The 69,827-nt window shown below is 49.8% G+C and overlaps 3 protein-coding genes and 2 pseudogenes across 3 annotated transcripts; 4 read left to right on the top strand and 1 right to left on the bottom strand.

Annotated features, from left to right (window-relative positions):
* Positions 1–9,099: 9,099 nt before the first annotated feature.
* Positions 9,100–18,878, bottom strand: CDCA8 (cell division cycle associated 8). The gene is made up of 11 exons (XM_061629260.1): positions 18,696–18,878; positions 17,599–17,708; positions 15,399–15,527; positions 14,848–14,888; positions 14,506–14,581; positions 14,152–14,291; positions 13,262–13,341; positions 12,518–12,607; positions 12,079–12,205; positions 10,648–10,734; positions 9,100–10,274 (listed from the first exon to the last, which is right to left on the bottom strand). The coding sequence occupies exons 2-11, from the start codon at positions 17,690–17,692 to the stop codon at positions 10,230–10,232; spliced, it is 909 nt and encodes a 302-aa protein (XP_061485244.1). The 5' UTR covers positions 17,693–17,708; positions 18,696–18,878; the 3' UTR covers positions 9,100–10,229.
* Positions 18,879–23,920: 5,042 nt separating this feature from the next.
* On the top strand, positions 23,921–30,365 carry LOC133386152 (olfactory receptor 52D1-like; annotated as a pseudogene).
* Positions 30,366–30,376: 11 nt separating this feature from the next.
* Positions 30,377–31,974, top strand: LOC133385699 (hemoglobin subunit beta-1-like). Its single transcript, XM_061629262.1, has 3 exons — positions 30,377–30,534; positions 30,634–30,856; positions 31,724–31,974. Exons 1-3 carry the CDS (start codon positions 30,443–30,445, stop codon positions 31,850–31,852), a joined length of 444 nt encoding a protein of 147 aa, XP_061485246.1. The 5' UTR covers positions 30,377–30,442; the 3' UTR covers positions 31,853–31,974.
* Positions 31,975–41,165: 9,191 nt separating this feature from the next.
* Positions 41,166–42,585, top strand: LOC133385698 (hemoglobin subunit beta-2). Its single transcript, XM_061629261.1, has 3 exons — positions 41,166–41,322; positions 41,417–41,639; positions 42,346–42,585. Exons 1-3 carry the CDS (start codon positions 41,231–41,233, stop codon positions 42,472–42,474), a joined length of 444 nt encoding a protein of 147 aa, XP_061485245.1. The 5' UTR covers positions 41,166–41,230; the 3' UTR covers positions 42,475–42,585.
* A 21,377-nt stretch (positions 42,586–63,962) lies between these two features.
* On the top strand, positions 63,963–64,903 carry LOC133385696 (olfactory receptor 51I2-like; annotated as a pseudogene).
* Positions 64,904–69,827: the final 4,924 nt, after the last annotated feature.

Genomic DNA, 69,827 nt, shown 5'->3' with positions numbered 1-69,827 from the left:
CTATCTATATACAATAACTATTGTAATAGTTCTTTGTCCCTACGTATTAGTCGCTGTTGTGTTCAGGTTGGGACTCAGGAACCTGACCAGTTGGTGAAAGCAAATCAGTTTTTATTAAAATAATATCCAGACAAAGTCTACGCCGTCTCATGAAGTTTCACTACAAAACATAACCTGCGACTAGGAAGAGAGTTGACAGAACAAGGAACCACTATTCCCCCTGTCCCTTAAGAAGGGGGCATCGAGCGCGAATTCTCTCACTCCACCTCAAAGTGCTTTCATCCACACCCCTCCTCTCCCCCTTCTTCTGCTGCCTCTTTTGCTGTCTCCTTGTACGTGGTGAAGGGGGTGCCACTGCCCCCTCCCCTTCTCAGGACTCTGATTCAGGTATGGGGGAAAGCGGGGGGGGGGCAAGGCCTAAACCATCTGGCTCCTTGCTTTTCCCTGGATCAGGAGGAGGTTGGATTCCCCCTTGCCCTCCCTCCTTCCTCAACTGCTCTAAATCCAGCTTGGACATCTGGCATTTCTCGCTTCATATATGGTAAAAACTTTTGTTGTTCTTGAGCATTACTTTACTTGCATTGGGTATTACAAAGTGACGATCCAGCAATACCATACCAACCACAACAAGATTCCTATGAGTAAGGCAGAAAACTAAGCATCTCACAACCAGTCAGGATTCCTAAACCCAAAAATATGAAAAATGAAGAAATATTTGTATAAGCATGACTACCAAATGTATTTATTATTTACACAACCTGTAAAGATATTTACAGTGCAATCCTACGTTTATTTATTCAGAAGCAAGTCCCAGTGTAGTCAGTGGGGCTTACTCAAACAAGGACAGAACTGCAACCTCAAGTGATAAGCAACTTCATTCACACAACCCAAAATTCAGAATCATGCCACTTTAAGCTGTTTTGCAACTGTTTATACTTGTTTTTATGGTTATAGGATTTTAAAGGGATTTATTTCTTATTGTGAGCTGCCTTGGTTTCCAGACTACAACCTTACCTCACAGCGTTGTTGGAAAGATTCCCATATATACACACACATTGGAGATGTAAAAATACATACACCCCATATAATAGTTTATTGTCAAAACCAGTTGATCATTGCAGAACATTAAAAAAATAAAATCTGTATTAGTTTCCAACATCATAAAAACAGTGATACCTAAGTAAGCGCTGCCTAATTGCTATAAAAATAGGATTGGAGGGGGAGAGAAAGATATACAACACAAACACAATTCTTTCCTATGTTCACTCAAAAGCCCCATCAATTTACGGCACAATCCTAACCATGTCTACTCAAAAGGAAGTCCTATTGAATTCAATGGGGTTTACTCTGGGTATGTTTACTCTGGAAAATCAAGTACTTGATTGATGATGATGATGATGATTGCATTTATATACTGCCCCATAGCCGAAGCTCTCTGGGGGGTTTACAACAATTAAAAACATTAAAAACAAGCATACAAATTTAAACCATTAAAACCCATAAAAACAGATAAGCAAGTTAAAAACACATGTTATTCAAATGCTGTTAAAATGCCTGGGAGAAGAGAAAAGAGGGTTAAAGCTTCAATTTGGGAAGTTTGCAAAACACTGCCCTCTTCAAAATTTAAACCTGTCTGACTCCTACACACAGGAGAGAAAAAGACTGAAAGCTTACTTATTCAATCTGTGAGATGTTCAGAAAAGCAGGAAAAAGGACGTTTCTGAGCCTTGGGCCAGTCACTGCCTCTCAGGCTCAGAAGGAGGCAATGGTAACACCCCCCCCAATACCTCTTACCATGAAAACCCTATTCATAGGGTAGCCATAAGTCGGAATCGACTTGAAGGCAGACAATTTAATTTGACTCTATCATTTTTGGCTCTATCATTCCTTGTCAATCACAACCCTGATTTCTTATTGGCTAAAACCCTGAAAGGGCAGGGATTAGAGCAGAACTTAGAGCAGTTGTGGGGGGGGCATCTGACATTTTGATGTATATCTCTGAAACAAGACCACCTAGAAACTTTTTTTTAATGAAAGCTGAAAGTCTGGAGATTAAGGTGAGTCAGCCAGAGACCCAGAGAGGACCCCCAAAAACCGGGGTCTCTGGGTGAAAAATGGAGGTCTGATAACCCTGCTCTAGGACGACTGAGAAGAGATCCCGTCCCTCCTCTATGTGACAACCTTTCATGTACTTGAAGAGTGCTATCAGATCTCCCCCCAGTCTTCTCTTCTCCAGGCTAAACATGCCCAGTTCTTCCAGTCTCTCCGCATAGGGCTTTGTTTATATGAGTTTTATGAGGGTTATATGAGTTCTAAAAGGAACCCCCACCAGTAATCTGGCTGCTGCATTTTGGACCAGTTGAAGCAGTCAAGTTGTTCAGGTTTTGGACTACAACTCCCATCAGCCCCAGAGAGCACAACTGCATAATGCTGGGGCTGATGGGAACTGTAGTCCAAAACTTTTGGTGGGCACCATGTTGGAGAAGGCTGAAGTGAGGAAAAGCTGAGCAACAGGTGACAGGAGCAGCTGTGAGAAATGGCAAGTCAAGAGCTCCCAGAAGTGTTCTGCTCTGACCTCCTTCCTTCCACAGCTGCAACACGAGGAGGCCATGCTCACCAGCCAAAAACTGGGCAGCCCCTCTGAATGGAAATGGGCCCCTCAGAGGGAGTAAGGGGCAGGCAGAGGCAGCACCAGGCAGCAGGGGGACGATGGAAGTGATCCGTGCATGATCTGGGCGGGGAGATACCCTGGCCGCCTCCTCCTCCTCCTGCTGCTGCTCAGGCAGAAGCCTTGCTAAGATGCTGGACTTCATAGCTTCCCCAATGCCTTTGGGGCCGCTTTGGCTTGGTCCAGCAGCCAGGTCCTTCTGATGCCCTTATGCTGTTTTTATTTTATTCATTTTTATTTATTATTTAATTTATATCCTGCCGTTCCTCCCAGCAGGAGCCAGGGCGGCAAACAAAAGCAGTAAAAACACTTTAAAACAGACCTTAAAATACCCACCTTGAGGCCACTTCCAGATAGGGGTTTCCTTCTGGATGACTTGGAGACTTTCCATGCCACAGCAGGGCCAGGGCCAGGTGGCAGCAGGGGCACGAAGACCCTCCATGCAATGGAGCCAGACCACATGTATAAAAGAGGCCAGCAAACAGCAGGACTCCTCAGCCAGGAGAGACATGACGGTGGGGGGAGAGGGCAGACAGAGAGGGGCAGGCAGGCACAAGGTGCATCGGGGCAAGCAGAGGCAGCTGCCGTTCTCTTCTTTTCCCGTGAGTAGCGACAAGCCAGGCCACCCCTGTGGGCCACCTTCAGCCCCCTGACATCGCTATATGACATTAGGGGACAACTTCAAAGGGGCTCATTGCAAGGCCTGCTTTGTCCAATTTCAAGCCCGGGTTGGATCCAAACTGTGTCTGCAAACTGAACTCCTTCGTACAGCCAATGCCAGTGGGACTTGCTGTCAGAGAGCCCTGCTTGCAGAAGAACCACCAGTAGTTCACTTTAAACCCGATTGTTCCTTTGGAGCCACGTCCTTAACTGCAGCACACCTGACATCAGGTACAGGGTGCATGGACATAGTCTGGAGAAAAACAGTCTTGTAGGCCAAACAAGAACCCATGCTGGGCCTAAGGCCCAGGCCAGAGGCTCCTGCCACGTGGGCCAGAGAATCAAATTATTATTATTATTATTGAAAATACTTATACCCCGCCCTTCTTCCCAGGAACTCAGGGTGGCTCACAATTAAAACAATAAACAATCAGAACAACCAATATACATGTTAAAAACAATTAAAAATAGATTAAATCAAAATAGATTAAAACTATAACATTTTCAGTTAAAAGCCCGCCTAAATAAAACAGTCTTCACCTGGGCGCGAAAGGATGACAGTGAGGAAGCCAACCGAACCTCGCTAGGGAGGGAATTCCACAATCTAGGGGCAGCCATCGAAAAGGCCCTATTCTGTGTCTCAGCAAGAAGAACTTGCGAGAAAGATGGAATAGTAAGGAGGGCCTCACTGGATGATCTTAAAATCCGGACAGGTTCATAGAGGGAGACACGGTCTAACAGATAGCCTGGACCTAAGCCGTATAAGGCTTTATAGGTCAAAACCAGCACTTTGAATTGTGCCCGGAAGATTGGCAGCCAGTGGAGCTGGTATAGCAAAGGAGTAGTATGTTCTTTGAACCCAGCTCCAGTTAACATTCTGGCTGCCGCTCTTTGTACCAATTTAAGTTTCCGAGCAGTCTTCAAGGGCAGCCCTACATAGAGCGCGTTACAGTAGTCTAATCGGGATGTAACTAAGGCATGTGTTACCGTAGTCAAGTCTGACAGGTCAAGGAACGGGCGCAGCTGGCGCACTAATCTTAATTGAACGAAGGCACTCCCGGCCACAGCAGAGACCTGCGCCTCCAAGCTCAAAGTCGAGTCCAGGAGTACTCCCAAGCTGCGAACTTGAGATTTCAGGGGGAGTGTAACCCCGTCCAGCACAAGTTGAATCCCTATTCCCTGATCCGCCCTCCGACTGAGAAGGAGCACCTCTGTCTTGTCAGGATTTAGTTTCAACTTGTTCGTCCCCATCCAGTCCATCACTGATACCAGGCAGCGGTTTAGGACCTGGACGACTTCCTTGGTTTCATTAGGTGGAAAGGAGGAATAGAGTTGGGTGTCATCCGCATATTGGTGACACCGAACCCCAAAACTCCGGATAACCTCTCCCAGCGGTTTCATGTAGATATTAAATAGTATGGGGGACAGGACTGAACCCTGGGGGACCCCATAGGTCAATGGCCAAGGGGTCGAGCAGGTATCCCCCATAACCACCTTCTGGGTTCGCCCCTCTAGGAAGGATCGGAGCCACCGTAGCACCATGCCTCCAAGTCCCATCCCAGCGAGGCGACCCAGGAGGATACCATGGTCGATGGTATCGAAAGCGGCTGAGAGGTCCAGTAGAACCAACAGGGACACACTCCCCCTGTCCAGTTCCCTGCGTAGGTCATCCACCAAGGCGACCAAAGCCGTCTCAGTCCCATAGCCGGGCCTGAAACCAGATTGAAATGGATCTAGATAATCCGTCTCATCCAAAAATCTCTGGAGCTGGGCGGTTACCACTCATTCTATTATCTTGCCCAAAAAAGGAATATTGGAGACTGGAGGATAGTTACCTAATAATGAGGGGTCAAGGGAGGATTTTTTCAGCAAAGGTCTTATTACAGCCTCCTTTAGACAGGGTGGTAATCTGCCCTGTTGTAGAGAGGCGTTGATCACTTCCTTGACCCACTCGACCAGTCCCTTTCTGGCATTTTTTATAAGCCAGGATGGGCAAGGATCTAACATACAGGTGGTAGGACGCGCCTCTTCAAGGATTTTGTCCACATCCTCGGGTTGAACAAGTTGAAAGGAATCCATTCTAATTATTATTTATTTATTTATTTATTTTATTACATTTTTAGACCGCCCTATAGCAAGAAGCTCCCAGGGCGGTGTACAGCATAATAAAACAGGTTAAAATACAAGTGGATGTAAATACAATACACAATAAAACATAATTAAAATTTTTCAATTTTAAATTCAAATTTTAATTTTTTTTTAATTTTTATTTTTTATACAAGTAGAGGCCGAAGTTACATCCACAGAGACTATATTAATTTTGGCGTCTAAGTCAGAGTGAATCTGAGCGACTTTATCTGCAAAATATCGAGCAAACTCGTGACAGCGGGCTGTTGTGTGGTCAGCATCATATTCATGTGGGTCAGAACTTAAAAGACTCTTGACCACTCGGAACAGTTCCGCAGGACGAGAGTTAGCAGATGCAATGGTGGCGGAGAAGAAAGATTTCTTCTGAGCCCGCATTGCTGCGGAATAGGTCTTTAAATAGCTTCTAGCCCGTTTTCGGTCAGATTCGCTCAGAGTTTTCCGCCAACGTCGCTCTAGTCTCCTTCTTTTGTGTTTCATCGCCATCAGCTCTCCAGTAAACCAAGGGGCAGATTTAGCTCCGATCCGCAGAAGGAGACGCTTAGGAGCGATTGTGTCTACCGCCCTGGTCATTTCCTCATTCCAGAGGTCGGCCAAGGCTTCGACAGAATCACCTGCCGAGGTGACAGGAAAGTCCCCAAGAGCCGTCAGGAAACCATCTGGATCCATCAGTCTCCTGGGGCGGACCATTTTAATCGGTCCCCCACCCCTGCAGAGGTTCTTAGTCGTAGTAAGTCTAAACCTGACCAGGTAGTGGTCTGTCCATGATAACGGAACTAATGAGAGTTCCTCCACCCCCAGATCACAAATATCCCGTCCAACACAGAAGACAAGGTCCAAGGTATGACCATGAGTGGGGCCTGATATTACTTGGGACAGACCCATGGTTGCCATGGAGGCCATGAAATCCTGAGCCACTCCAGAAAGGGCAACATCGGCATGGATATTGAAGTTGCCCAATACTACAAGCCTAGGGGACTCCAATACCAACTCCGAGATTATCCCAGTTAGCTCAGGAAGGGAGACAGTTGGGCAGCAGGGTGGGCGGTACACCAACAGAATCCCTATTGTGTCCCGGGCACCCAACTTCAAATAAACGCATTCGAATCCTGAGGACTGTGGGAGAGGATACCTGGCCAGGTGAATGGTATCTCGAAAGACCACTGCGACTCCGCCTCCCTGACCCCCGGGTCTAGCCTGCTGATATACAGAGAACCCAGGAGGACAGAGCTGGGAGAGATTAACCCCCCCCCAGCCTCATCCAACCAGGTCTCTGTAATACACGCCAGGTCAGCGTGTTCATCCAGAATCAATTCCTGGATGGCACTAGTTTTACCATTCACTGACCTGGCGTTTACAAGCAGCATTTTTAACCCGGGGGGATTGTCACCAAGGCTATCCAGGTTATCTGAATGGGAGGACAGCTTGAGGGTTACCAGTGTTCTGTTGGGTTCCCTCTTGGTTCGATTAAGTAGTTGTCTCCCTGGGCCCTGTCTCCCCCGACCCTTCAGAACATCGATGGCCGCCCCCTGGATCCCCTCCACTATTTCCTCATTCATCCCTATGGATGATCGTCCTCCATTGTACTCAGGGATTACTTTAAGTCAAGGTTTTGCCAGTTGTGTCATTGAGACAGATCGTGGAAATACTGAGTCCAGCAAAAAGGAGTTATTAAAAATCGAGAATTCATCCGGCAAAGATGCATTGTACTCTAGACTGGGGTCGGGACAACATATATTTGATGGATGCATCACTTCAGGTTCAGGACCCAATGGCCTCCTTCAGCTGTAATTTGCCACTTTGAGGAGGGCTGAAGGGGCCGGAGAGCTTGTAGCCTGGGTTTCTCCAGTGGAACAGACCTCATGTTACAAGTTTGGGAAAGAGCCTGAGGCTGGAGCAATTGCCAAAGTTGGCAGCCCTGAGCTCCCTGGGTGCAGCAGCATTCAGCTTCAGAGGGTGGATCCAGAAGTGCTATTGCAGCTGCCTCATCTTGTTCTCAGCAGACACACATCACCTCTGGCTTCCACCCCACCCATGGCCAGCTGTATCCTACCTCTGGCTCTTTGGAGAAGCAATGCAGGCTGTTAAGAATTGGAGACTCTCACTCATTTACAGAAGTGGTGAAAAAGTTAATTAACTGTGCTCAAATAGCTGGGGGGAGGTCTCACATGCATTTCCTTCTGCATTTGCTCCCCACTGAACCACACAAAAACATTGAACTCTGATTTTGCAGAGATAGTTTGTGCCATAGCTAGGAAATACCTGGCAGCCTACATTGCCGGAATCTCAACAACCTGCGGTTGCATTTTGTGGCTGCGTGAAGCAGCAGCGGGAGCTGAGCTGCCGTGCACAGCCTCTCCCAGCAGCTGCTGCCCTTCGGCTGCTTTGCAAGGCTGTTCTGGCTCTTGGCCTGGGAAGGACTTCTCTGACTGCCCGTTCTGGGCTGTGAGTGGACAATTAAAGCACACACTGAGGCAGGAGTGACACCAGAGCCACCTGAAAAAGAAACTTCCGCTTTGGAGGATTGAATGATATTCCCAACTTAATTCCTTACTCCCAATTTAAGGATGGAAGACGGAATATCGGTGGACAGCAAAAGAGGTTTAAAGATGTTCTTAAAGTGAATCTAAAAAAAGTAACATGAACATCGACAACTGGGAAGTCTTGGCCCGTGAACATCCCAAACGGAGGTCAGTTATTATCTTGGGATTGTTGTTGATCACAAGCTGAATGTGAGCCAACAGTGGGATGTGGCTGCAAAAAAGGCAAATTCTATTTTAGGCTGCATTACCTTCAAATCCCCCGTCATGAAGCTCACTTGGTGACCTTGGGCCAGTCACTGCCTCTCAGCCTCAGAGGGAGGCAATGGGAAACCCCCTCTGAATACCGCTTATCATGAAAACCCTATTCATAGGGTCGCCATAAGTTGGAATCAACCTGAAGGCAGTCAATTACCATTTTTCATGGACTTCAAAGAAGCACGAGTACAGGGTGAACAGGACAAACAAGCTAAGCGGAAGGCGCATCAAACAAATTCTCATCACATCTTCCGTCTGGAAACCTGTGTCCTCATTGTGGGAGGCTGCTTGGATCCAGAATTGGCCTCCACAGTCGCTTACAGACCCACTGTTAAAGACCTTATCTTGGAAGACAATCTTACTTGGCCATGAGTGATCGCCAGTGATAAGCTTGCACTACCGGGGAGGCTTGTTGTGTTCGGCCTCTCTATAAGAAGACTGTGAGCTGGTCCAGCCCTGGAGACCTTCTGTGCAGATCTCAGGGAGGCAGGACCAGAGTCTCCTCTCTGTCCTGTGCTTGATGCGGGTTCTGTGCTGTTTACAAATGCTTCTCTGCTGAACGGAGGCCTGGCTTCATGCTGTTCCCCAAGGACAGAAGTTAGGATGCCAAATGCTGCAGCTTTTCAGTACCTCTCCTAAAGGTGCCTCAGACTCATCAGTTTCATAGTGCTGGTTTTCCAGGAAGGCAGGATGCATTGCGCTCACACACACACACTCACGGTGCACTCAGAGCAAACAGTCAATGGTACTAGATGAGAGGCAGCCACAGAGTGATAAAGTGCCTACAGGATTTAGGGGGTGTGCTTCATAAAAAAAACACCCCAACAGTTTGAACAAAGCAGGAAAACTTTATTTAGCCCATAAGCATTAGACAGTTTTTAAACGACTGAAGCAGCTAAGAGCCAGTGAAAGTAAACATCTCAAAGTCAAAAAATTATATACATGAGAACAGAAACATTAAAAGGAGGGGGAGGGTCCAGAGGAAAGCTGGCAGGTCCCTCTAGAAACCAGAGGCTGGACACGAACAGGAAACACTGCAGACTGCACAAAGGGGCTCTCTTTCATGAGGAGAACAGAGCAAAACGGCACGCAGAGGGACAGGACAGCCAGAGCACCCCAGGAGCCAGTTTTATTATTTGGGGAAGCTTCTGTCCAGCAGGCTCCCTCCAGCCCCATCATGGAATGAGGGCGGCCTCTGCTGAGGAACTCTCCTGTGCCGAGTAAGAAAACAAACACTCCCCTCACCCCCACCAGATCTGGCAGTAGGCAGAAGCCTGTGGCAGTGCTAGCTCCTTAGACTCAGAGAAGCCCCGAGGAGCAGTGATCTGGGGACTTAAGAGGGACTTTGCCAGTCCGCCTCTGTTCCTCACCCCTATGGGAGAGAGAGGCAGGCAGCGTGTCCCCACCAGCCCCACGCACCACTCATCAGAGCGGCCAGTAGCTGGAAGGAGGAGGAAGACTCCGTTCCCTTCCTCTCCGCCATGAAAACCACACTCTGCCTATCCATCATCAAAACTCCCCTGCAAAAGACAAGGACTCCTCCCCCTCCCCTGCAGCAACTCAGGAAACCGCGATATATACATGCCTGGTAGAAACACACAAAGGCCGAGTGGGCCAGACTGAAAAGCGCTTTGCGTTCCCCCTTCGGAAAAGCTACATGTAAAGATAACTCTAGCTGCAGTTTGGGCTCCTGGAGGGTGACTTAGGCCGAGGTCAGCACGTCTCTTAGGCCCGCCTGAAGGTGCCTCTGGGCCAAAGGAGAGAGAGGTGGATATCCTAAAAATGGAGCAGCAGAGGCAACCCACAGCTGGCTTTAAGAACCTTTTTTAGAAAGCTGCAGGAGACCCAGGTTTCAATCTCTTTAGTTAAGTCCCTCAGCAAGACGTTCCAAGCCTGCCTCAGAGAGGAGTTGGAATTCAGATTTCAAGTGTTTCATGCTTTGCAGCTGCTCTCTGCGTTCACTTGTGGCTCCTCACGGTGTTACAGAGATGCACCAGCTGAGTCTAGGAGAGAGAGAGAGACGCAGACTCAGTGAAAAGTAGCAGAAACTCCTCCCTAGGAGGCTTGGAATGGATGCCAGGAAGCGTCCCCCAAAGCGAATGACGGCAGGCAGGCAGGGCTATGCAATGAGCCATCCTGGCACTGCTGGGGAAGAGGAGACGCCGACCTTCTGAGCAGACTCCTCCAAATGAGAAATGTTGGAAGGAAAGAGAAGCGCCTGACAGAGGCGGCGATTTCACACTCTTCTCTCACTAGAGAGGACTGAGAATTGGCATGCTACCCCCATTCCTCATGAGCGGACACAGCAGCAGCCTGGACAGGGTTTTGTGGCCGGAAGGAGCAAAGCAGCCCGTCCAGAAGCAGAGGGAGACTTACTGACAGTTTCTTCACCCTCCCAAGAGCCTCCGAATTCAAGCGCATCAGGTCCCTCTTGGAGAGCTCGCTGGCTCGGACCCGGATACACTGCGCAGGGGAGAGAAGGAGGTTACTCTGTGTGCAGCGTAGGAGAGGAAAAAGTCATTCGGGGCCCAAATAAGTTCTTCAGGGGAATGGTGGCAGAGAGCATCAAGGAAGCCACGGAGGTACCCCTGCCAGGAAGTGGCTTTAAGCAGGCTGCAAGCGCAGGCCTGTCCCCGCATTTTTTACAGCTTTGCAGGGATAGAAAGGGGGAGGGGGCAGATGTGAAATGGCACCTCAGGCCTGAAGGTACCCAGGTCCAACTGACGACTGGTCTTAAATATTTTTGTTAACAAACCGTCTAGCCCAGCCTTTCCCAACCAGTGTGCCTCCAGATGTTGTTGGACCACAGTTCCCATCTTTCCTGACCGTTGGCAATGCTGGCTGAGGCTGATGGGAGTTGTGGTCCAACATCTGGAGGCACACTGGTTGGGAAAGGCTGCTCTAACCATTGGCTCTCCAGTGACCCCTCTCCGACCAGAGGGTTACCCAAACCCTTCAGGGGAGGCGTCTCTCTGCGCTTCCCTACATGATTGGAATGGCGACTCCTATCCATACTTGCTTTCCCAAGTGGGGCTGCAAACCATATAAAACAAAGCCCCCGTTGCCAACAGCCTAAGGGGTAGAGATGTCCCCAAGTAAGGACACAGCAACATTTCAGAGGGACAGGAGCGGACCATAGGGAGCCATGATGAACGAAAACACAGTCTGAGGGTTTGCCTTTGCTTTCTGCTCAATTGACACCAAGTGAAATCCCTTCCACATCACTCCTCCCAACTGCACAGTGACTGGAAGGCAAGATGAGCCCCAGGGAAGCTATTCCTGGCTTGGAAGCTGAAGCCGTCAGTCACTAAACCACATCAACCTTCCCTTCAATGGAGCCAGTGACCTTGGGAGGTGGTGAGCTCTCCAACACTGGAGGCCTTCAAGAAGCAGCTGGACAGCCACCTGTCGGGGATGCTTTAAGTTGGATTCCTGCATTGAACAGGGGGTTGGACTAGATGGCCTTAGAGGCCCCTTCCAGCTCTATGATTCCCTCCCACTGCTCAATGCTTTCCTTGTATGGAAAACATGAGCAGAGTGGTGAGGGAAGGGGGGGAGAGAAGGGATGTAACATTTTAAAAAATGGACAGCCTGAGGCCTCCAGATCTCCAAGGCAGGCCCGAAGCTTTGGAGAAGCTTGGTCCACTCTGAGCGGGTTCTGGCAGGTCAGCTTCACTATTGTTTTGTCTATGTCTGTTGTCCTGGGCTCCTGGGAGGGTTATCTACACTCTCCTCAGCTGCCACTACTGGCTTCAGTCTTCACTAGGCTGGTGCCCCTCTGCTGTCGAGCCCAGATCTCTGCCGTACCTCCCCTTGGCTGAGCGGGAGTGTGAGGAAGATGTCACTGTTGTCTGCTAGAGGACTGCCGTTTGCAGAGATGCTGAAGACCTGCTCATGCGCTGCAGGCTGCCGCAGACCTGGAGTTTTGAAAATGCTGGGGAAAAGGTGCCCATAGGGCAAATGAAGAGGAGACCCAAATCCTCAAGCAATTGCCAAACACATTGCGTTACTCTAATCTTAGAAAAAGGGAAACCCCGAAGTAAAGCTGGCACTCCCGAGAGTGGCTGAGGAGTTTTGCCAACACACACCAGGCCTCCAAGAGAGGGCAGGAGGGCAATAATGGCGCCCTCGTCTGAAGCCGTGACTGCAGCAGCTCTCAGCTCCAAGAGCCAAGCAGGTGTGAGGGCCCCCCCATCCCCCAACGGAAACGCAAGACCCAGATGGGCAGGAAGAGGGTGTGGCTCACCTGGCATCAAACTTTGGTGTGGGTGCACCCGTTAGGGCTACACTGTGGGCTGCCTGGCTGATCGGCGTAACAAAGTTCATTTTGCTTGGCCTGTTCAGAAAAGCAAGTCAAGGGACTTCTCCACGGGCAGCAGCAAACGCATCAAGACCAGCGGTTTATTTATTATTTAATTTGTATCTTGCCCTCCCAGCAGGAGCCCAGGGCGGCAAACAAAAGCACTAAAAACACTTTCAAACATCATAAAAACAGACTTGAAAATACATTAAAACAAAACAACTTTAAAAACATTCTTTAAAAAAAAGGTTAAAAAACATTGTTTTTTAAAAAAGGTTTAAAAAAACATTAACAAGCAGTGATCAACTGGGTATGTAAGGGATAAGACAGTCTTTCAGGTATCCTGGTCCCAAGCTACATAGGGCTTTGTACACCAAAACCAGAACCTTGAACTTAGCCCGGTAGCTAATGGGCAGCCAGTGCAGTTCTTTCAGCAGCGGGGGCGACATGTTGGCGATACCATGCCCCAGTGAGCAGTCTCACCGCCACATTTGGCACCAGCTGCAGCTTCCCAACCAACCTCAAGGGCAGCCCCACATAGAGCGCATTACAGTAATCCAGCCTGCAGGTTACCAGTGTGTGGACAACAGTGGTCAGGCTATCCTGGTCCAGAAACAGCTGCAGCTGTGCTGAAACTGGGAAATAGCTCTTCCTGCCTCCCCCTCCGCTTGAAGCTCCCCTTCCTGTTACCTTTTACTGGAGCAAGGGTGCCTGGCCGAGGGAGGCCGGGACCTCTTTGACGCTGGGGGCTTCCGGGCTGATGTCTTTGCCTGGAAGGCAGAAAGCATACATTACTCAGCCCTCCTTGAGTTCTTTTCAAACTGGCAGCGCTATACCTGGGGATGAGGTGAGAGACCTGCAGCCCATCCCTTTCTGTGAAGGACTAGGTTCCAATGGCTGGAGGACCCCCATTGCCCGATGCAAATGGATACTGGACTGTACCCATCTCCAAGAGTAAAGCCAGCATTTGCGTGTGCCTACTGCTGCCTGCCCCCTGTAGCCTTTGCACACCTGCTGTTTTACAAGAACTGTACACAGAGTATTTTATTTTTTTATTCATTATTTCAATTTATATACCGCCCTTAGCAGAATAGCTCTCAGGGCGGTGAACAAACAAGATAAAATACAATATATCATAATAAAAATCATAAAAACATATACAAACAAACAACAAAAAACACTACAAAAACACAATACGACCAAAAATTAAAAATACGGATTAAAAGATTAAAATGGTTAAGAAAATTAAAATGCCTAGGAGCATAAAAAGGTATTTACCTGGCGCCCCCCAAGGGGGCAGAAAGTACCCCCAGATAATTGACACTCATTGTTGCCCTCCCTCCTGCCATAAGTGCAATGCAGAGGCTGCAACTGGTGCAGTTTGGCACATGCAGATCTTAAGCAAGCTAAGGCTCCAGGGCGCAGGAAGGTATTTATTTATTATTTGATTTATATCCTGTCCTTCCTCCCAGCAGGAGCCCAGGTATTGCAGCAATGCAAGGCCTACAGCCTGCAAGAAGTGGTGCTTTCCCTCTGCTGTCAAAGGAGCAGAAGAGGCGTCTCCAGCTAAGAGCTTTTACCTTCCCCAGTTTCTGACAAAGAGTCTCCGGTTCTGGCACTCCAGCAGCCTTGCCCTCCTGCCGGGACCTCTTGCCTGCAGGCAGGACAGATGAGCCCACCTCTTCATCTATGGTTTCAATGGCCTGTTTGACTTTGGCAGCTGGGAAGCATTCAAAACACAAACACAGAGGATGAACACCCCCCCCTTCACAAGGGCTTCGAAGAAAGAGAAAAGTCACTACCAGCCAGGTCAGGGTACATCTGTGGCCCTCCAAATCTCCTTGACACAAACTCCCAGTCCCAGGGCTGATGGGTGTTGGGAGTCCTACAGGGCCTGGAGGGTGGCAGCCCCCCCAAGAAGGCCTCTCACTGACCTTTCCTCGTGGTTTTGACAGGAGTCTGAATAGCTTCAGATGCTAGTTTGGTGATTTCCAGTATGTCTGAATCTGCCTGAAAAGCAAAAAGAATGCAATGCACGTGAGGGAAGGATGGGCAGCCTCATAGAATCATACAGTGGGAAGGGATCTGTAAGGCCATCAAGTCCAACCCCCTGCTGCTCAATGCAGGAATCCTGGGAAAGCAGTCAAGGAGGCAGAACTGCAGGTTCCCTCTGGAATCTGCCTCCTAAACTGAGAACAGGGCCCATAATCTCAAGGGGGCAGGCTGAGATGGGGTGGGTGGACGGGCAAATGGAGGGGTATAGAGGTGAGACCTACCGAGGCAACTTTCTGCAGGGCCTGCTCACTTCCTCCTGCAGCTAAAGAGATCAAGCGCCTTGATTAACACAGAAGCAAAACAAGGCAAGGCAGAGAGAAAAGCTGCCACTTCCTCCTCAGTGAGAGCAGAAAGAGCTGAGCAACCAACTGGCCAGAGAGAATTTCTTAGCACCCCAACAAATAAATCAGGACATGTTACTTTACAGGCAGCCAAAAAGGCTTGGAAGCTTCAGGTTCTCTTCCCTCCCCAAAGCTACATTCCATTTTGCTTTATTCTGGAGCACACCATGGAGCTGATCTGCCACAAGAGCTTACGGTAAGCATATTTGGAACCATCTTGACACCAAGCAGCTTAGAAAGATGCCACAAGCCCCAGAAATGCTACTAGGAACAGCCACAGCGGCCGCTTGAGTAGCAGTTTCAGCAGCCTATCAGCTGCATGCATTTAAAATCACTAGGAGAGTCTCTTAGCTTGGTGGCTCTGGGAGAGCCCTCTGCACTGCACCCAACTAGCTCTCGTGCCTCTGCTAGCAAGCATCACAGCAAAGTACCCAAATAGCTGAGCCAGTTCATCTCCCTCACAGCCATGGGAAGGCGGAAGATTTCCATGTCGTACAAGTTTTCGATTTCCTTCAGGAGGTTCTCACCGTCTACCCTTGCTTGGTCAATGCGTGTATTGACTAAAAAGGAAGCGTGAAGAGAAGAGTGTAAACAATGGGATCTGGGTTCCTGATTCGCAAAGCATGCTGTGTGAATGCTGGTGTTTCTCTCCTGGACTCCACACCCGAGAAGGCTCACAAGAGTCCTGGCCAGCGTCTCCTGACCCCCATAAGTGACACTCTGAAGTAAACTCAAGTCTGTTGTGAGCACCTCAGAACAAGAGCCAAATATGCCCCACTTTGCAGACTTAGATCCATTTATTTATACAGCATCTCCATAGCAAAGGACGTGCTTTGCATATGAAAGGCCCCCTATTCCATCCCCATATAGGGCTGGAGGGGGGGGGAACCTGCCCGAAACCCCCAGAGACCCACTGCTGGTCAGCAGACAGTGCTGAGGTAGATGTTGTTGAAGAGGGTGCTGCATTAAGAACATCAGAAGAGCCTGCTGGATCAGGCCAGTGGCCCATCTAGTCCAGCATCCTGTTCTCACAGTGGCCAACCAGGTGCCTGGGGGAAGCCCACAAGCAGGACCCGAGTGCAAGAACACTCTCCCCTCCTGAGGCTTCCGGCAACTGGTTTTCAGAAGCATGCTGCCTCTGACTAGGGTGGCACAGCACAGCCATCACGGCTAGTAGCCATTGATAGCCCTGTCCTCCATGAATTTGTCTAATCTTCTTTTAAAGCCGTCCAAGCTGGTGGCCATGACTGCATCTTGTGGGAGCAAATTCCATAGTTTAACTATGCGCTGAGTAAAGAAGTACTTCCTTTTGTTTGTCCTGAACCTTCCAACATTCAGCTTCTTTGAATGTCCACGAGTTCTAGTATTATGAGAGAGGGAGAAGAACTTTTCTCTATCCACTTTCTCAATGCCATGCATAATTTTATACACTTCTATCATGTCTCCTCTGACCCGCCTTTTCTCTAAACTAAAAAGCCCCAAATGCTGCAACCTTTCCTCGTAAGGGAGTCGCTCCATCCCCTTGATCATTCTGGTTGCCCTCTTCTGAACCTTTTCCAACTCTATAATATCCTTTTTGAGATGAGGCGACCAGAACTGTACATAGTATTCCAAATGCGGCCACACCATAGATTTATACAACGGCATTATGATATCGGCTGTTTTATTTTCAATACCTTTCCTAATTATTATTGTTATTGTTTAATTTTAAACTGAGGTGATTTATTAAGTGTATGTTTGAATTAAATAGTTTAATTCTATTTATTTTAGATTATTATATGTTCTTAATTATATGTATTTTTATCTGGAAGCTGCCTTGAGTTCCAGTTTGGAAAATAGGGCTGGGTAATAATAAATATAATAAATAAATAAATAAACGAGGCTCAAAACATTACACAGCAAGGCGAACACGCTCCCTGTGACTCAAATTCTTTAACCTTCACAGACTCTTCAGGCCTCAGCAATGCGAATTCCCAGGATGAGGAACCCATCCTGAACTGTCGGCCAGCAGAGAATGTACACGGCTATATATTGCCCGGATCAGAAGTCTTCTCGCAGGCCTAATCTGGTGCCTGGGCTTAAGAGGCTGTGGCAATCGAAGGTCCCTGCTCTGTTACTGCAGCCTGGACGTCTCCTCAGCCGCATTACCCAAATATATTTCACTCTCCTTTAAAGCAGCCCACCCACAGGGAAGGCTCCACCAAGATATAGGCAGACACACTCACCCCAAAGAGTTCATTGAAATGGAGACAGGCACAGCAGTATCTTGACGGGAGAATGGAAGGCCCGAGGAGGCCAAGTTAACCCAAAGCCTCAGTCAGCAAGCTGTCTTCCCACACCCAGTCGCACCTCTGCCACTGAGGAGGTGCAGAGGCCATCCTTGTCCCAACTCCAGATCAGGCTCCCTCTCCCTCAGCGGTTTCTGTGTTGTCCAAACAACTTCCCACACACCACCCGCCATCTGGCCACAAGATGCTCAACCAGTATGAGCTTCTGGTGGTCAGGCACCACACTTGGCGCTCAGGCTTACGCTCTACCTATCTCCGGGGTCCAACACAAACAGCCAGCCTCTTCCCAACAGCCCAGGGCCTCTTCCACGCTGCTCCTCTTGCAGCTGACAGAGCTTGTTACCTTCCCGGTCAAAATCCTTCAGGAACGCATCCACCTTTTTGCTTTTCACGGAATTCTTACTGGCGCCCCGTGTGGTTTTCTTCCTCGGAGCCATGGCAAGAAGCTGAGTCCTACAGAAAAGAAGGAGAGATCTGCACTCTGCTGGGTGGGCCAGAACCACAATCCCCAGAGCGAGGGGTGTGTGGATGCCTCGCCCATCGCCATGTGCCCCCCTGGCCTTGGGAAAGCTCCTCTGCTCGCCAGGAGGTGCCCACAGGCAGCAGGCCCGCTCCAGGGTGGGAAGGGGCCTCCTGCTCCCCCTTCCCCTGCAGCGAGTGGGAGGCGCAGAATCCGCTGTAGCCCCAGACAGGGCAATTGCCCGGCACCCCGGGGCAACTGGCTCTCTGCGAAAGAGGCCCTGGCCCCCTCCAGCCGGATGCCTGCCCAGGTAGGGCCCTGGACCAGGAGGGCGCTTGGCCCTCAGCAGTGTGGGGCGAGGGGCAACCAGTCCCCCCCTCCACCTGCCCCGGGGGTCTAAGTGCCCGAAGGAGAGAGAGACACTGCAGAGAAACAGCCCCACCCGAAGCAAAAGCCTTGGCAGGCTGCCTCTTAGGGAGATCCCGCCCCGCTCTCCAGCCGGGGCCCCTCCCGCACTTTTTTTGGAGGGGGGTCCTTGCCCTTGAAGGGCGAAGCAGAGCCAAGGAGGAGGAGGAGCTGGATCCGACCGAGGGGGCCCGTCTCCCCCGCACCCTCCGCCCCACCGGGGAAGCCCCCCCGCCCAGAGGCAGCTGCCCCCCCAAAGCAGCACCCCACCCCCACCGCATGGAAATAAGCGGCAGGTTGGCAAAGCCCAGCGCCGAAGCCAGAGGGAGAAGGGGCGGGGGCGGCGGCGGCGGCGGCGGCGGCAGCGGCGACTGCCTGCCTCCCTCCCTCCCTCCGTCCCTCCGTGGGGGGCCGGGAACCTCCACTCGGCCGCGAAGGGACGTTTCTGGCCGCCTCGACGCCCCCCCGGTGGGTGGGGGAGACAAAAAGGGGGGCCCTTTGGGGGGTGGGGGAGCCCCCTTCGAGACGCCCGCAAGGGAGGCAGGAGACGGGGGCGCCGCGGTGTCGGCCCTCACCTGCCCACCCGCCGCGGGCGACCCTCTGCCGCCGCTGTTGCCGTGTTCAAACTGGGGCGCCTCGGAGCGGCCGCCAATCAGCGTCGCGCGCGGCCCGCCCCGCCAATGGGCGAGCGAGGAAGGGAGGAGCGGAAGCTCGGGAGCGGTCCAGCGGCTCCACTTCCGGCAGGGAGACTACATCTCCCGGCATGCCCCGTGGAGGGAAGGAGCTCGGCTAGAACGGGCCGCGAGGGAGGTGCGGCTGCGAGGGCGCGCCAGGCGCCCCCCCTTGGCCTGAATCCGCCATTCCGTCCGGCGAAGGCGGCGGCGGAGAGAGGGAGGAGGACCAACGAGTGGCGGGGAGGGTAGAGCGGCGCCTCCCGGCGGCCCTCGCTGCCTCCTGCGGGGCGAGATCAGCGGCTGAGGCGGTGGCGCGAGGGGAGTCCCGCCGCTCGTGCCGGCCCTGGAGCTGCCAGCGCTCCGCCCGCGAGTCCCAGGGCGGACGGGAGAGGGAGGAGAAATCCGCCCTCTTCACGCCATGCGTAGCTTCCTAATTTGCGATTTATAATTTTATAAATTTCTGTCATGTCGCCTTTAACTCGCCTTTCCTCTATACTAAAAAGCCCCAAATGCTGCAGCCTTTCCTTATAGGAGAGTCGCTCCATCCCCTTGATCATTTTGGTTGCCTTTTTCTGAACAATTTCCAGCTCTACAATATGCTTTTTGAGGTGAGGCAGCCAGAACTGCACACAGGCTTCCAAATGTGGCCGCACCATAGATTTATACAATGGCATGATGACATCGGCAGTTTTATTTTTAATATCTCTGCTAATGATCCCTTGCTTGGAGTTTGCCTTTTTCACAGCTGTCGCCCGCAGGGTTTTTCCCCCAAAGTCAAGCAAAGTGATCTCTGTAGGACGGGGTGGAGAATCTCCCAGCTCTCCCCATTTGGCTTGCAAGACCGTTTTAGCCAAGCCACACCCACCTGCCCTGCACCTGACAGCTGATAGGGCACATCAGGTGTGGGGCTGGGAAAAAGTGGGGCTTGGATGAAAGGGGCTTTGCAGGCACCGTCTGCCCATCAACCGCCGAGGTCCCCCTGCAAAGGCCTTTGCACAGAGCTTCCCAAGGGCTGACTATCAGCTCTTTGGTGGCACTTGGGATATGAAGTTCTTCTTACGGACCTCTTTGTGTAAGGGGTGGAGCATCTCTAGGGTGCCTCCAGAGAGTTGTCAGAGGCCTTTGCGAGAGATCTGACGGAAATCAGCCGGCAGGAACCGGCAGGCAGGCAGGTGATAAAAGCAGCCCATCTCTTTCTCTGCAAGCATTTCAGCCTCCAAGCTCAAGTCCAGGCTCTGTTGGGACACTCTCCCTCTCTCCCTCCCTCCCTATTTATTTACTCGGGTTTATTAAAATATTTGTATGCCACTTTCACCAAAAAAGGTTCAAAGGGGTTTGTAACAAGAACTTGATTCCTTATCCAGAATATTGCTTACATGCCCATAATGGCTAGCAGCCACTGGTAGCCTCATCCTCCACGTGGCCATCACAACATCTGATGGGATTGAATGCCATAGTTTGATTATGTGCTGCTGTGGTTGTTGTTGTTGTTGTGTGCCTTCAAGTAGATTTTGACTTTTGAATCAGCGACCTCCAGTAGCATCTGTTATAAACCACCCTGTTCAGATCTTGTAAGTTCAGGTCTGTGGCTTCCTTGATGGAATCGGTCCGTCTCTTGATGTGCTCCTGTGTAGGGATGGTCAGAACTGTACATTTTGGCTTCTTCTCCCAGTTTCTTATTTTTCCAATCTCAATGCCGCTGTCGGCATTGTCTGGAACCTTAGGGTGGTAAATGCGTGTCTAAAGTTCGTTGGCATAGGATAGGATACGTAACTAGCCCTCTGATGATCCGACTTAATTGCTCCATACCACCTTGAAAATTTGGAATTATTAATGGCCAGACGATCAATCCAGAAGCAGTGTTGAAAAATTGCATCTTTCAACTTAACTCGGTTCGAAATGAGTAAATTCAGGGTTGTTATGTGGTACAAGTGATATAGGCTTGCTATTCTGGAGCACCAAAAACTATCATTTAATGCCTGGTCATAGCAGATTTTTGAGAGTTTGGTAGAAGCGTTTTTTAAAGATTCCCAGAAATTGAACAGGGTATAATGAGCATGGGCTCTAATTTGGGGGAGGCCAAGTTCTGCTCGGAGTAATGCAGCCGGCGTGCCTGGGGGGAGATGGAGGAGTTTTTTAAAAAAACTAGTTTGAATTCAAACTAGTTTGAATTGTCCCATCCCCAAACAGGTGCACCGTATATAATCTGGGGAAGAACTTTGTTTGTATAAATTTTTAGGGCTGGGAGGACTAAATTGCCTCTTACTGTTCTATGGAAGCTCAAGATAGCCCTGCAGGATCTTAAAGCTGGTGTTTTAGTATTGTTTATATGTTTTTTCCAGGAAAGATTATCCTGGAAAAAAATACCCAAGTACTTAAAATCATGACATTGCTCAATTGGGTGGCCATTCATAGTCCACGAAAAATTTCTATGCCTTTTACCAAAACCCATAACTTTGGTTTTGGAATAATTGATCCGGAGGTTTTCTATTGCACAACAAGCGCTGCATTTCCTAAGCAATCTCCTTAGGCCAACACGCGTAATGGACAACAGGATCATGTCGTCAGCATATAAGAGAATCGACACTTTCCTGTTTCCAAGGGTGGGAGGAAAGAAATCAGGGCCGGCCAATTCAGAGGTTATTTCGTTAAGGTAGAAATTAAATAGAGAAGGGGCCAAGAGGCAACCCTGTTTAACTCCCTTGTTAGTAGCAATGGCGTCTGTAAGGGTGCCAGAAAGGCCCACCCTAACTCTAGCACTGTTGTCAGTGTATAATTCTCTGATGAGGAAGAGAAGACGCTTGTCTATATTAGTTTTGGCCAATTTGGCCCACAACCTTGCTCTATCTATAGAGTCAACGGCCGCCGCCAAATCCACGAAGGCCGCGTATAGATGTTTCATAGGGCTGAGAACACTTTTCCTTGCAATATAGTATAAGGTAAAGCAGTGGTCCATCATGCTTTGACCTTTACGAAAACCGGCTTGTTCCGGGGAAATGACCCAATTAGTGGCTTCCCACTCTTCAAATTTAGATAACAGATATTTAGAGTACAATTTCACTGCTGTATCTAGCAGACTGATGGGGCAGTAATTATTAGGGTTCAGTCTCTCCCCTTTCTTATATATGGGAATGATTATACTTTGCTTCCATCCCATCTGAAAAATATCTGTATTATTTATTTGTGTAAACAATTTGGCTAATATGGGTGTCCACCAGTCCGGGAAATTTTTAAAAATTTCAGGAGGGAGCATATCCTCACTCGGAGCTTTACCCAATCTCAATGTAGACAGAAGTGTTTTAATTTGACAGGCCAAGACTGGGGGCCATGTAGGCAAAGAGAAGTCCCATTGTGAAGGGGCCACGGAGATTTCAGTGGGCATCGCATAAAGCCTACTAAAGTGTGTATACCAGGTGGCAGCAGTGATCTGGCAGGGGCTGAGGGAGCCTGTTGTACGCATGCCTTTGGCTGCCTGATCGCAGAACGATCACTCATCTTTTTTTGCTACTGCCTGGTCTAGTAGTTGCCACTGGGAGATAGAATATAGTTCTTTTTTCCATTTTAATAATGACTTATACGAGGCACGCAAAAGGACAAGGTACGTGCGCTCAAAATTATCCGGTGATCTCATTGCGTGATGGGCATAATTTGCCAGCTGGTGTTTGGCTGATTTGCATTCACGGTCATACCACCCGTTATTCAGAGGCCCACGGCCCCTCAATTGTTTGTTTGAGGACAACATGGGTCTCATAAGGGATACCATTGATTGGTATGCCTGCAGAACATCTGAATCAGATACGAGTATTGCTTGTCTGGTGGTTACAGAAAGATTACTAGATAGGAAATCCAAAATAGAGGAGCACAGGGAGGTAGACCAGCGCACTCTCCGTTCAGATAAGTGAATACCTTCCAAACTTAATTGTGGCGGGGGGGAGCGATTGGAAGTAAAAGTCCCATTCTCATTGAGAGGGGAAAGTGGTCACTTTCCACCCTGATAACATCAAAACTTAACACTTCTGTAAGTAAGTTATTGGACACAAATATATAGTCGATTACACTCGCTCCCCTAGTAGTTAAGTAAGTAAAAGCGCCTTTAGACTCATCACAAGAGGAGCCGTGGAGGCATTCCAAGAAATGCAACATCAGAACATCCAAAAGTCTGTGGCCTTGCTTATTCAATACTTGATCTTGGGAAACTCTATCCTTTAGTGGGAGATAAGAATTTGGACCATGATTCGAGGACCGTTCGAAGTCTGACTCTGGGTTACCTAACCTAGCATTAAAATCCCCACGTAAGAGCAGCCTTGCATCAGGGAATTGTTGCTCTACTTGTGACAAAGAGTCTGAGAGAGATTCCCAGACACGATGAAGACCCACAGACTTGGCTACCGCCGGGGGAAAAAAACATTAATAACGATAAGTCATCCAATAGAGCGCCCACTCAGCCGCAGCCCCTGGACGTAACGGCCGCTAATCGAAGTCAAGGGGTGAATCTCCACTGGCAGGTCCACAGAAATTAAAATACTAAGACCACCACTAGGTCCACCTTTTGGGTTTATCTTAAGGGCGGGGGTGGAATATGCTTTAAAGCCATCGAGAGATGGAGGGTTAATGTCAGTCGCCCACATTTCCTGTAAACAGACAATAGTGAATTCACGTAAAAAGGAGACCAATTCTGCATCACTATGTTTGTTGGCCCAGCCTGATATATTCCAAGACAGAAACGAAATTTGTCAAGCGGGGCCAATCAGATTTAGTTCCTTTGCGTAGCTAACACAGCAATTTGTTATGGGATAGGAAGTAGAGGGAGCGGATGGGGAGGTGTCCCTACTTATCAGATCTATTGTACCCCCAGGGTTAAACCCTTCACCTCTCACGTTTGTGGCAAAGGCCACATTCTGAGCATTCTGAGAGCTGGAAGAGTTCACCTCCACAATTGTTAGGGGGGCACCAGAAGAAGAGGCAGGAGGGTTGTAAGGGCACTTAGCGGAGGGCAATTCGGTCTCCTGGAGAGACAAGTGCTTAGATCCGAGGAGGAGGGAAAAAATATTGCTAGTTCTAGCTCTTGTGGCAATTTTATATTGGATGGTCATCCCTTATGGGATTATTTGTGGATTGGGAAAATCCAAATTTAGCAGAGAGAAAATGGTGCCTGCCACACTTGACTTATTTATTTATTTATTGTTGTTGTTGTTATGTGCCTCCAAGTCGACTACAACTTATGGCGACCCTCTGAATCAGCGACCTCCAAGAGCATCTGTCATGAACCACCCTCTTCAGCTCTTGTAAGCTCAGGTCTGTGGCTTCCTTTAGGGAATCAACCCATATCTTGTTTGGCCTTCCTCTTTTTCTATTCCCTTCTGTTTTTCCAAGCATTACTGTCTTTTTTAGTGAATCAGGTCTTCTAACGATGTGTCCAAAGTATGATAACTTCAGTTTCATTATTTTAGCTTCTAGTGACAGTTCTGGTTTAATTTGTTCTGACACCCAGTTATTTGTCTTTTTCACAGTCCATGGAATGTGCAAAGCTCTCCTCCAACACCACATTTCAAATGAGTTGATATTTCTCTTATCTGCTTTTTTCACTGTCCAACTTTCACATCCGTACATAGAGATTGGGAATACCATGGTCTGAATGATCCCGACTTTGGTGTTCAGTGATACGTCTTTGCACTTGAGGACCTTTTCTAGTTCTCTCACAGCGGCCCTCCCCAGTCCTAGCATTCTTATTTATTTACTTATTATTTATTATTTGATTTATATCCCTTCCTTCCTCCCAGCAGGAGCCCAGGGCGGCAAACATAAGCACTAAAAACACTTTAAAACATCATAAAAACAGACTTTAAAATACATTAAAACAAAACAACGTTAAAAACATTTTTTTTAAAAAAAAAGCTTTAAAGACATCTTTTAAAAGGTTAAAAAACATATTGGGGTTTTTTAAAAAAAGGTTTAAAAACATATTAAAAAGCAATTCCAACACAGATGCAGACTGGGTGACTTTTGTGGTGACTTGTGGACACCACAAAAAATTAGAGACCCAAGCAGCTTCAGATGCACATTAAACTCAATTGTGGATGAGTCTGATATGTGAACTTTGGTTTTTTACATTTATTTATACTGAATTGCATTTGTCATTTTTTAAAGGTGCACGCATGCAGGTACACAAATACCTGCAGACATGCCCACCTCCGGTTTCTGGAACGTATGGAGGGTGTGGGCGTACTGATTGAAGGGAGGAGGCAGCAACACACAGGGCGACTTCATCCCATCCTGCACTGCCCACTAGTGTGGACAACAGGGTGGTTGGGGGAACAGGATACATTTTGGAGTCATAAATGTGCAAGCACGCCCAGAGGCCAATGCATGCCTAAGCACCCCAGTGTGGACACAGCCTGTTGTCTCAGCTCCCTGAAAACACATGAGAATGAATGCTCAATAAACAGGTTGTCTGGACTGCGACTTCTGAATCATTCTTCCCAGCTGTTACATGGAGAATAGTGGCGACCCCTGAGCTTGCTAGAAGGACAAAGGATGATAAACCAGCCTTCCCCATCCTGGAGTTCTCCAGGTATTCTGACATACAACTCCTGTCAGCCCCAGGAAGTCTGATCTGCTCCAAGATTGCCCAGGGGCATCTCTGTGCAGCATGTGATGTCTGGTGGTGGCGGTGCCTCAGACAGGCCTGAGCAGGAAGCAATTAGAGAGAAGAACCAGGCTTATTCTCAGGAGATCCTGAAGTCCATTTCTTGCCCAAGGGAGAGGCAGACTCTCCAGAGAAAAAGCGCAGGGGGGGGGGAGAAAAAGGAGAGGGCAGAGCTGTGCAACGTATACACAACAGCCTGGAGTTTGATCTCTTGTGTCCTGATCCGCTGGTTCAGCTCTCCGCTCTCATCACTTTAGCTCTCATTTCTGTAGCCTTTCACGGAGGAGTGGCGGGCAGGGTGAAGCACCCAAGACCTCAGCTAAGAGAAGCCAACAGCATGGCACATCCCCTGCATTGCTATGCACAGCGCCAGGATGGGTGAGTGTGTCTGGTGGTACATCTTGAACCCTGTCCATGGGAGGTGGGAAGCAGGCTGGGGTGTGTGTATGTGTGTGGGAAATGTTTGAGTGGGGAAAATGCTGACGTGGCAAGGACACCCACCCACCCCCCTCCTCTACTCAAATTGGCACACGCACACACACACTTACTGGTCCATCTTCATTGAAGAAAAAAGCAGAGATTTTGTTACATCTGTTGTGTAGCTTGGCCCTAATTTCTCACTGCTGAGGTTCGGCCAACCTTGCCCACTTGTTGGTTCCCCCCCGAAAGGGCAGCAGGGGTGCCCCACTCCCGTGACTCGGAAGGCCGTTTATATTACCTCGTTAATTATTGCTGCATGAAGTGTGGCAAGACAGAGTTTGGCACATGCTTATCCCAGTGACTGGGAATCACCCCTTTGAACACTGAGTGCGCACTTGCAATGAGGACACAGCAGAGGTGCTGGGGAGGGACATGTGCAGCCATTCCAGCTTCATTTTTCCAGGTCAGTTCTCCACATTCTGCAGCAATTTGCAATCTTTTATTTAAAAAATCCTCAAGAGGATTCATCAGCGTTTTTGCGTGGATTCCTTCTAATAAGCACATTTTTGTATGTAATTTCCCGTTAGACACATTTGTACAAAGCAATTTCCCATAATCTCATACATTTTTGTACGTTTTTATTACAAGCATTCCTGTGCACATTTCTTGGCTGGAGAGCTGCATTGCAAAAGTTTGAAGGAAGATTGTCCGTCCCCTCTTGCATTGTTCTGGACAGCGAGCATTTGGTAGCTTCACCTTCAAATGTGAACTTAATTGAATGGCTTCCTCAGCCCTACCTGGTGGCCTCTTCCTCTTCCTTCCTACTCTGACTGACTCCCATCATCCTTCCGGGCCCATTAGCCATGTTGGCTACCTGGGGCTGATGGGAGCCATTAGTCCAACAGCATCTGGGCCCCCCACAGATGCTCCTCTCATCTGCTGCACATGGCTGGAAGTTCCTCCCACATCTTAAATTCCCCCCTAGCCTCCCCCCCTCCACACACACACAAAAGTTGAGAGCAGGCAAACTCTGTGCTTCCCGCTCCCCAGGCCCCTCGGCACCCTGCCCTCTGCTATGGGGCTCCCCACCCTCTGTGCGCCTTTCTGGGACTCCTCTCACCTCCCCCCCAGACCTTTTCTCCTTGGCTCCAATGCTGCCTTGTTTGTGTGTCCCTGCCTCCTTTCTTATCTCTCCTCCTCCCTCCTCCTTGCTGAATTCAGGGAGGGCAGCGATAGCTCCAGAGGAGGCTATCAGTCTCCCAACAAGTCACAGGCACCAGGGGGCCCTCCTGCTACACCACCGGCAGTGCGACGGGCCCTGGTTGGTGGGCACAGGGGAGCCCTCCTGGCCCAGCCACCACCAGGCCTGAATAGAAGCAGAGGAGGAGGAGGAGCAGGGCTGGCATACTGGCGCAGAGACGCTCCCTTCCCCACATCTCACTTCTGGGGCCCTTCGGTGCTCCTACAGTGTGGTGGGGAAGAGACTCCAGCAGACATTTCCTGGGGGAGGGGCAAGTACACAGAGTGGGGGTCACAACTGGCATCACATTTTCTGGTGGTGGTGGTGGAAATCGCAACTGGCTTCCAGGCCTTGACTCCGGCACCGGGGAAACACAGCAAGCTGCCTTAATGGCAAGTCAGGCCACTGCTCCCTCTAGCTCCCTCTTGTCTACACTGACTGGCAGCGGCTCTCCAGGCTTTCAGGCAGGGACTCTCTCCCAGCTGTACCTGGAGATGCTGCCATTGGGGATTGGACGTGGGACCTTCTGCGTGTAGATCTGAGGGCAGAGAGGGAAACACCCTCCCTGTTCTGCGGGTTCCAGTCCATCTCCAGCTCTCTTTTCTGAAAACGGGGGCACACAACGCCAGTCAAGCCTCGCCCCTTTTTACTCTAAAACCTGGTGGGAGCAGCTCCAGTACATTTTAAAAAAAAAAAAACAGCTTCGAAGAGATTTCACAACTGATTGGCAGATCAACCTGTTCCCCCTCCAGGTGTGGCCAATGGAAACGCTTTGCTGTAGGCCACTAGTGCACTCACAGCCTGATACTGGGCTACTGGGCTGTGGCCCTGAGTTGTGCAGGCCAGCCCTGAGAGAAAGAGGCCTCTCCTCCGGCTTTGCAGAGGAGTCAGAAACCACCTCCAGGAGAACAGACTCTCACTTCTCCCTCCTCTTGCTGCCAGGTCTTGCCTTCCAGGCAGAAATGCCACCCCCAACACCAGTGATTCCTGCCAGACCCGTCACTCTGGGCTCTGTCCTCACAAGCAAATGTTCTTGGTCAGGGGGGGCACTGCCTTAACAGGAGGGGGGGCAGAGCAAAGTGTTGGGCTGTGACTGGGAGGAATATCCTAAATCTGAATGCGGAAGAAGGACCCCTGATCTTGCGGGAGAGGCGCAAGCAGTGCCAGGTGCCAGCTTCCCCTGGGCCCTTCTTAACGGACACTCCTGCGTCTGCTTTGTGCCCCCATCCATCCAGGCTCGGAACAGCAGCAGCAGCAACAGCAGCAGCACTTCCTGTGGGCAGCGGCAGCCCTCAACCTGTCCTTCCACCCTTATCCCACCTTCTTCCTGCTGACTGGCATCCCAGGCCTGGAGTCGATGCATGGCTGGCTCTCCATCCTCTCCTGAGCCATGTTCTCCATGGGTCTCCTGGGCAACTCGGCGGTTGTCCTGGTGGTGGTGAAAGAACAGGCCCTCCACGACCCCATGTACGTCTTCCTTGCCATGCTGACGCTCAACGACGTCGCCCTCTGCTTGGTGATTGTCCCCAAGACGCTGGCCATCTTCTGGTGGGATGCTGAGGAGATCTCCTACCACGGCTGCCTCACGCAAATGTGTTTGATCCACGCCCTCTTCCTCTCGGAGTCCGCCATTTTGTTAGCCATGGCCTTTGATCTGTACGTGGCCATCTGCCACCCGCTGAGGTACACAGCTGTCCTGACCAGCGTGGCCATCGCTAAGATCGGAGGCAGCCTTGTGGGCAGCAGTATCTGTGCAGTGACACCCGGGATCTTCCTCCTCAAGAGGCTCCCCTACTGCCGGACCAATGTGATTCGCCACACCTACTGCAAGAACATGGGGATTGCCAAGCTTGCTTGTGCAGACATCACAATCAACAGTGCGTATGGCTTGATAGCCGCCTCCTCACCACCAGTTGGGATGCCGTCTTCATCGTGGGGTCATATGTCCTTATCCTCAGGACTGTCTTGAGACTCCCATCCAGAGATGCCCGGCTCAAGGCCTTTGGCACCTGTGGGGCGCATGTCTGCATCTTTGCCGGATTTTTGTATGCAATTTTACCTATGTATGTTATTTCCCCTAACATAATGCGTTTTTGTATGTGCTCTTCATTAATACAAGCATTTTTATGCATAGTTTATTTATAAAAAATATTTGTATTCTGCTATTTCGTTAAAAACATCAAAGCAGGTTACAACACATTAAAAAACAGCAATCATAGAATAAAACAATTAAATTGAATTAAAAATACAATAAAAACAAAGGTCAACTGTTGCAAAAAAAGCATCTTCTTAATTCCGTTTATGAGCCTGGTGGAACAAAAAGGTTTTCAGCAGGTGCTGAAAAGTTAAAACATATATGCACTTTTCTACCTGCACTGCAAAATTCAGAGAAGTGTGAATTTCAATGGGGATGGTTGTCTTTTGGTTTGCAGATTATTTTGGAAAGTGCGAATTAGTTAGGTTCACCTGTAAATGCGCACTGTATCAAGTATCTCCCTCCTCCCTACAGTGACCCTCATCTGTGCAATGGACATAAATGCTCTGTGAGGTGCGTGTGGAGCATTTTGTTCATGCAAAACAGGTCTTGGGCTGGGAGCCTTGAGGGAATGCAAAACAGGCTTCCTGTTGTATCTGTTTATTTATTTATTTATTAAGGTATTTATAAGCTGCCTTTTCATACACTGAGGTGACTTAACAACATGCAAAAACACTATAAAATTAAAAACCAATAAAAACATCATTTGAAACAATAATAAAAGCGTCAACAAATACTGCATTGGTTGGAAGAAAAAAAATCATGTTGAAAGGCCTGTCTAAAAAGTTCAGTTTTCAGGTGACACCTGCAAGAAAGAAGGGATAGTTCCTGCTAAGCCTCTAGTGGCAGGGAGTTCCACAGGGCAGGGCCTGCCAGACTGAAGGCTGGGTCCCTGGTGGAGGCCAACCAAACCTCAGGGTCCATGTGAGGAACCACCAAAAGTGCCCCGTGGAACAGAGGGAGTTGCGTGCACACAGTGCCTGGTCCTTCTGCTCCTCAATAACTGATAAACAGAACTAGCCTCAGCTAAGTGACGATGACTCCTCCTTAAGAGACAGAGAGAGCGCTATCTGGGTCCTCCGGCTCAGTCCACAGGGCCACACCCCAGGGCAGACAGCCTCCCCCCTCTGGCCCCACAGCCCCATGCAGCTGGGCTGCCCGGATCCACCCAATGACGGCAGCCACTCAGGTGAGGAGGAGGAGGAGGAGAAGCTTTGGCACAGGGTATAAAGGTCTGCTGAGGCCCCTCGGCTCAGCTCAGTCACTTTCCTCCACTGAGAGACGCTCCTGCCCCACAGCCGTTCACCATGGTGCACTGGACCGCTGAAGAGAAGCAGCTCATTTTAAACCTCTGGGGCAGAATCGACGTGGCCACCGTTGGTGGTGAAGCCCTGTGCTGGTAAATCCAATGGTGCCGGGGCCCTTCTGGGGATAGGCAGGCCAAGGGCTCCTCTTTCCACCAGGCTAATCATCTCTCTCTCTCTCCCCTTCCCTGCAGCTTGCTGGTGGTGTACCCCTGGACTCGGAGGTTGTTTCGTGATTTTGGGGACATCTCCAACGCCGCTGCCATCTGTGCCAATGCCAAAATCAAGGCTCACGGCAAGAAGGTGCTCACCTCCTTCGGAGACGCCATCAAGAACCTGGACAACGTCAAGGACACTTTTGCGAAGCTGAGCGAGTTGCACTGCGACAAGCTGCACGTGGACCCCGAGAACTTCAGGGTGAGGCTGCTTCTCCCCCCCCCGAATGACTGTGCACACTTGTGGGGGGGGGATATGGGTCTGTCCCTCCCTGCAGTGGTGCAAGCACTATCAGTGTCACAGTCCCAACGAGGGCGAGAAGAGGGTGGGGGGGGTATGTGTCTGTGCGCATGAGAGAGATCATAATTTTCTTTCAAAATCATTGTGGAGGTATTTCCTGGCCACCCAGAGGTGGGACACCCGTATTCCATTGGTGCATTCAGAGAAAGCCTTCTGGCAGCTCCTCGTATTTGTTGGCTTTTTGTGTGTGTTCTTCAAATAGAGCTGTTCAGGATTTGCTTTTCTTGGAGGCCTTCAAGAGGCAGCTGGACAGGCACCTGTCGGGGATGCTTTAATTTGGATTCCTGCACTGAACAGGGGGTTGGACTTGATGGCCTTAGAGGCCCCTTCCAACTCCACCATTCTGCGATTCTAAGGTTCTTGCAGATTAAAAAGGAGGGGGGATTAGTGGTGACTGGTCAAACCAGGTCACACGAGGAGCTGCTGCGAGAGGCTAAGCCTGCAGCGGGCAGGGGCAGTCTACTACGCTCTGCATTTTGGACAGTAGCACTGAGCATCAGCCAAGAATTGTGCAGGTCTCTCTCACTGGTGCTTGCCTCTGGTTGAATGCCAATAACCCAAGACCTTCTGGAGCACCAAATGCCTCTGCCTGCCTGCTTGTGTTTCATTGCTGGGCAACCCAAACCTCCTTCGCCCTCTCCAGTTTGTCTTTGGGGGGAGGGGAGGGCGGCAGCCGTACAGCGCTGCAGGGGGACGTGGGGAGAGCAGCAGGCCTTGGTGGGGGGCTTCCCCGGCTGAAGGATTCACGCTTGCCTTCTTCTCTTCCAGCGCCTGGGCGACGTCCTCATCACTCTCCTGGCAGCCCACTTTGGGAAGGAGTTCACCCCAGCCTACCACCATGCTTTCCAGAAGCTGACTGGAGTGGTGGCCCACGCCCTGGCCCACCGGTACCACTGAGCGACCTGGAGGGAGAAGCAGCCGCAGCCTCGCACTAGTCTCGCTACCACCCACCGGAGGGGACCCCCTTCCGGCCCCATGTAACTCGCTGCCCTCCAATAAAAGCCCCCTCTGCAATCTGACTTGGCTCCTCTGTCTCTCTGGGGGCTGGGGGGGGGCTTGCAGCTTCTCAGAAGTGGCCGGCTGCAGACTCGGTTGGCCACTGCACAGAACAGCCTCCAAGACTGCCCCACGTCAGGAAGGCGAAGGGGGCAGGCAGGGGAGCAACAGGCCCGCTGGCAAATTTGGGGGTCTGGGAAAGTGGGACCCTCTCAGTCCTCTTCACGTCACGCCAACCTGCTGTTCAATGGGAGACATTTAGCATCTGGGGGAGGGGTGGTGGGCTTGAGGGGGTTGTGGTGGGTTGCTTCTCCTGAGGCTGCAACACTTTTCAGAGCCAGGGAAATCCGCCCGCCCCCTATATCCTACATTGACTTGCACCTCGAAACCTCTGCTCCCTCCCGGCTGCGCTAGGGACCAAGCTGGTCACCCCTACTTTCTGGTACTTGCCCCTTGTTAATTAACATCCCTCTTTAGACTTTTGGGGAGACTTTGGGGGGGGGGAATTAGAGACTGAGTTGCCAGCTCTGCCACTACTCAGCCTTCAGCCCCTTTCCCAAGTCTCTGGAGGGCCACTCTTCAAATGGGGGGAAGGGCCCCTCCACTCCCCTAGAGCAGTGAGGGCATGCAGGGGGCCTCGAAAAGTCCCGTGGTTACGGCTGCCCCCCACCCCATTACCTGTTCCTGCCTCTCCAGATAGCCACCTTGTTCACGGACCTGTTTGGGCCTCCAGCTGTTCCCTAATCAGCAGGGCCAGATCCGTGGCTGGCAGTTGCAGCAGAGTCAAAGGCACAGCTGGCACAAGAAGGAGGGCTGGACCTTTAGCAATGGGGGCGGGGCAAGGACTCACCCAGCAGTCGTGGGTCCCAGAATATCTGACTGAAGCACATCAGAGTGTCTCTTTGCACCAGCTGAGGGGAAGGCAGGGACTCCCTCAGTCCATAAGACCGTAAAGAGGCTGCTGGGTCAGGCCAAAGGGGCCCCACCTAGCCCAGCATCCTGGTCTCATAGTGGCTAAACGGATGCCCCCATGGGAAGCCCACAAGCAGGCCCTGAGCACAAGGAGCACTCTCCCCTCCTGCGGTTCCCAGCAACTGGCATTCCGAAGCATCCTGCCTCTTCCCCGCCCCCCACCCCCCATGCCTCTGAACTCTCAAGGTGGGGGTCAGGCTTTCTTCCCTGCCTCCCCCTTGCCCAGGCCACCATTTGCCCCCTTTTCTCCTGGCTTCAAGAGATGGGGCCATTTTGGGCTCCTCCAAAGGCAATCCCCCCTTGCGTAGACCCATTCACACTTGCCCTCTCTCTCTTTTCCAGGAGAAAATGGGTCTTTGCTTTCTGTCTGTGGGGAGAACATAAGAAGAAGGAATCCCGTCTCAACGTTAAAAAAATGAAATAACAATAATAGTAACCATAAGCCAGGTACTGAAGGCTGAAGCAGAAGGGCTGCCACGTGGCTGAAGAGGGCGGCGAGGGGAGAGAGCGGCATGTTGTGTTGTGGTGTGCTGTGTGTGTTGGCTAATGGGGGCAGTCCAGGGGTAAAGGTCCAGGCCCTGACTTTAACAGGGATGGCTGCAGAGGGCAAGCAGGCCCAGTGTGCAAAGAAAGCCCTGCCCGATCCTCAAGGGAAGGGAGCCAAGCCCTGGATGCACGTGTCTTGCCTGGGTTACTACCTGAGCACACCCAAGTGCCATGTGGCTGAGACCAGGGGCTTTGACTGGCCACAGCCAGCCACCTCCAGAGTCAACAGGGAGGCAACGTGGGCCCTGCAACACACAACGCTGGAGCCACTCCTCCATCTGGCCCATAGGCACGACTGCGGTTCTGCACAGGGTGGGGTCTCAACTGCCTCCACTTTGGGGATGGCTCTCCCCTGCAATTGGGGCTGCAGCCGTCCAAAGAAGCCTCCCAAAGAGAGGGAGCTGCTCCCAATCCAGAGTCGGAGCCTTGCCCATCTAGCTCAGTCCTGTCCACACAGACTGGCTGCGGCTCTGCAAGCAGTCCCTTCTGCCCTTCCTGAAGGTGCCACAGGCGACTGGACCGGGGGCTTCTCTTGCCCTGGAAATGAAATACTGCTTTATTCTGCTTTTATGTTGCTCCTCACTCTGGGATTGTGTGAACAATGAAGTGTGGGTTATCAATACTTTAAAGTAAACAAACAAACGTCCTCTGCCCCACCGCCCCTCAGCTCAGGAGCAGAAGGGCTGCGTCTGTCCTGCAAACGCTTCCCTCCCCTGTCCCACCCCCCCACCGAACGACCAGCTCACAAGCAAGCAATTCCAACCAGTGGCAGCCGCCCAGGCTAGGGTGGGGAAGCTCTGGTAGCCGGGATGCAGCCTGTGTGCACTTATGCTGCTGCCTCCTACCCCCTCATACGGGGGCATTAAAAACATAGAACATTTGATACAAACAAATCAGCTAGAATGCAATAAACAAAGCCAACTTGGACAATCTGGACGATGCGAGTTCCACCGGGGGGGGGCAAACATGGGTGAAAATGTGACATTCAGGCTATTCTGTCCGGGCAAAACATCTGTAGGGAACCCTCTGGAAGGATCCAGAGGCGGCAGGCTCCTTGCTCTCCAAAAGCATTCAAGAAAAGCCCTGCTTGGGCCAGCAGTGGATGTCAATTTCAGGGTTATGTTTGACCCAGGAATAGAGCCAGATCAATCCCCCTCTCCCTTCTGATCACAGGCATAAAAGGAAGGGCCCCCACAATTCAGAAACACCCTCCCCTTGAGACCCCCTCCCCTTGAAATCCAAACTAGCTCTTGATGGGGTCAAACAGTTCTTATGGGGGCCTGGCTATGTGTGAGGAAAGGGGGGGATCTGATGGGGGGTTGCTGTTGAGCTGGCAAAGGGTCTATCTGTCAACAATGGACTGCCTTCAAGTTGATCCTGCCTTATGGCGACCCTATGAATAGGGTGTTCATGGTAAGCGGTATTCAGAGGGGGTTTCCCATTGCCTTCTTCTGAGGCTAGTCCTCCCCAGCTGGCCAGGGCCTGCTCTGCTTGCCACAGCTGCACAAGCCAGCCCCTTCCTTGTCCACAACTGCCAGCTGGGGGGCAAGTGGGCTCCTTGGGACTATGCCGCTTGCCCACGGCTGCACAGGTGGCAGGACAGGTCACCCCTGAGCCACTCCCCGTGGGGGTGATCTTTGGCTGGCCCTTGATGCCCAGGAGACACGAGTGGGGATTTGAAGTCACAGACTCTGGACTCCCAGCCAGGCTCTCTTCCCCACTGTGCTATCCCAGCCACATCTGTCAACAACTATGATGTTTTTACCAGGCGTGTTGCATAATGGGACATTTTATGATTCCTTCTGGATCTTTACCCTGAGCCTTCAGGATGGGTTGTAAATGCCATGAGATCAGTGTCACAAGACCCCTTTTTGATTTTGCTGCAACAGATGGTGGATGTTCACCCTGTTCTTGATGGGGTTACACTCCCCTTGAAGGAACAGGTTCGTAGCTTGGGAGTTCTTTTCGATCCTTCCCTGTCTCTTGAGGCCCAGGTGGCCTCGGTGGCACGGAATGCTTTTTACCATCTTCGATTGGTAGCCCAGCTACGTCCCTATCTGGACAGTGACGACCTCGCTTCAGTTGTTCATGCTCTGGTAACTTCTAGATTGGACTACTGCAACGCGCTCTACGTGGGTCTGCCCTTGAAGACTGTTCAGAAACTACAGCTAGTCCAGAATGCAGCGGCCAGATTGTTGACGCGGACCAGAAGGTCCGCTCATATAACACCTGTTCTGGTCCGTCTGCACTGGCTTCCTATTTGTTTCCGGGCTAGATTCAAAGTGCTGGTTTTGACCTATAAAGCCCTACACGGCATGGGACTGCAATACCTGGTGGAACGCCTCTCCCAATATGAATCTACCCGTACACTACGCTCAACATCTAAGGCCCTCCTCCGAGTACCATCCCATCGAGAAGCTCGGAGGGTGGTGAATAGAAATAGGGCCTTTTCGGTTGTGGCTCCCGAACTATGGAATGGTCTCCCTGATGAGGTGCGCCTGGTGCCGACGCTGCTATCTTTTCTGCGCCAGGTGAAAACCTTTTTATACTCCCAGGCATTTTAAAGTGTATTTTAAACAGCATTTCCGTATTTTGGATGTTGTTTGGTTCATTATTGGTTTTTTTTATTATTATTAGTATTTATTGTATTTATTGTATTTATATATTGTGCTTGTTTTTATCTTTTTGTACACCGCCCACAGAGCCTTCGGGCTTAGGGCGGTATATAAATTAAACTAAATAAATAATAAAATAAATAAACAGCTGTGACCCTGATCAAACCAGACTGAGACCTGGCCAAGGATCCCATTGATAGGCAGATCATCATCCCTTCCTGGAGACTGATGCACAGTAAATGCTTGGGGCCCCTGCAGCTCCACCTCCGCTGCCTTCACACAGCGGCTCCCCTTCCTTGTCCTTGTTTTGCTAGCAGGAGGTGGCTGCTAGCACATGTAATGACTTTGCACATCTGCCCATCTCCTTCCCTGCTGAGTCACGGCTGAGTCAGGCCTGGCTCCTGCGATAGCTCAGCTTGCCAAGGGCAGAGCCTCCTCTCTGGCGGAGATAAAATGACTGTGTTGCAGATCGCATGGGCATTGCTGGGCAGGAATTCAGACACAACAAATATGATGATGATGATGATGCCAAGCTGGCATTGAGAGTAAAGAAACATGAGGAGAGCCGGATCAGAGCCAAGGCATCCCATTTCCTGCAGGGGCCAACCAATGCCTCAGGAAAGTTGACAAGCAGGCTGTGAATGCAGCAGCCCGCCTCCCCACCCGCGGTCTTTGCCCTCCCCAGCAACTGGCACTGAGTGGCACACTTGCCTCTGGGCACGGAAGTGCTGTTTGTGGCCATTGTGTCTTGTGCCCACGGAAAGGCCTCTTCCCCTCCTCCTCCTCTATCATCAGCGATTTGTCCTCGCCTCCTTTCAAACCATCACGTTAGCCCAGCAACCATCACCAGAGGGAATTTCGTAGATTAATGATGCATTGTGCGAACTAGGACTTACTTTTTGTCTCTCCTGATTCTGTTGCCGATCAGCCACACTGGATGTCCCCAAATTATGAGAGAGGGACAAAAACATCCCGCTATCCACTTCCGCCACACTGTGCATAATTTTATACACCTCTATCACGGGGGTTGTCCTTGTCTCCCCCAGCCCGGCCTGCCACTTATTACTCAGCCCTTCCCCCCCCCGTACATTAGAAAGGCCCTAATGTAACCCTTCCTTCAATGGAAGCTGCTCAGCCTCCTAATGATTTTGGTTGCCCTTTTTTGCACCTTTTCCAGCTCTACAGTATTTGTGTTGAGATGCAGAGTCATTATCCTAGGGAAGCCTTAGCCAGCCATTTAGGGTGCAAGTATTTTCCTTTACTCACAGAAGTCTGTTATTGCAACCTTTTCAATGAGAGCAAGTGGGGGTTATCCAGCTCACCAACCCAGCCCCATAGAACTCACCGCCTGAAACAGAGGTGGGCCAGCAGGATCTGCAGCTGCAGCCGGGCAGGTTGCAGACGTCAGGTGAGCCCCACGGGAAGCAAGTTTGGATCCTGGCTCTGAACTCTCAGCCCTCCTTCCAGGGGAGGTTCAGGGATCCAGACACACACACACCCAGTGGCTGCCTGTTCCTGGGTTAGCTCCAGAGCCGAGGCCCTGCTGAAAGCAAGAAAATGGCCAATAGAGCCGGTGGGTAGCTACCTGCTATGACGCTTGCAGGCCACGGCCCATGGCCCCAGCCAAGCCACAGGCACAGAGGCAGCAAATATGGACTGGATCCTCCCAGGCACCCTTGTCTGCTCCTGAACCACCATGTGCCACATGGGAAGAAGAGGACCTTTGACCTCGGAAGCAACGCTGATCAGGGAGGCCCTCAGAAGAGCAGCCCTCCAGAGCCCCTGGACTCCTTGTGCAGCACTCTCCTTCCCTGGGGGGGTTGTCTAGATGGCCTCTCTTGCCCATTCCTGTCCTATGCCTCTACCACAGGGTAGGTGGAAGGAATGAGAAGGAAACTCCCTCCCTTCTAGTTTTTACTCTCCCTGTGAAGACGTAAGCCACGTTGTTCAATGGGGGTGGTTGCAAAAGAGTGGGTGAAAGACGGCGAGGTGGCCAAGGAGCAGTAACTCAAGGCCCATCCGGGCTTGCTTTCTGGGGGACAAGAATTCCTGTGCGGGCAGGTGACCAGCATTGACAGGCAGGGATGGGCACTGCGGTGGCCCTAGCCTGACTTTGGACAAGGCCAGAGCAGCCGCGGTGCTGCACCTCCCAGTGCGCCTCTTCCTCCTGTTATCGCTGCCTCCAGAGGGGCGGAGGGGCTGCCCTATCAGCCCCTTGAGGCGCTGGGCGTGGGCTCCTGTCTTCAGCTGCTTCGCAAGATATGGCCGATGGCCAGAAGGCAAGAGCTCGGACCCCAGCTGGGCGCGCCCAGGCACCTTCCAACAAGGGGCCAAGAAGCTTTCAGCTACAGGATGCTGGAGACATTGGGATCCTGCTGGGACCCTGCTCCCAAAAAAGTAAAGACCTGAGACCCCAAACGACTACACCCAGAGGAGGACAAAAAGGAGCCACTCACTGACCTTGGTGGGCAGCAGAAGCAAAAGGGGTAGAAAGGGCGCATTTATTTAGGCAAAAAGTCCGGAACCTATGGAACTCATTGCCACTGGCCAGCATTGCGGTGGTGGAGATGCTGCCCACAGCGCCAGGTGTGGGTGGATTGGGGGGACCCCTCTGGGCATGGGGGCTGCCTCCTGGCCAGTGGAGAGGCGCCAAAGGAGAGCAAGGGGGGTCCCCTCCACTCCCTTCCCTTCCCGCTGATACAGGCCCTCCTTGATGTGGCACCCAGAGCACCCTGGCGTTGCCCCTCACACACCAGCAGGCAGGGGGACAGGGCCATTATCTCTGTCATGCAGACGAGGAGGTCCAGGGATCCTGAGTGAGGCGGAGGAGGCCAGCAGCCAGGGCAAGGGGCTGGGCAGAGCGAGGAAAGGGATCTAGGCCATCGTCACTCTGTTCCCAGCAGGCCAAAGGCCTCTGAGGGGGGGGCAGACGTGCCCTGCAGCTCTACCTCCTCCCAGCATCTGGCCGCCTGAGGCAAACAGGTGGCTAGCCAGACGGACAGAGAGGTAGATAAATAGAAAATATCTGACTAAAGAGGACGTGCCTCTGGGCCTCACAGCTAGCCACTAGTTTCACACCACCACCACTGTGACCCTGCTTCACTTGGGCCAGTGGCAATGAGTTCCATAGGTTCCAGACCACAATGCTGGCCTTTGCCCAAGGGCTGTGGGTGGACTGGGGGCCACAGGCGGAGTGGGAGAGGGCACAGGGAGCTTCCCAACGTGGCATCTGGAGAGCACCTGGTTGGGGAGGCCTGGCCGAGGCAGCCCTCCCCACCCCATAGCCTACTTTAGTGACTCTGCCTGCACCAGCCGCTCCCCTTCCCTGAGACAGAAAGGGCCACTAGTCTCACACCACCACCACTGCGACCCTGCTTCACCTGGGCCAGTGGCAATGAGTTCCATAGGTTCCGGACTTTTTGCCTAAATAAATGTGCCCTTTCTACCCCTTTTGCTTCTGCTGCCCACCAAGGTCAGTGAATGGCTCTCTGCCTTTTTGTCCTCCGGGGTGTAGTTGTTTGGGGTCTCAGGTCTTTACTTTTTTGGGAGCAGGGTCCCAGCAGGGTCCCAATGTCTCCAGCATCCTGCGAGCCAATCAGCATGAAAGGGTGTGCATTAGCCACTGAGAAGAGTCTTCTAACATGCTTCTTTGTCCTTTCCTGCGGATTGGAGCCAATCAGAGTGAAAGGAGGTGAATTGGTCATTGAGAAGACTCTTCTCAGTAGCTAATACTCTCACCTTTCATGCTTATTGGCTCCTAGGGACTTCTGTTGTTGTGGGATAAGGAATTAACAAGGTTCTCATTCTTGGCCCCACAGCAAAAAAAATGTGGTGGGGGCAGGGGGTGGGACTGTGGCAAAGAGAAAGGACCCTGCACTTTTGAATTTGCCACTTCACTACTGGTGTGGAACTGGGAACCCCAAACTTGCCAGGGTCTTCCTCCCCGCATCCTGCTTTGGCTATAAGGTACCCCCTGGCCACGTTGCAAACAGTTGCCTTCTTGGCCACGTGAAGTGTCCACATGTCTGATGTTGGAGCAAATTGAGAAGAGAAGGCGTCACCCCAGGAAGCGCGGGCCCTCCTGGTTGGCATGCATCCCTGCCTCCAAGACACAGCAGGAAGAGAGGGACAGGCCGGGCGGAGGGGAACACGGCCCCCGGGAGGTGGGTGCATGGCTCCACTGAGGCATTTGACCTGGGCTTTGCTTTGGCATGACAGCAGTACTTGCCCTGCCCCTGCCCCTGTGGAAGAGTTGGCCAGTGGGGTGTTGCCATACTCGATGCTGGCAGGAATCCCCCCCCCCGTGCGCACATTTCACCTCACCAGAGTGAGCCAGATTGTTCTCTGCATCCCAAGCAGAAATCAGCTGTGCTGCAAGGACCAGAGACTCAAGTCAGCGAGCCAAGTTAGACACGCTGCAAGGAAGGCAAGAGGCCCCCTGGCACCACCCTCCCAAATGCACAGGGAGGCCCTCACTGCAGACTCTGCGTGTGATTCAGTTGACTTCAATGCATAAAAGAATCAAATCATCAAGACAGTACCTAACGAAGGTATCTAACAAAGAATAAGAAAGTACACAATCTTATATTGAAATATCATGGATGGTTAGTATTGAGTACTTGAAAAACCATCTTCAGCATGGAGAGATCAGAATTAAGACTGAGTCCAGAAGCAATGGGTCTTAGGCTGCAAGGAGGGGACCCGAAGTGGTTTTAAAAATAAAATAAAATGCCAAGTTCTGCATTCCAGTGCTCAAGCACTGAAGAGCGAAACACTGCCCTGGTGGAGATTCCTTAAATTGCAAAGGGGAAGGCAGAGCACCTGGCCTTTGGAACCCGACAGAACCAATGTCTGAGGTACCCTCTCCAGGTGGTGTCAGCCCTCAGATGCAGCCCCCAAAGAGTCAGGGGTGGAACTCACACCCCGGCAAGGCCCCTGGGAGCCCTCCTCCCCTGCCAAAGGCAGCCTGGGCTCCGGAGAGCCAGCTATCTGGGCAGCCCACAGAGCCCCACCCAATGCAGCGAAGAGGGCCCTGCCCTGGAGAGGAGGGGCTGCAGTGCAGGGTATAAAAGTCTTGCCCAGGGCCCGCTGCTCAGCTCAGCCACTTTCTTCTGGCAAGAGACGCTCCCAAGCCACAGCGGTCACCATGGTGCAGTGGACTTCCGAGGAGAGGCAGCTCATCACCTCCCTTTGGGGCAAAGTCGATGTGGCCACCGTCGGTGCCGAAACCCTTTCCTGGTAAACTCAGGGTCATGGTTGCCCCCTTGGGCCAGGCCAGAAGTGGCTTCCTCCTGCTAAAATGACCTCTCTCTCTCTCTCTCTCTCTCTGCAGTCTGCTGGTGATGTACCCCTGGACCCAGAGGTTTTTTCATGAATTTGGGAACCTCTCCAGCGTCACTGCCATCTGTGGCAACCCCAGGGTGAAGGCTCACGGCAAGAAGGTGCTCACCTCCTTCGGAGACGCCATCAAGAACCTGGACAACGTCAAGGCCACTTTTGCGAAGCTGAGCGAGTTGCACTGCGACAAGCTGCACGTGGACCCCGAGAACTTCAAAGTGAGGCTGCCCCCCACCCACCCTGAACGACTGCCCAGTGTGTGCGTGGGGGGCTGGGGAGGGAAGGGGTGCCTGCGCCCCCCTCTGCCGGGAACCAGATGCTGCCCCGACATCTGTATGAGAGAGGGCTGCCCTCCCTCCAGAGCGGGATGCAGCCAAGCCTGCCGGGAGCCAGAAGCCACAAGCCTTGCGGTGGGGCCTGCTTGCTCTGCCTGCAAGCCCAGGGCAAGAGGGAGGGGGAGTCTTGTGCCTTGAGGGGCCAGAGGGGCAGGCTGAGCCCAGCTTTTCAGGGCCAATCCACACTTTGCTTTCTGAAGTGGGCAGAACATGCCCTTCCAAATGCGTGTGTGGCGGGCAGCAGCATCCTGGTGAGGGCTCAGCAGCACATGGCACACGGTTTCCCCCGCCAGTCACCAATCACTGGATCGTTTCCCGTCTCTGCGTCTGGCCTCCATCCTCTGTGTCCCCCCCCCGCATAACGGCAAACTCGGCCATCTGTGCCCTTCCCCCCTTCCTGTGGGGCTTGGCCTGGGGCAGCAGAGAGGGGAAGAGGGTGCTCCCCAGTCTGCACAGGATGTGTGGCAGAGGCCCATTTCCCCCTTCGTAGGATAGTAGAGTTGGAAGGGGCCTGTAAGGCCATCCAGCCCATCCCCTGCTCAAGACAAGGATCCACGCCCAGCGTCACAGGGTCCTCTTTCTCTTCCAGCTTCTGGGCAATGTTCTCATCATCGTCCTGGCGAACCACTTTGGGAAGGATTTCACCCCGGCCTACCACGCCGCCTACCAGAAACTAGTCAACGTGGTGGCCCACGGACTGTCCCGCCGGTACCACTGAGCTGACGTGACGGGAGAAGCAGCCGCTGCCTCGTCTTCACTCACAGGGAACCCCCTCCGATCCCCCCCCCCGGCGCTACTCTCTAATAAAAGTCATCGCCCTGCAAGCTGAGCTGACGCCCGTGTCTGTCTCTGTGGGTGCGGGGGGGGGTCACCCTCGCAAGCCTTGCGCCTTCCGACTTAGGCATGTGAAGGGGGGGCAAGGAAGCCACTGTAAATGGCGGGGTGTGTGTGAAATGGGAGGGGCGCTTTCCTATCAGAAACCAGCCCTGAGGGCTCCAAAGGGGAAGGGGTTCAGAGGCGGGGGGCAGACGCGTGTGGGCTCTCCATCAATGTTGCTTGCAGAACCTCGCACCCGAGTTGCTTAGCCGATCTCTTCTGCCTCCGACTCAGCTGTCCTGGATCCTGGAGGGGTGGGGGTTGGAGAGGCCCGCTCGCTCTGCCCCCACCCCCTCCTGGGCTTGCAGAGGCTTCGCAAAGGACCGAACAAGCCGGCCCCTTCCCCGCTCCCCCCCCGTCGTGTGGCTTTCTCGCGGGGAGCCCAAGGCGGCAGCCTGGCCGGCCCCTCCCTCCTGGGCCAAATGGCAGGTTGCCTTTACTGTTTGCAGCAGTGGCTGCGGGGGGTGGGGGGATAAGGGTTGGGGCCCCAGTGTGCCGGGAGGGAGGGAGAACTAACTCTCTCCCCCCACGCTGCAGACCCCATGCACACCCAAGCCAGTCTTGCTCTTTGCCGCCCCCGGGATGAAAGCTGCCCCTTGCGCCTGGCAAGGCTCCCCCCCCCAGAGGACACAGCCCCCGGGCAGGGCAGGCGCTCACTCTTTCTGCTAGAGCTTCACGCGCGCGCGGAGCCGTGGAAGAGGCCCAGCCTGGGATGCTCCCCCCTCCCCAATCAAGAGGGAGGGGCTGCTGTTGCTGCAGCCTCCCCCCCTCGCCCGGTTAGTGACCCCAACCTCCCTACAGCTGAATTCTTGCCCCAATCCCTGCAGTGGCCCCACAGGGGAGCCCTTCCCCCTTCAGCACATGCAGGAACTCCCCCCCATCTGGCTACCCATGGTAGCTTGATGGAAGAGGGGTGGGGGGCAGTTGTGGTCTCCCTAACCCCCCAACCTTCACCCCAAGTTCCAGAACTGCACACACAGGACAACTGGGGGGGGTGGAATGGAGGCTACATCAGGGGGCTTTTTCGGATGTACGATGATGCCCCATGTCTTTCAGAGAGGAAGGGGTGCACTGCAGCCCAGTTGAGCTGACCCACTACCAGTCAGCCAAGTCCCCCTTGATGGGTCTCAGTGAGCTTCCCAGCCCAAGGTCTTGGGGGGGGCGGGGAATTAGGAGCAAAGCTTAGCCTGAGGCATGGCCCACCAGGACCCAGCCCCTATTTGCTGGAGCCATTTGCCCAGCCCTGGAAGAAAGAGCCCCTTTGAACACTCCCTCACTGCCACACCAGCCAGCCTGCATATCTGGAATGGGAGGAATCTTCCAGACACGCTGCCCCCCCCCCGCGACAAACGGGCACTCTTTTCCTCTTTACAAACCCTGGCCAGGTCAGAAAAATTAAGGGGGGGGTCTAATTTGGGTGTGCTTGTGTTGTGCAGACCTTAATTCAGCCCCAGAATCCCTTTTCAATCCTACGGTCTCCCTTGCAAAGGAATGAGCGTGTGCAGAGTACTCTACTGAGCCAATGTATCTGGGCTGAATGGATGAGGGCTTGAGAAGTCCTGCTGGAAGGGGGGGGGCTTGAATCCAGTGGTGCCTGTTGCCCCTGTGAGGCCAGGGCTGGGCTTGCCTTCCTTTCCTGTGGCCCCCGAGATGCCCACATCTCTTGTTCACTCACACTGGGCAGAGCTTGGAGACCCACAAAAAGTACACATTGGGGGAGGGAGGGGGAGAGAAGAGAGCTGGCTCTTTCAGAGATAACAGCCCTCTTGCAGGCTGCACGTTGCCCTCCTTCTGTCTCGTTATGCTGCCAGCGAGAGGGCGAGCACTTTCCTTCCACACACCAGCAGCTCCTGGCGGGGGGACACCAAAGACTCCTGGTCCCTCCAGCTCTCCCTTTTGATCAGGGGCGGTTGCCTGTTTTGTGTCCCCTTCCCCAACATCATCACCTCCCCCCCCTTTTTATGCCTTCCAGGAATGTCTTGCTAACATTCTGACAGTAGCCCCCCTTTTACAGGGTTCAGTTTGCTCTCCTGCAGCAGGCCTGGCATCCTAAGGCAGCTGCTGGGGCCCCTGGGTTCAGTCCCCAACGACACCTCCAATAGGATTGGGAATGATTCCAGCCTGAAACCCTGGACGGCTGCTGCCAGTCTGCGTAGACCATCTGCCCCACACTCCCCAGGCCAGAAGTCTGACAGCCACTGCTGTGATGTCCTTTGACCGCCATGCTCTGCCTCCATAGAGTGGGGCGGCGTGCTTCTGAACGCCAGTTGCCAGAAGCCGCAGGAGGGGAGAGGGTGGCTCTTGCGCTCAGATCCTGCTTGGGGGCTCCCCATTGGGAGGACTAGGTGGGCCACTGGCTCTTTGTATGGCCTTATGTTCAGTGGAGACACTCATTCAGGCATTCTGGGGCATTGTGGGAAATGAAAATGGCAGCAACTTTCCCTGCCCCCCTTCAAGCCTGGCTTGGTACTGCACAGAGTACCTAATCCCCCACCCCTGCTCCCTCCATTCAGGTGAGCCAGGTGAGCACCAGGTGAGCCTGCTCACCCACAATCAGATCATGGGCCTGCCTGGTCTTATGGCGCACTGCTTGATGAGTGCCACCTGGCTGCTGGGCACAGGGGCAGAGCATCCAGTGGCACCAAGAAGAGGGGTCATGAGGCAGTGGTAGGGATGGAGATGAATCCTCTGGGTGGAGTATGCCAAATGTGCCTGGAAAGGGAGGAGGGTGGCCCCCTCCCCCCAAGGTTCTCATACACAGGCATCCTTTTTTTTTTAATCTGCAGCTCTTCAACTCTCGGGTGCCGGTTGGTCCCTTGTGTGCAGCAGAGCCCCTGAAGCATCACCAGGCAAGAGCAGACTGAAGAGCATCCTCCCAGCAGCGGCCACTTCAGCCCCTTGTGCTTACGATGGACGGAGGGACAGAGGGACTCCACTGCACAGGCGCTCAGGCTCCTTCCAGGGAAGGAGCGGTTGCTGAGTGACTGTCAGGCCCAGGATGTGACTCAGGAACCAGACCAACGATTGTAGTTAATTCGTGTTTTATTAGGGTAATGTCCAAACAAAGACTGCGTTTTCTCATGAAGCAATACAGGGATACAGGTCCTGCGGCATTGGGAGAAAGTTGACAGAGCAAGGGACTTCTTCCCGCCTGTTCTTTAAGAAGGGGCCAAACGGGCGCGCAATCTTTCGCTCCTCCTTAACTGCCCCTCAGGTACTGCCCGCCTTCCCCCCTTCTCTCCTGTCTTTTCAGCTGTCTGCGTGTGCGCAGTGAGGGGGGAAGCATCACCCCCTCCTCTTCTGAAGTTTCCGATTCCAGGATGGGGGATAGGGGAGGGGCTGATGGTAAACTGCCTCCCCGCTTTTCGGCTGTGAGCAGCCCTCCCTCTTCCCCCTCTTGCTCTGAGCCTGAAAGAGGGGGAGGTGTGAGAATGTCCAGGGAGGGCTCAGGCTCCCCCTTGCTAAGCGACCTTATCACTGGCAGTTCCTCTGTTTCGTCTTCGCTCCAAAGGGGGGAAGTTCCTCCCGCTTCCCTCTGCCATCCATCCGAATACTCTTCTCCCAACTCTCCGGGATCCAGCTCCCCAGGATTGGGACCCCAGCTCTGCCTTCCGACAGTGACTGACTTTACTGGGGCCACAATTTCACACAGATGTTGAGAAACACTGATTGAGCCTTTGGATGGAGACAATTTGTGCCTGCAAGTGCAAGGGCAGTGGGGTGGGTGGGGCCACTCCTCCATCCACTCTCTTCCTCTGGCTGGCTGGGCAGGAGGGGGTTCTGCTGCACCCCAGAGCCTGGAACACCAGGCAGGTGGGGGCAGGGCAGTGTCCGGGGCCACCAACCAACCCACCCACCCCTAAACCACCTCCTGGGAGAGGTGGGCCATTGGGGGTAAGGTTCATTTCTGCCTTCCCAGCCCATGAGCTGCCGTTGAGGTAACAGTAGAGCAGGGTGAGTCATTTGCTTCACCTTCTATTTATTGTCAACCCTCAAGTGTGGAGGATTGAGACATGAAAGGGACTCTGCTAGAGAAGTACCTTCAAGCTTCTACTTGAGAGCGATTCCCAGGAGCGCCAAGGAGTCAGGAGAAGGAGAGGGAGCTCCCTCTCTGTGCCACCCACAGCCACAACTCTGAGGGCTGATCTCCTCTGTCCCACGCAGCGTTATGTGCACTGGGATGCTTCCAAGAGAGCCTGGCACAGTGGCACAACCTGTGTGGGTCCTCTCCCTCAAACAAATAAAAATGAAATCTCAGAGCACACTATAGTCTCTTGATCTCCATGGTAGGAAAACAACATTTCTTGTGGTGCAGTTCGTGCTCATATACAGAGAGAGAGTCTAACTTTGTACTAAAGAGGCAGCTTTTACCATCTTAATAGTTTTTCAAGGTCCACACTTCTTGCTCAATGGTAGCTTCCAATCTGCTGTTTCCCTTTCACACAAGTAGGCATTCCTCTGGAAAGGTTCAGTATTGCTGTTTCCTTGTGGCTCCACCCCCAATTTTTCATGTTTATTCCCTCCAGAGTATGGATATTGCTAATGGAGAAGGGATTTTTGTCAGTTTCATTGTTTCTTGTCAATTGCATGCCTTTTTGGCTGAAGCCAGGAGAGCTTTGGGGTGCAATTTACATGAAACTTTATGAAACTGATTAGAGCTGATTAGAGTAATCACTGTCTCTAAACCTAAATGGCTCTTTGGCTGCACAGTCACTCTTAATTTTCAGAACAGTCCTTCTGCTATGGCTGGATGAGCCACCGAGGTGGATTTCTCCTGCAGCACATGGTCTGGTTTCTATCCCAAGCTTTTCTATTGATATCCTCTGTGACCTTGAACAAATGATTCATTTTCTTTGTGTGAAAGAGGGTTTGACAGCAGAACCAGCCACAGAAGACAAAATCTATAGATGACAGACCAGGAATGATCAGAGGGTACCATTGTGTGTTCTATGGCCACCCAGCCCCTGAAAGCTTTTAAGTGGAGTCAACAATAGGACGACTCCAATGCCCCAGAAAAATCTGGCATAATTTTGCCTAATTATCTGAAAGAATCTCTTGCTAGACAGAATTCTGTGCTAAATAAATCATTTTAGTTTAATATGTTCAAATTTTAGTTTAATATGTTCAAATTGGTTTTAATTTGTGGATTTTTATATATATGTTTTTGTACCGATTTATGTGATTTTATTGTATATACTTTCTGTTGTACACCACCCAGAGAGCTATGCTAGTGGGGCGGTATAAAAATTTAACAAACAAATAAATAAATAAATAAAATAATAGAGGGGGGAGTGAGTGAAAGGCAAAGTAGGCAGCGGCTGCGGCAGCTTTTGTGGGTGTCAGAGAAAGAGGGAGTGGGCGATGGGGCATAAGAGAGCCCGCCCATCTAAAAAAACATTGAAGCAAAGCACCTACACGGAGGAGTGCAGAGAAGCTGAGATGGTTTTTCCTTCCCTTTTCACATTATAACTGGATTGGGTTGATATGGATTTAAAGGGGAAAACTGCATGATAGCTTCCACTTGCCTGCAGCGTCAGGTGAACCATGCAAATTACAAAGGAATGCAAGTAGCACCAGACACACAGTAAATCGCCATGTGGATGAGCCCAGAGTTGCATGTGTAACAGAAGGGGAAGGCTGGGAGAGCCTACTTATGCTCTTAATTGAACAACTGCCTTTTAAGGTAGGCCAGTTGCTTCCCAAACTATCCAGTAATTGCTGTCCCCACCTTTCCTTTTTAGCTACCAGAGGGGAGGGGATTGTGGGGCTCTCAGATAAACACACCAGGACCCCGAGATAGTATCCACTTTATGTGTCCTCCTTTGGGGCAAAAGAAACTTGCTTTTCTCTGCCAAGGTCCCCCCCAGCTGACAACAGGCACAGAGCCAGCACCCACCTCTCTGTCTCTCCTACTAGAGATCACAGCAGGGTGCTTTTCCCTCTGTTGACCCCAAACCTCTTTGTTTGTAGCATGAACCAAGTGTTTGTGTGTGGTTTACACAAGCTCATGTGTTTGTGTGTGGTTTACACTAGCCCTGTGGGGTTGGCAGCAATGCACGCAGACACAGCTGTTCAATCATAGAATGTTTATGAGGCATACAGAAAGCAAAGGAGAGAAGGACAGAGTGTTGGAACGCAAAGGAGCACTTCAGCTCAAGCGTGTGACCTGGCTAGTTACAAACAGGCTTCCAGCAGGTCTCCTCATGAGCAAGAGCATCTTGCCCGCTGCTGCACTTGACAGTCAGCTGGTGCTTCCCAGCCAATCAGGACTGGCTGCTTCCTATCGTGCAAGGGGGAAGGGTTTTCAGTCCAGGGGTGGCAGCCCCAATGCTCTTGTGCCATATCTGATCTTTGTGCCAAGCCATCCCGCGAGTAGAGGCTTGGGCTCCGTCTCTTGCAGACCAAGGCTGCCACCCCTGGCCTGTCTACTGGGGAGAAAGGTCTGCTGAACTCTGGGGAACTTACTTCTTCTGAGCAGGCCTGCAGAGGATTGCCCTCTCGCTCTCGCTCCCTGATTAAGACTGGCACTTCTAGCACAATGCCACTCTAAAACACAAATCCCCATGAAGGCATCTTCTTTGTAGGGTGGCCCACCAAGCCCCTGGCCACCAGCACCCAGCTACCTGTTGCCTCTGGCCAAAATGAACTTTAACAAAAGGCCAGAACTCTTGGGGATTTCCGAATGGTTTTCAGCTACAGGCTGCCATCTGCTGACACCTTCCGGCTGATGTCAGGAATGCAGAAATGGAAGATTTCCAGGTTTACAAGCCATGCCATGGACTGGCCGTCTTTCTCAGTGGTTAGAGCAATGATGCCCTTGGGGTAGGGACTTCCTGATTACCCCGTGGGGTGAAGAGCACAAGGCAACGGGGGGTCCATGGTAAAGTACCAACTTTGTCCATGGCACTTGCTTTAGCAATAGCTCTTAATCATTACAGTGAAGGCCTGAACACCAAACTCTGCACCAGGCCGTTGGCCCACCAAGGAAGTACTGTCCACTCTGACCGGCAGGAGTTTCTTCAGCATTCAGGCACAGGTCCTTCCCAAGCTCTGCCCCTGTTGCCTGGGAAATGACCTTGGGATCCTGTTAGGGTTGCCAGGTCAAAAGCATCCCAAATACTGAGATGTTGGGGACGGGCCCAAGTGATGTCATGGGGCGGGCCCAAGTGATGTCACGGGGTGGGTCCAAGTGACATCATGGGGCAGGTCCAAGTGATGTCATTAAGCATCAACCACAGTTGCTTGGCACATACAATTCATACAGAAACATTTATCTGATTGGAAATTAAGACAGACATCTTAGCTAAAAGAAGGAGCCTGGGTAGGGAACATTTAATCTAGCCAATTCACTTCTGGCAAAAAGGGTTCAAGTGCCCTCAGGCCAGGCCAGGCCAGGCCAGTCACCAGAAGGCCATTGTATGAAGAAAGGAGCCTAGTGTTGTGGAGATTAGATGGAAGCACTCAGGAATAAAGATGGATGCCTCTGAAGAGCTGCAATTCTAAACACACTTATTAAGGGACTAAGCCCCATAGAACTCAATAGGACTTACTTCTCAGTAGATATGGTTTAGATTGTGTTGTTGGTAAAGCTTGACTAGGGATCCTCTGCAAAGACATCCATATCCAAGTAGGGTTGGCAACCCACTGCCTGGAATGCCCTGCCCCTACCTTTTAACATCCAAATTTCTTTACAGATTTGACCCTTCACTTCAGAAAGAGGTCTGAGTAATAAGAAGATTCTCTACCCTTTTCTGTCTCCCCTGTGGGCTGCTATAAACTCACTTTATCAGCCAACCCAATTCTAGTGAATATAATTGACAGAGAGAAAGCACACATGATTTGGTCTACCTTCACAGGCAGTAGCTTAGGAACAACAATTGCAGCCACGCTACCCAGTATGTGAATTCCCTTTTACCACTATTGGACAAGAAACAAACATAAGAACATAAGAACATAAGAAGAGCCTGCTGGATCAGGCCAGTGGCCCATCTAGTCCAGCATCCTGTTCTCACAGTGGCCAACCAGGTGCCTGGGGAAAGCCCACAAGCAGGACCCGAGTGCAAGAACACTCTCCCCTCCTGAGGCTTCTGGCAACTGGTTTTCAGAAGCATGCTGCCTCTGACTAGGGTGGCAGAGCACAGCCATCACGGCTAGTAGCCATTGATAGCCCTGTCCTCCATGAATTTGTCTAATCTTCTTTTAAAGCCATCCAAGCTGGTGGCCATTACTGCATCTTGTGGGAGCAAATTCCATAGTTTAACTATGCGCTGAGTAAAGAAGTACTTCCTTTTGTCTGTCCTGAATCTTCCAACATTCAGCTTCTTTGAATGTCCACGAGTTCTAGTATTATGAGAGAGGGAGAAGAACTTTTCTCTATCCACTTTCTCAATGCCATGCATAATTTTATACACTTCTATCATGTCTCCTCTGACCCGCCTTTTCTCTAAACTAAAAAGCCCCAAATGCTGCAACCTTTCCTCGTAAGGGAGTCGCTCCATCCCCTTGATCATTCTGGTTGCCCTCTTCTGAACCTTTTCCAACTCTAGAATATCCTTTTTGAGATGAGGCGACCAAAACTGTACACAGTATTCCAAATTCGGCCGCACCATAGATTTATACAACGGCATTATGATATTGGCTGTTTTATTTTCAATACCTTTCCTAATTATCCCTAGCATGGAATTTGCCTTTTTCACAGCTGCCGCACACTGGGTCGACATTTTCATCGTGCTGTCCACTACAACCCCGAGGTCTCTCTCCTGGTCGGTCACCGCCAGTTCAGACCCCATGAGCGTATATGTGAAATTAAGATTGTTTGCTCCAATATGCATAATTTTACACTTGTTTATATTGAATTGCATTTGCCATTTTTCCGCCCATTCACTCAGTTTGGAGAGGTCTTTTTGGAGCTCTTCGCAATCCCTTTTTGTTTTAACAACCCTGAACAATTTAGTGTCGTCAGCAAACTTGGCCACTTCACTGCTCACTCCTAATTCTAGGTCATTAATGAACAAGTTGAAAAGTACAGGTCCCAATACCGATCCTTGAGGGGACTCCACTTTCTACAGCCCTCCATTGGGAGAACTGTCTGTTTATTCCTACTCTCTGCTTTCTGCTTCTTAACCAATTTCTTATTCACAAGAGGACCTCTCCTCTTATTCCATGACTGCTAAGCTTCCTCAGAAGCCTTTGGTGAGGTACCTTGTCAAACGCTTTTTGAAAGTCTAAGTACACTATGTCCACTGGATCACCTCTATCTATATGCTTGTTGACACTCTCAAAGAATTCTAGTAGGTTACTGAGACAGGACTTTCCCTTGCAGAAGCCATGCTGGCTCTGCTTCAGCAAGGCTTGTTCTTCTATGTGCTTAGTTAATCTAGCTTTAATAATACTTTCTACCAGTTTTCCAGGGACAGAAGTTAAGCTAACTGGCCTGTAATTTCCGGGATCCCCTCTGGATCCCTTTTTGAAGATTGGCGTTACATTTGCCACTTTCCAGTCCTCAGGCACGGAGGAGGACGCGAGGGACAAGTTACATATTTTAGTTAGCAGATCAGCAATTTCACCTTTGAGTTCTTGGAGAACTCTCGGGTGGATGCCATCCGGGCCCGGTGATTTGTCAGTTTTTATATTATCTATTAAGCTTAGAACTTCCTCTCTCGTTACCACTATTTGTCTTAGTTCCTCAGAATCCCTTCCTGCAAATGTTAGTTCAGGTTCAGGGATCTGCCCTATATCTTCCACTGTGAAGACAGATGCAAAGAATTCATTTAGCTTCTCTGCAATCTCCTTATCGTTCTTTAGTACACCTTTGACTCCCTTATCATCCAAGGGTCCAATTGTCTCCCTAGATGGTCTCCTGCTTTGAATGTATTTATAGAATTTTTTGTTGTTGGTTTTTATGTTCTTAGCAATGTGCTCCTCAAATTCTTTTTTAGCATCCCTTATTGTCTTCTTGCATTTCTTTTGCCAGAGTTTGTGTTCTTTTTTATTTTCTTCATTCGGACAAGACTTCCATTTTCTGAAGGAAGACTTTTTGCCTCTAAGAGCTTCCTTGACTTTGCTCGTTAACCATGCTGGCATCTTCTTGGCCCTGGCGGTACCTTTTCTGATCTGCGGTATGCACTCCAGTTGAGTTTCTAATATAGTGTTTTTAAACAACTTCCAAGCATTTTCGAGTGATGTGACCCTCTGGACTTTGTTTTTCAGCTTTCTTTTTACCAATCCCCTCATTTTTGTGAAGTTTCCTCTTTTGAAGTCAAATGTGACCGTGTTGGATTTTCTTGGCAATTGGCCAGTTACATGTATGTTTAATTTAATAGCACTGTGGTCACTGCTCCCAATCGGTTCAACAACACTTACATCTCGCACCAGGTCCCGGTCCCCACTGAGGTTTAAGTCCAGGGTTGCCATCCCTCTGGTCGGTTCCATGACCAGCTGGTCTAGGGAATAGTCATTTAGAATATCTAGAAACTTTGCTTCTTTGTCATGACTGGACAACAACAAGGTGAATCCTCAGTGGGTTTAAGGGGGCTGAGTGGAGTGCATGGAACCACTGTTGTTGCTTCTATGGATGAAAGGGAGTGAGGATAAAGGTAAATGAAATGCAAATAGAAAAAGAAGAACAAAAGACAGTGTTGATTTCTTAAATTCAATACCATACTAACCACAAGAAGATTCCTATGAGTAAGGCAGAAAACTAAGCATCTCATGACCAGTCAGGATTCCTAACTGAAAACCAAAAATATGAAAAATGAATAAATATTTGTATAAGCATGACTACCAAATACATTTATTATTTACACAAATGGTAAAGATATTTATAGTGCAATCCTCCGTTTATTTATTCAGAAGCAAGTCCCAGTGTAGTCAGTGGGGCTTACTCAAACAAGGACAGAACTGCAACCTCAAGTGATAAGCAACTTCATTCACACAACCCAAAATTCAGAATCATGCCACTTTAAGCTGTTTTGCAACTGTTTATACTTGTTTTTATGGTTATAGGATTTTAAAGGGATTTATTTCTTATTGTGAGCTGCCTTGGTTTCCAGACTGCAACCTTACCTCACAGCGTTGTTGGAAGGATTCCCATATATACACACACATTGGAGATGTAAAAATACATACACCCCATATAATAGTTTATTGTCAAAACCAGTTGATCATTGCAGAACATTAAAAAAATAAAATCTGTATTAGTTTTCAACATCATAAAAACAGTGATACCTAAGTAAGCACTGCCTAATTGCTATAAAAATAGGATTGAAGGGGGAGAGAAAGATATACAACACAAACACAATTCTTTCCTATGTTCACTCAAAAGCCCCATCAATTTACGGCACAATCCTAACCATGTCTACTCAAAAGGAAGTCCTATTGAATTCAATGGGGTTTACTCTGGGTATGTTTACTCTGGAAAATCAAGTACTTGATTGATGATGATGATGATGATGATTGCATTTATATACTGCCCCATAGCCGAAGCTCTCTGGGGGGTTTACAACAATTAAAAACATTAAAAACAAGCATACAAATTTAAACCGTTTAAACCCATAAAAACAGATAAGCAAGTTAAAAACACATGTTATTCAAATGCTGTTAAAATGCCTGGGAGAAGAGAAAAGAGGGTTAAAGCTTCAATTCAGTTTGCAAAACACTGCCCTCTTCAAAATTTAAACCTGTCTGACTCCTACAGACAGGAGAGAAAAAGACTGAAAGCTTACTTATTCAATCTGTGAGATGTTCAGAAAAGCAGGAAAAAGGACGTTTCTGAGCCTTGGGCCAGTCACTGCCTCTCAGGCTCAGAAGGAGGCAATGGTAACACCCCCCCCCAATACCTCTTACCATGAAAACCCTATTCATAGGGTTGCCATAAGTCGGAATTGACTTGAAGGCAGACAATTTAATTTGACTCTACATTTTTGGCTTTATCATTCCTTGTCAATCACAACCCTGATTTCTTATTGGCTAAAAACCTGAAAGGGCAGGAAATAGAGCAGAACTTAGAGCAACCAAGAACTTGTGGGGGAGCACAGCTGACGTTTTGGTGTGTATCTCTGAAACAAGACCACCTAGAAACTTAATTCTATTTTTAAATGAAAGCTGAAAGTCTGGAGATTACGGTGAATCAGCCGGAGAGCTGGAGGGGACCCCCAGAAACCAGAGTGTCAGGCTGAAAAATGGAGGTCTAACAACTCTAAATCCTGTGCATGTGAAATGTGTGCTCTGACACTGAGCCATAGCTGTCCCTCAAACTGAGCAAAGTTATTTGTTGCATTCTGGAGAAAGTTGGTGACCGTCAGAGCAAGGGCGTCTCACAATAACTCTCTTGGAACAGTCACAGGAGCAAAGAATCTCTGAAATTGGTAAGTTTACAAAGGGCGATCTCTATGTTGAGTTTTTATGAACTGAAATGGCAGCGTCACATTTTCAAAACAGCAACCAAATCTCCACTATTGATTTGCTACCTTTTTGAAAAATTCATCATTTCAAAAGGCATCTGACCTGTTTGGGAGAGAAGTGACACTTTTGCTAAACACTTTCCCGATAAAATCGAACGTCTGAAGAGCACGCTTCCGCTCGCCGTGGAGGCAGGAAGTGGGCCAGAGTCGGCCAGTTGCATTCCGGTCTGTTGGGATCGGTTTCAGCCTCTTCTCTCTGAGGAAGTGGACAAGGTGCTCTGTACTGTGAAGCCAACCACCTGTCTGGTTGATCCTTGCCCCTCATGGCTCATCATGAGCTGTAAAGAGAGACTGGGCGAAGGGATCAAGGCGGTGGTGAATGCATCCTTGCAAGAGGGTGCAATGCCATCAGCCCTCAAGGAAGCGGTAATAAAGCCCATCTTAAAAAAACCGTCCTTGGATCCCCAAGAGTTAAACAACTTTCGCCCAGTCTCTAATTTACCATTCTTGGGCAAGGTGATTGAGAGGGTGGTGGCTGCGCAATTACAGACACACTTGGAGGAAACGGATTATTTAGATCCATACCAATCGGGTTTTAGGACTGGTCATGGAACGGAAACAGCCTTGGTCGCTCTGGTAGATGATATGCGGAGGGCATTGGATAGGGGTGAATACACCTTCCTTGTCCTCCTGGACCTCTCAGCGGCTTTCGATACCGTTGACCACGGTATCCTTTTAAATCGCCTAGAGGGATTAGGAATAGGAGGCACTGTCTTGCAGTGGTTCCGTTCCTATCTCTCGGATAGGCAGCAACGGGTGGCATTGGGAGATGAGGTTTCAGACCCTTGGCCTCTTCATTGTGGAGTGCCACAGGGTTCTATCCTCTCTCCCATGCTATTCAACATCTATGTGAAACCGCTGGGAGCAATCATTAGGAGTTTTGGGTTGCAGTGCCATCACTCAGCTCTATCTCTCCTTTAAGTCCTCACCGGAGTTAGCTGTGAATACCATGTCCAAGTGCCTAGAATCCGTAAGTGGATGGATGGGAGAGAATAGGCTGAAGCTGAACCCCGACAAGACTGAGCTATTACTTGTGGGAGATAAAAGGAAGTTAGGAATTACTGACCTGATGCTTGATGGGGTAAGTTTACCCCTGAAGGACCAGGTCCACAGTCTTGGGGTCATACTTGACTCCCAGCTGTCCATGGAGGCTCAGATTACAGCAGTGAGCCGGGCAGCTTGGTATCAATTACATCTGATACGGAGACTGCGTCCCTATCTTCCTGTTCACCTGCTCCCTCAGGTGATACATGCCCTGGTCTCCTCTCGCTTAGACTACTGCAGTGCGCTCTACGTGGGGTTACCCTTGAAAACGGTCCGGAAATTACAACTGGTACAGAACGCGGCGGCATGCTTGATTACGCATAGCCGTCGCTGGGATCATATCACCCCAGTGTTATTAGATCTTCACTGGCTACCAGTTGTCTACCGGGCCCAATTCAAGGTGTTGGTGTTGACCTTTAAAACCCTATACGGTTTCGGCCCAGTATATCTGAAGGAACGCCTCCAGAATCACCGATTGTGCCGCCTGACGAGATCAGCCTTGCAAGACCTTCTCTCGGTCCCACCGGTGAGAACAGCTAGGCTGGTGCGGACCAGAGAGAGGGCCTTCTCGGTCATGGCCCCCACCCTCTGGAACTCCCTCCCTTTCGATCTCAGACAGGCTCCCTCCCTGTCCAGCTATCGCCGAGCCTTGAAGACCCGGCTGTTCAGTCAGGCCTACAAGATTGGGACAGATTAATTTATGTTATAACTGAATTAACGGATGGTTTCTTTAGCTTAAAATTTGATTATGTCAATATGTATATGTATTGTTTTTAGTCTTGCTGTTCGTCGCCTAGAGTGTCCCTAACCCGGACAGATCGGCGGCTGAAAAATAAAATTTATTATTATTTATTATTATTTAAATGCCCTTTCTCCTCATCACAGAGCTGAGAAACAAGTATGAAGATGGGGTGGGGGTGGTTTATTTCCCCCCCTAAAATGATTATAGAATCATAGAATAGCAGAGCTGGAAGAGACCTGTAAGGCCATTGAGTCCAACCCCCTGCTCAGTGCAGGAATCCAGATTAAAGCATACCTGACAGGTGGCTGTCCAGTGGCGTCTTGAAGGCCTCCAGTGTTGGAGAGCCCACCACCTCCCTTGGTCACTGGTTCCATTGTCATACCTCTCTAACAGTTAGGACGTTTTTCCTGATGTTCAGCTGAAATCTGGCTTCCAGCAACTTGAGCCCATTATTCCGTGTCCTGCACTCTGGGATCTCCTCTGTGTGGCAACTTTTCATGTACTTGAAGAGTGCTATCCTATCTCTCCTCAGTCTTCTCTTCTTAAGGCTAAACATGCCCAGTTCTTTCAGTCTCTCCTCATAGGGCTTTGTTTCCATTCCCGTGATCATCCCCGTTGCCCTTCTCTGAACTCGTTCCAGTTTCTCTGCATCCTTTTCAAAGTATGGTGTCCAGAAGTGGTACTCAAGATGAGGCCTAAACAGTGCCAAACAGAGGGGAACTAATACTTCACATGATTTGGAAATTATACTTCTGTTAACACAGCCTAATATAGCATTTGCCTTTTTGCAGCCACATCACACTGTTGGCTCATATTCAGCTTGTGATCAACAACAATCCCAAGATCCTTCTCACATGTAGCATTGCTGAGCCAAGTATCCCCCCATCTTATAACTGTACACTTGGTTTCTCTTTCCTAGGTGTAGAACTTTGCATTTATCCCTGTTGAATTTCATTCTGTTGTTTTCAGCCCAATGCTCCAGCCTATCAAGGTTGCTTTGAATTTTCTTTCTGTCTTCCACAGTATTAGCTGTGCTCCCAATTTTGTATCATCTGCAAATCTGATAAGCATTCCCTGCACCTCCTCATCCAAGTTGTTCATAAAAAGGTTGAAGAACGCTGGGCCCAGGACCGAGCCCTGTGATACCCCACTTGTTACTTCTGCCCAATTTGAGAAGGCACCATTGATAAGCATGCTTTGAGTACGATTCTGGAGCCAGCTGTGGATCCACCTGAGAGTTGTTCCATCCAGCCCACATGTAGCTAGCTTGTTAATCAGAATATCATGGGGCACTTTGTCAAAAGCTTTGCTGAAGTCGAGCCCAGTTCTTTCAGGTAAAAGCGATCCTGTTTCCTCAGACTTTTTCATGGCTTTTATTAGCTCTCTGCAATATCTGAAATGCTGAGCTTGAAAAACACTGCTGAATTTATCTGTTTTATCTGTTATTATTATTTATAGTTATTTTTTAAAAAAATGTTCTGCAAGCTGCCTCAAAAATAATTTGTTGAAAGGTGGGTACAGATATGTCAAATAAACAAACAAGTAAACAAGGCTGAAATTTTATACAAATTTACCTGGGAGTCAATCCAATTGAATGTAATGGATGTTACTTCTGAGTAGACATGCATAGGATTGTGCTCTAAATGCCCCCTTCCCCCCAATATCCTGGTTACATTATGTGCTGCTCCCTCCCGCAAGAATCTGCCAGAGAGACCCTGGGATCATTGTCAGGGGGTCTTCCCTGGGTGCCCCATCAAGTAAGGAGTGGTGGGTGGTGACATTTTGGTGGTGGCATCCTGCTGTGGAATGCTCTCCCCAGAGAGGCTTGCAGGACATCTGCTTGGAGGTCTCTCCAGTGCCAGATGGAAAAATGGAAATGGACTGCCTTCAAGTCGATCCTGACTTACGGTGACCCTATGAATTCAGAGGTGGTTCACCATTGCCTTCCTCTGAGGCTGAGAGGCAGCGACTGGCCCAAGGTCACCCAGCGAGCTTCATGGCTGGGTGGGGATTCGAACCCTGTAGTCCAACACCTTAACCACTACACCACGCTGGTTCTCATGCCAGATGGAGACTGCTTTATTTCCCCAGGACTTTTAAATGATGAAATTTTAAATTTAATATCTGCTTAATATAATTATTGGTGTGACTGAGAGGGGTGGTTTTTTTTGGTTATACTGATATTATTGCTTTGTTGTATTGTAGACTAACCAAAGGACTTTGTTACCAGACAACTTATAAATATTGTTAATATGTACATACATAATACGTACATACAATTTTAACCATAATGAGCTCTTCCCAGCTTTCAGTGCCCAAACTGATGTTGCACAAAAGAACAAAAACATTTTTATATTCTTAAACATGCGCAGCCACCCTTCGAAATATGCATTTCTCTGAATTCAGTTTTCCAGCCAAGTAATGTGTACAAAAATGAATATAACAGGGTAAATCTGTGTGTATAAAAATGCATATATTAGGGGAAATTGCTTTGCAAAAAATTGTGTATTAGGCAAAATGGTATTAAAATGTGTATACTAGCAGAAATTTGTACTAAAATGCTGAAGAATTTTCATGACCACTTTTTAAAAAATGCAAACTGTTGTGGAAATGTGCTGACCTTAAGATTGGAAAAATGAGAAAACAGAAAGCAATTGAAAGGGCAGATGTGCCCCTCCCTAGCAGCCCCTCCCTCAATGCCAGAGAGCAGGAGTCAGAGGGTCTCCAATCCCCATCCTGCTATTTGCTCCCCCAGGGTCAACTGAGCAGAGCAGTTACACTGGTCAGTGGCTGCTCCCATGAGCTTCTCCCACACAAGGGAAATATTACGCAGCATATAAATGGGTCCTGACTGGGAGCCTCGTCGTTGCCTGCCCCAGGCATGCTGTGTGAGGGAGCGGCCTCCGCAGGGATGGCGAGTGAGGATGAACGAAGGGCCACAACCGTGCAGCCCTGCACAGAATGAAGGCCAGAGGTGAGTCAGCAGTGGAGGCGATATTATGCACTGGAGAAACATTTGCCCCAATCCAAAGTGGCACAGACAGAAGGTAGCCAAGGGGCAGAGGGAGGCGGGCAAGGACTCCCTGGGCAGCCTCCTTAGGAAAGGCTCTCCCCCTCTTCTCAGCATCTGTTGATTGCAAAACATTTTTTCATTAAAAATTGTTTTTTTAAAAAGCAGATGTGTATCATCAAAAAAATTAAAATATACTGATAATCCATGTTTTAAAGAGCGAGAGCCACTCCTATGAAATGGAGGGCGGCAGACCTCCAGACCTCCAGTGCTGCTTGGCAGCCTCTTCGCCATCTTTGGTTGACCACCAGGAGAAACATTTCCCAGACCTTTTGAGCTGCTCAGTTCTCCAGCAACCTCCTCTTCTTTTCCACAGCTTAGCAAATGTAAGCCTTGTTGTGGCTGCTAAAATATGCAACACGGAGACATGAGTTCTCATTTGTGCAAACCTTTACGTCAGCCTTCCCCATCATGGCGCCCTCCAGATGTTTTGAACTGCATCTCCCATCAGCCCCAGGTAGGCCAGGGCACTGGTTGGGGAAGGGTGATTTGCAGAATGGAGACATACCAGAGGATCTCATTCTCAGAGATCTGATTGGTAACAGCAGCAACCGTTTTCCAGAAGCCATGAGTTCTAATATACTGTTAAGAGTTTTTATATATGTATATATATATATTGCAGCAGAGTGCAGAAATAACTGGTCTGCTAAGGCTGGTAGTTGAAAGAAAAAAGAAAATTAAGATTTATTCCAACAAAGAGGTAATGTCACACATGCTGAACCAGCCATGCAGCTTCCACTGAGGGAGCCATTACTTACTAACTGAGAACAAAGATAGGAAGAGAAAGGAGGAAGGGGAAGAGCCAAGCCTGCAAAAACAACAAATACTGTGGAGGAGGAATCAACAGTGGGAAGAATAGACTGCCTTTCTGACTATTGCCCCCCCCCCCCCAGTTTAGGACATTTGTAGCATGTGTTGGTGATTTACTGCCAACACATAGAACAGGAGTCACCTTTATCATGTGATCAGTGTCAGCAGTAGCTCTTCTCAGTGTTATCAATCTCTTGTAGCTCCGAGGGAGATAAATGTTATCGTGTGACTTGATATAGCTTTCTTTCATGTGAAGGGCTACATGATTTGATCATGGATGAAGGCGCCGATTTGGTGTGCATTATCGAGACCTGGATGGGTGAGCTGATCTGACCCAGTTTTGTCCACCTGAATATTTTGTGCAACGCCAGCACAGGCTGCCGGGGGGGGGGGAGGAGTTGCTGTGGTCTACAGAACTTCCATCTCTGTCACCAGGAAACCACTCTGACTTGGAGCTGGCTGTGAGGGCCTGCATTTGGGCCTGCCAAGGGGACAGTAAACTAGAATTGCTGCTGGTGTACCGTCCACCCTGCTGCCCGACAGCTTCTCTAACTGAGCTGGCGGAGGACGTCTCAGCTGTGGTGTTGGAGGAGCCCAGAACGATAGTCCTGGGTGATTTAAATGTCCATGCTGAGACTGCCTCTAGTGTTCTGGCTCGGGACTTCATGGCCTCCATGATGACCATGGGGCTGTCTCAAGTTGTCACTGGCCCAACGCATAGGGCAGGGCATACCCTAGAATTGGTTTTTGCTCCAGATGGAGGAAGGGGTGGAAGAGATAGGGGGTGGTGGATGTCACCCCATTGTCATGGTCAGACCACTTCCTGGTGAAGTTTAGATTTATGGCTCCGATCCTTCCCTGCAGGGGTGGTGGACAGATTAAGAAGGTCCGCCCCAGAGACTATGGAATCCACTGGATTCCTGAATGCCCTGGGGGAGTTTCCAGTAGATAGAGCAGGTGACCCTGTTGAAGCCCTTGTTACACTTTGGAATAGTGAGGCGCATCAGACTCTTGACATGGTTGTCTCCAAGCGCCCTCTCCAGCATTGTAGAGCCCGGCTTGCACCTTGGTATACCAGCGAACTAAGGGCAATGAAACAGGCTGGACGACGGCTAGAGCGGATGTTTGTACACCCACTGTCTAAAATCCAGTTGTTTGATTTTTGCTTATAATTATTTGCCACAAGCCCTTTATGCGTTAAAAGGAAGTTGCTCTCTTTGGATCCCTCTCTCTGAGGTCCCTGCCTATGCTTAGGCAAAGCATGCTGTTGCTTTCTCTGTTTGAAACTTTGAGAGTTCCCATTGGCTGTTGAATTTTTGGGTGAGTCGCAGTCCCTAGCCAGGTGACCACGCCTCCCACATGCAAAACAGCATTGTGATTGGTTCTTGGGAGGGGCTTTTCCCTTCCCTTTATCTTTCCTGCTTGTTGTTGTTGTTGTTATGTGCCTCCAAGTCGACTACGACATATGGCGACCCTATGAATCAGGGACCTCCAAGAGCATCTGTCATGAACCACCCTGTTCAGATCTTGGAAGTTCAGGTCTGTGGCTTCCTTTATGGAATCGGTCCATCTCTTGTTTGGCCTTCCTCTTTTTCTACTCCCTTCTGTTTTTCCCAGCATGATTGTCTTTTCTAATGAATCATGTCTTCTCATGATGTGTCCAAAGTATGATAACCTCAGTTTCATCATTTTAGCTTCTAGTGACAGTTCTGGTTTAATTTGTTCTAACACCCAATTATTTGTCTTTTTCGCGGTCCATAGTACCCACAAAGCTCTCCTCCAACACCACATTTCAAATGAGTTGATTTTTCTCTTATCCGCCTTTTTCACTGTCCAACTTTCACATCCATACATAGAGATGGGGAATCCTTCCTGCTAGCCAGGTAATTTGATCCACTCTCATTTGAATCTCTGTGGACAATACATTCCTCTCTTAACTTTGCAAGAACTTGTTCAAATTGAATCTCACGGTTGTGGTTTAAAAGAGAAACGAATGGTTCAAATCTGTCTCCCAACGTGCCCATAAGGAAACCCAACTTCTGTTGCTCATTAAATTCAAATCCAGTTAATTTTAACTTGCTGAATATACTTATCAGGGAAGTTATTTGCCTTTCACAGTCTTTCTTTGTTTCTAGTGTTAATTTCATTATTTCGTGAATCAACACTGTCTGAGATCTAAAACTTGTAAAGCCAAATGCTGTTTGGAGTTTATCCAGCATTTCCTTGGCTGATGTACATCTTTCTACATATAGTAGCTGTTCATCTTTAAAAGCATCAAAAATGATCGCTTTTGCTATTGCATATTTGTCATCCCAATGGCTTATTTCTTGGGGATCTTCCTGTGGTTTAGGTTTCTCTGGGATGATCGAGAAGAGATCCCAGCCCTCCTTTGTGTGGCAAAGTGTGTCTTCCCCCTGCATCGTAAGAGCATATCCAGCACTTGGGGCGGGAGAAGGGAACGGGCTGGCAAAGACTGATCCAGCTCCTGGGGGGGGGTCATTTTCCCAACTACACAGAGCACTGGCATTAGAAGTCCCAGCGACTTCATTGGGAAGGTGATGCCATAGCATCAATGCCACCGCCTCGTGAGGAATCAGGGGCACTTGCGTTTACAAACACACCTGGTTGATTATCAGTCCACAGAGCCTCACTGATGAGTAAAGATTCATGACTCAAAGGCTGTAGGCACACTAGTCACTTTGAAAGCAGCCAGAATGGCTTTTCTGGCAGTGTCTTGCAGCGACTCTGTCCTTGGCTAGCCACACCTCCCTTCCCCACTACTGACTTCAGTCCTTTAAGGAACGCCCACAGCAAAGCGTTGGGCCAATCACTGTCTCTGCCTGAGCATGCAGCAAAGCATTTCCACACCTGGAAGACAAATGGATTGATCTACCAATCAGTTGTGAAATTTGTCTGAAAGGAACTTAATCTGATCCAACTAGGTTTTAGAGTAAAAAGGGTGGAGTTTGACTACCGTCATGTGTCCCTGTTTTCAGAAGAGAGGTGGAAACACATTGGAAATGACACAACCATAAGTGTGTCTCTACCCAAAGTAACACCATAGAAATACCATAATCACCATTAATACAGGTCTCTCCCCACCATCTTTGATGTAGGTCCAAACAATCAGGAAGCTCAGCTGCTGTGTTAATCAGTGTATTTAGGTGTACACGCAGGTGTTGGAAGAGGGCATATTCTTCTTCATGGAACTACTTGGGAACCAGAGCCTCCTTCCTCCAACATTCCTCATGACGGGCATCCCAGGATTAGAGGCCAGAAACATCTGGGTCTCCATCCTTTTCTGCTTCGTCTATGCTATTGCTGTTTTGGGAAATAGTGCTGTTTTCCTTGTGATTGCGAAAGATCACAGCCTGCATAAGCCCATGAACCTTTTTCTCTGCATGCTGGCTGTGAGTGAATTGGGGGTGTCTCTCTCCACCCTCCCCATGGTGCTGAAGGTCTTCCTGTTTGACACCGGGGAGTTTGGCTTCAACGCCTGTCTCAGCCGGATGTTCTTCATCCACTGCTTCTCCATCATGGACTTTGGGGTCCTGTGGGCCATGGCGCTGGACCGCTTCTTCGCCATTTACAACCCACTGCAGTACACCACCATCCTGACTAACTACAGGATTGCCCTGATAGGCTCGGGGATTGCCCTGCGGAGTGTTATTCTCATGGCCACATTGCCGTTTCTCCTGAGGGGGCTGCCATTTTGCAGGTCCAATGTGCTGGCTCATCCTTACTGCTTGCACCCCAATTTAATCTGGCTTCCTTGCCGCAGACACAACGGTTAACAACCAGAATGGTCTGTTTGTTGTACTCTCTACATTTGGACTTGATTCCTTGTTTATCGTCTTGTCCTACATGATGATTCTCAAGACTGTGCTGAGCATGGCCTCCAGGGCGCCTCAAGGCCTTGAACAGCTGCATCTCCCACATCTGTGCGGTCCTGCTCTGTTACACTCCAGTGCTTGGCGTGTCCATGGCACACAGGTTCGGCAAGCACACTCCTCCTCTTGTCCACTCCCTCATGGCCAACGTCTACCTTCTTGTCCCTCCGGTGCTGAACCCCGTCATCTACAGCATCAAAACCAAAGACATCCGCAAGGCCCTTGGCAGGTTTTTGTCTCAAAAGAAGTTCTGAATGGAAGTGGCAAAGCACGTAGTGACGTCTCCAAGAGTACTTCTGGTTTTTCAAGCTTAATAGAAGGAAGATGAGAGCGACCATTTGGTTGTACAGTAGGGCCCCGCTTTTCAGCGTTCCGCTAATACAGAGGCTTTCAATTAGAGTAAGGCCCCACTCATACGGCGCTTGTTTCCCTTTTACAGCGTTGTTCAGGCATCAGGCACCATTCTATTGTATGAGTTCTGCTTTTCAGCGGGTTTCGCTTTTAGGCAGGCGTCTGGAATATAACCCGCCATATGAGTGGGGCCCTACTGTACCCAGTTAGGGAAGCTACTGGCATTTTTAACTGACATACACACATACACACACACACACATACAGAGAGAGACAGGGAGAGAACGAGAGAGAGAGAGAGGCTTTTTTGTGAGTACATAATTATACTCTGTCTTAAATAATGATGCATCATTTCATTGTGAGAATAGTACCATAGATGAGGAATGGCAGTGGCTCAGTGGCACAGCACCTGCTGCATGTGCAGAAGGCCCCGGGTCCAATCCCCAATGGCAGCATCTCCAGGTAGGGCTGGGAGAGGCCCCCTGCCGGGAACCCCGGCGAGCTCCTGCCAGTCTAGGTAGACAATGCCTAGCAAGATGGACCAAGGCTCTGATTTGGTGTAGTTTCCTAAGATCTTATGAATAATGGTCATTAGCAAAACAAAACCATGCCCAGAATAGCATGCAGATCTGTGTGAAGAGGCTTTGTTTTCTCATGAAACAAGGACACACAATTCCATCATCCAGATATGCGTATCGTTAGTTTAAACTTTTAGAAGTCTTTTGTCAAGATGAGGTATCTCTGGCCACCCATAACTAAGCACCCAGTGCTAGAAACACACCCAAAGGTTTGCTTGCGTGAAATGCATCTTATGGGGTGACACGTCAGTAACCCCAAACTACATCCCCCCCAGTCTGCCCAGTACATTGTAGTTCGAAAAAGTAATGTTATGAGCATGGGGGTTAGGATGGATGATTCCTGTGGGTCCCCTTTCTAGTCTCTGATTTGGAATCCCGTGCCTTGGGGCTCGCTCTGCTGACCAGATTAATTTCCTTTGTTAAACAAATAGAGTGGCCAGGTAAGATAATGGGCCTATCAGTTGCCCAGCAATGGTGAATGGGCCAGGAAGACCCTTTTGTTATTGAAACTCTTCAGGAGAGCACCCCCCCCTTCCTGGAGCCCAGCAGAGGCTTGTAGTTTGAATGTGTCTAGAGAATGCTGGGAGACTGAAGGCAGGCAGAGAGACTGGCTCTCTGCACCATGGCCTTTGGGGTGCCTCCTGCAACCCAGATGGAAAAGCTGGATATTGGACTGCTGATGCATTGAACCCCTCCATCCTTTCATAAAGACACTGCAGTCTCTGCTGACCTTCTTCCCCAAAGGAAACCAAACCCTGGAGGAGTGCAGGGACCCCTGAAATCTCACGGCTGGGAGATTGGGGAGGCGCGCAACAGTAAGGTCATTTGCTAGGCATTTCCCCAGCCTCTGCAGGAGCAAACTGATGACCCAGGATGGATGGGGTGTGGGGCGATGCTACATAAAAATGCAAGAAGAGCCCTTCAGCAGCTCGATCAGGCCAAAGGGGCCCCTCATAGGCCAGCCTCCAACAGGATCCCTCTTGGGACAAGCCCACAAGCAGGACGTGAGTGTAGGGTTGCCATATTGCCCGGTTAGCCGGGTTTTACCCGGATTCTTTGCATGCCACCCGGAGCCCGGCTAGCCCCTTAGGTGGCCCGGATTCTCACCTTTAATTTAAAAAAAAAAATTAAGTTTCTAGGTGGTCCGGTTCTGGAGATATACAGAAAAACGTCAGCCGCCCCCACGACTGTTAAATCTTTCTTTAAACAGTACACTGTATACAGTACTATAGCACTTCATAGCTTTGACCCCGCCATTCAGCATTGCAGCCAATCAGAGAAGCCAGGATTGTGTTTTAGTTTCATTGACCTGAGGCAGTGTCTAGAAAACAAAATGGTGCCCCCCCCATTTATCTGAAAATCTCATAAATTGGGTAAGTATATACATTTCAGTTTTTTCCCCTCTTGTGTGTAGTCAGATCCTGGGCAGTGTTTTCAAAACCTTCCCAATACTTGCTTTTGTGGGGGTAAAAGCATGCTAATCCCATATGCCCAGAGTAAATCCCATTGAATTCAATAGGATTTACTTTTGAGTAGACATGGTTATGAATGTGCTGAAAATCAATGGGACTTTGGAGTGAATGTAAAAAAGAATTGTGTTTGTGCCCTCCAGTCCTATTTTAAAGCAAGTAGGCAGGGCTTACTTAGGTATTACAGTTTTTATTCTGTAGGAAAGTAATACTGATTTTTTTAAACTAACACTGATTTTTCTGCAATGACCAACTGGTTTGACAATAAACTATTATATGGGCTGTATGTATTTATACATCTGCAGTGTGTGCATGTGTGTGTATGGAGTCTTTCCAACACCCCTGTGAGGTAGGGTGGGAAACCAAGGCAGCTCACAACAAGAAATAAAGCCATTTAAAATCCAATAACCATAAAAACAAGTATAAACAGTTGCAAAACAGCGTAAAGTGGCATGATTCTGAATTTTGGGTTGTGTGAATGAAGTTGCTTATCACTTGAGGTTGCATTTCTGTCCCTGTTTGAGTAAGCCCCACTGAATATGCTGGGACTTGCTTCTGAATAAATAAACCTAGGATTGCACTATAAATATCTTTACCGTTTGTGTAAATAATAAATATATTTGATAGTCATGCTTATATAAATATTTCTTCATTTATCATATTTTTGGTTTTCAGTTAGGAATCCTGACTGGTTGTGAGATGCTTAGTTTTCTGCCTTACTCATGGGAATCTTCTTGTGGTTGGTATAGTATTACATTTAGGAAAGTGTTACTGCCTTTTGTGTTGTTTTTTTCCTATTTGCATTTCACTTATCTTTAACCTCACTCCGTTACAGCCATAGAAGCAACAGCAGCATATGCAAGATAATTAACTCCCATTAGTGATAAGAACAAGAATTTATAATTAAGAGGCTTATCAATACTTTGAAGAGGACCAGATATTTATTTTCTTTCTGAGCCCAGGACTGGGTCTTTCATGATGCTCGGGGGGGGGGGGAGAACAGGAGAGTAGTCGATAAGACAGACATCCTGGCATTGGTAATCTAATTAGCAAGGTATGTGTGGGGTTGTTGCACACTTCCAGGCCCAGTTTCATTTTGAGTATGGAGATGGAACCTGTGTAGATGTGGTTGATCAAAGGGAAAATAAATTTTGAGTTAAGCAAAGCTCTGCTTTATAAAACCTAAGAAACATACAGATACTTTGAATGTCTGAGTGCCTGCACCAGTGGAATACTGGAGGAACTTGTAAAACTTGCTGCAACAGTATTTAGAACTGAGCATGTGGTGTGAAAGACTCCTTTTCCTAACATTTTGGCTTTTTTTTTCTCCACCCACCACATCTTTGAAATATATCGTATATGGTTAACCGTACTGCTGCCCTGACTTACTTTATGTTTGTTGCTATTTTGTGTTTTTTATGTTTTTATATTGATTGTGTATTTTTATTGTTTTTATTATATTTGTAAGCTGTGCTGAGCTCTGTTTTTAACAGCAAAAGGGCAGGATATAAATCCTCTTAATCAATCAATAAATACTCCATAGTGTTGGAAACTAGAGTCTAGGCATTTAAGGCTGAAAATGTTGCTTTAAAAAAAAAAAGATTTCTCACATCTTTCCCCAGTTTTTGGTGGTAATTCCTAGGCACAAAAACAAAACAACTGGACAATCCAAATATTAATATGCAAATATTTGCATAATATGCAGATAATATGCAAATAATTTGCATAATATGCAAATACTTTACACAATATGCAAATTAACCTGCCCGGATTTGTGGAACTGGAATATGGCAACCCTACGTGAGTGCAACTGCAGCGCAACTCCCAGCAAGTGGCATTCAGAGGCATCCTGGCTCCGAGAGTGGAGGGAGAACATAGCCAGCGTGGCTAGTAGCCATTGCTCCCTGCTGTTTCAGATGTAGACAAGATGCCCAGGTCAATTTTCTTTGTCAATAAATAACGTGTAATGCCTCATTTTTAATTGTAACGTGAAATTAGATTGTGTTCCCAGTTTTTCACAGTTTAAAACAATATAATATTTTAAGGCCTCCTGGGTGGGTTGGTCAAACTCTCACTGCATGGATTTCAGCCAACCCAAGTGTTTTTAAAAAGTATTTATTTATGTTATGTAAAATTGTAAATATGTATAAACCACATCTGGATATTTTCATATAATAGGAATCAGATACATTTGGGGACTGAGAAATCAGTGTTTGGCTAAGCAAGGATGGGAGTATGAGAAATCAGTTTGCTAAAGATTACATCAGGGTAAGAAAGTGATCCTCATCTCCGCCCCCCCGTGGGCCAAGTGTGACAGGTGGGCGGGGGCAACCACCTGTCATTCACCTGATGTCACAATAGCAGTATCAGGTGACCTGATTTCACCCGTGTGCTATGAAGTCAACCCATGCAGGCAAACGCATGCGCCTGAGTTGCGCCTTGGAAGTCCCGACGATCCACGGATCCCTTGGGCCTTCATGCACAGCTGATCAGCAGAGTGGCTGCACGTCCTTTTGGCCCAGCTGCAACATCATCTTTATCTGATGCCAGCCACTTATGGCTTAGTCGAAACAGCCTCACCATTGGGGGGGGGTAGGTTGGCCAACCTGGAACTGGTCATCATCAGAGAAGAGACCTTCCAGATGTCGCCAGACTCCAGCTCCCATCAGCCCCAGGGAGCAGGGCCAGTGGTCAGGGTTGATGGGATCTGTAGCCCAAGGACATCTGGAAGGCCAGAGATACCCCATCCCTGATTTACAAAAGCTGGAAATGTGACTGCAG

This window comes from Rhineura floridana, chromosome 5 (assembly GCF_030035675.1).
Source record: "Rhineura floridana isolate rRhiFlo1 chromosome 5, rRhiFlo1.hap2, whole genome shotgun sequence".
Classification (NCBI taxonomy): domain Eukaryota; kingdom Metazoa; phylum Chordata; class Lepidosauria; order Squamata; family Rhineuridae; genus Rhineura; species Rhineura floridana.
Note: the sequence above shows the minus strand (reverse complement) of the source record. Positions and strands in the feature narration are given on the sequence as shown.

Coding starts and splice junctions, on each gene's coding strand:
- CDCA8 (XM_061629260.1), bottom strand. CDS start 17,692: ATGGCTCCGAGGAAGAAAACCACACGGGGCGCCAGTAAGAATTCCGTG. Junction 13,342..14,151: donor TTTGTCAGAAACTGGGGAAG/GTAAAAGCTCTT, acceptor TCTGCCTTCCAG/GCAAAGACATCAGCCCGGAA. Junction 12,206..12,517: donor ACACCAAAGTTTGATGCCAG/GTGAGCCACACC, acceptor CCTTTTCCCCAG/CATTTTCAAAACTCCAGGTC.
- LOC133385699 (XM_061629262.1), top strand. CDS start 30,443: ATGGTGCACTGGACCGCTGAAGAGAAGCAGCTCATTTTAAACCTCTGG. Junction 30,535..30,633: donor GGTGGTGAAGCCCTGTGCTG/GTAAATCCAATG, acceptor CCTTCCCTGCAG/CTTGCTGGTGGTGTACCCCT. Junction 30,857..31,723: donor TGGACCCCGAGAACTTCAGG/GTGAGGCTGCTT, acceptor CTTCTCTTCCAG/CGCCTGGGCGACGTCCTCAT.
- LOC133385698 (XM_061629261.1), top strand. CDS start 41,231: ATGGTGCAGTGGACTTCCGAGGAGAGGCAGCTCATCACCTCCCTTTGG. Junction 41,323..41,416: donor GGTGCCGAAACCCTTTCCTG/GTAAACTCAGGG, acceptor CTCTCTCTGCAG/TCTGCTGGTGATGTACCCCT. Junction 41,640..42,345: donor TGGACCCCGAGAACTTCAAA/GTGAGGCTGCCC, acceptor TTTCTCTTCCAG/CTTCTGGGCAATGTTCTCAT.